Raw genomic sequence first — 72,089 nt, forward strand, 5'->3', positions numbered from 1 at the left:
TACTTGTCCAAAATATTGAGACAATGTGCCATGTGGAGAAAACAGAAGAGGAAAATCTCTACAAACTAATTTTCTGAGATTTAACATTTACATCAGTCCTGAAAAAAGCAATGCAATAATAAATACTTTGTGCAGAATGCCAAAATCTAAGGCATATTTTTTGCCCTAAATATCTGACTCCTTAGGTTCAGTGGTTATCATTGGAGCACTTAGGAAGATTATTCTACTTAATTTTTGCAGGTGCACAGGAAGACTTTTTTTTTTCAAACCTAATACCTGCAGATGTACATTTTGCAGAAGGTTTGAATTTAATTTTCTTTTTTTCTTTTTTAAGCTGTATTGTTTCTTGTAGAAGGATGAATTTGCTTCTCAGTGTGCATTGGCATTTCATAAATATCCATCTAAAAGATCTATTTGCAGTGTGTACAACAAAAATGCAGCCTCAAATAAAACAACATAGAACTGAATGAATTAATAGGTTGAACTAAAATAGAGTTGTTCTGCTTGAACATGCCTATAATTTCAGAGCATTGGTGCTGCACTAAATTGAAACAAAAAAATCCATCTTAAAGGTTTTTTCTGAAAACCTTTTACTTCTTTGAGTCCGTTTAATTTGTTTTCTAGAAAGATGTTAAAATTAAGTTTTTCAAGAAATTGTACTATTCTGTTCACAAAAGAAAAGCCAAAGCACAGGATTGTTTATTTCACTTACAAATGTAAACAAATTTTGGTAAGAGCAGTCAGGAAACGGATTAGCAAATAGGATGCAAGAACACAAGCAGAAGCATTTGGGGTACTGCAACCTAGCAGGTTACCACACAGGACAGGTCTCCTACAGTGATCCACACCCTGGATATTTTAGACAACTGAGTCTCATCTCCTTTAGAAAATTCCAGCTAAAACCAGTTCAGTTGTTTGCCTCGTAACTCACATCCTGAAGTAGTTACAGAACCTCATTGTTCTGTTGAACCAAATTTGTCTCTATCTTAATATTAGCTTTTCCCTATAGATCAGTTTTTTACCTTCTGATTAAAGGCTCAATCATATTTCAGGTTTTAAAGGCAAAGACAGATAATTTTTGTAAAACAGATCCTCCATTCCTTTGTCATAAACTGTACCGACACATCTTGCAGGTTTTTTTTCTTTTTAACTTGTACAGTTAGAATTGTACATGATTCTGATAAGCATTGTCTTTCACCAGGGCATTACCACTCCCATCTTTACCAGAAATATGTGACCTCAAGCATTCCTGCATCATAGTTATCCTTCTCACAGTATTATACATTTTTAGGCCACGCTGATTTTGTGGACTAATTCAACTAAAGTGCTATGATGACACAAAAACTAGTGCTCAATCTTAAATCAGTCTGGAAATTGGATTAAATCATCTAGATAGACTGATTCCAAAAGAGCTTTCCAGATGGAAGAGAGCATGAGGGAAGAAGACAGTTACTACTCATACTTTGAAATGAGGAACATCTGGTCTCCTGTGAAGTGATATGAGCAAAGGCAAAGCAGTGATCTGAAGTTTCTATTCTCATTCAGGGCTGAAAACATCCCAAGGAGAAAGAGAAACTGCAGTCAAAAGCCTCCTCTCCTGTAAAGTGATGGAAACCACATGGTTCAAAGGGGCAATTTCAGAGGTCAAGGCATGACAGAGAGACAGGTAGGCTTGAAACCTGGTTCCTTCATTTCCATTAAAATTCCCCCTCCTGTGTGAAATACAGAGTTCCACACTTTTATGAAGTTCTCTCCCATTTCATGGCAATGGATTTCCAGCACCTTTAGTGCTGTGCTCTGAACTGGCACCTCTGCTGATCTTTTGATACCTGTCAAGAATATGCAAAATCTCAGCTCCCTGCTTTAGGATGAGATCAGTGACAGCTCAACTACAACATAATCCTCATACAAACGAAGCATCACTTGAAAGGCCTTTGAAAATATACCGCTGGGGAAAAAAAAGCATTCCAGAGTTAAAAACAGTTTGGTTTTCTTTTTTTTTGAGTATTTGTCTACATTGCATTTCTTAATTATATTAACAATAAATCTGTACTTCCCTCCCATCTTTAAGGGCTTTTATTTTAATTCTCTGCTTTTAAGTGCTACTTAAGTATTTGCTTGCCATTGGATTTTGAGACCTTCTGTCAACAAACTCCTTAAAATTTTCTCTGTTCCCTTTGATAGCATAAATGCTTATTTATGCAGCACCATATATTTTGTATTGTTGCGATACTTCACAAGGGCTTCTAGCACACTATGAATAAATTTTTATATACTACTTCAGTGCTTTGTTCCATGTGCCAGTATATCAGAGGAAGATATATTTAATGTTTGCAGTTTCTCACTATGACATCCCATACTATTACTGACAAATTGATCCTCTATTTAGCATTAATCAAAATATTCCGCTGAATGACAAAATGTGAGCATTTACACTGGCATTTGGTTTTCAATTTTTTTCTACAAATATTTAATTTTGAAGTGTGCATATGGCTGAAAACTGCAGGAATACATGTCTCTTCCTTTGAATCACGTTCACAGATCAGGTCAAACAAATGGTTACTCTAAATTCTGCATATGATGTTTAACCATTCCTCAGAAAAGATCAAAGGCAGTTTTGTCAAACACAGTGTGAGAATTTGCTCATTTGAACACTTCAGTACATTTAGTCTTCTAATCCAAACAGAGAGAACTACCTTTCCAAACAAGGATATAAACTGAACTCAGTACTTCAAAGCTTAGAAAAACTCATTAGCTCTACACATATATTAACAGAAAGAGCTACTTAAAATAGTAAAAAAACCATGGTACTTATGTGAATATAATTTTATGAGCACATGTCTGAACCACATTAATAAAGTGTATGAATGAGGCAGCTGCTGATGCATTTAGTACACACTTGTGAGATTTTCCACACACATGTGCTGTTTAATACCCTGTATGTCTAGAAATATTTTGCTCAGTGAAGATTTTATTATTGATATGAATATTCACTGCAAAGAAAGAACCAAATGAGTACCAAATTTCCTCTACCTACTGTTAGGTAGGTAATCACACTAATTAATTGAAAGTGTGTTGTTTCCTAACTGAACCAATTATGCAGAAAAGGCCGCCTGAGGTTGAGCTAAGCACCGTCCCATTAGCACAGCTACAGTGCAAATGACAGCAAAAGAGAAAAGAGTGCACTGAAAAGCAAAACATTATGCTATTTATAACTGTGCATTAAAAAGCAACTGTGAAAATGAAAAAAGCCAAAGCTACACACAGCACAACCAGCCAGGGTGAAAACCCTTCTTCTAATGAAAGTCCAATAGCCAGTTACCATTTAAAAAAAGATTGTGCTTTATCCTGCCAGCTCTCTCTGATAAAGGAAGGGGTCATTAGGCACCTGTTCCCTCATCAGAATAATCCTTATGAGTCATCACATCAAAATTGTTACTAATATTTTTGTATACAAGAAAAATAAAAAATAAATGAGATGAGGAGTAACCTTTCTGATTGCTAAAAACAAAGTAAACTCATATTAATGAGCAAAACATGACAGCTAAACCATCCAAATTCACAAACTCACCTGTTTGGTAGGAAAAGATGTCCAGCAAGCTATGGAGATAATATCATGACATATGCGTAAGAACAATTAAAAAAAAAATTCTAATTTATACTCCATTTCATTCAGTTTACAAACTATTTTCAGACATCCTATTACACAATTATTTATTCATTTCCACCTGCATAATTTCTAATTTTTCATCAAAATGGTGGTTACACTGCTATTTACTGTCTTTGTCTTAATAAATTCTCTGTATCAAAAACACACACTGCACACAGTCCAATTCCCCTGCAAATATCAGGTAAGGCTCCATTATGAGGTGTGACACTGCTCTTTCTGAGGGAAAGGAAAATATACTGTGCACACCAGAATTCTTCCAACTCATTTTTTATGCCAAGCAAAAAGTTTTGTGATAAACCACACCTCTTAGAAACTTTGTTCTTCTCTTTTTTGCATTTCTCATTTTTTCTATGTATGTTCTATAAACTCCAAAAATACCTGCTATATTGCTGTTATATTATTACATGAATACTAGAATACCAACCTTCATAATGTACTTTATGTCATACAGACAGCATTGATTCTTTTTGACAGGAGTAAGAACCTTATCATTTGCTTTTATTGTCTCCAATTAAGACGGGGTAATTGGTATTCCTAGAGTGAATCAATGCAATACTGTGCATGGTTTTCATGAGAAATTTTTTACTTTGTGTCAATGGAATATAGCCATCAATCCATATTATAATAACTATGTAAAAGTCTATTTAAACTTTTGCCCTCGTTATATCTACAAAACCCTTCACACACTTATTTTATATACCTGCAACAATGAAACAAAAACATTTCTGCTACTGCGATAGCTCTGGAATCAGTGAACTCAGAAGAACTGCAGAAAAATGAATGGTATCAGCTTCATTTTCCATCATTGTACCCATGCATAAAATAGATGCTAATAACATTAGAGCTCAGTTAACTGCGAGAGGTTTGTGCAAGTATAGTAAAATGAATCAGTTACTCTATTTTTAAAACAAGATTTAACTTAACTTATAAGCTGTCTAAAGAAAATGGATTTCTACAGAAAAAATAAACCTGAATTGCTACTTGAATAGCAATTAGGTGTAGAAAATATTAATGCATCTGTCGTGCATGTGTGCATACATCTCAAAAGAAAAGGGTCCTTATAAAATTTCTTTGATTGCGGACTCAAAACAGAACCTGCAATTTGGAAATATCAAATGCTTGTAACAGTTGCATATTTATGATTCATCTGCTCCTTCTTCACATGCTGGTGGAACATAGCTCTAAGCGTAACAAATAAAAAAAAACCACAACCAACCAACAAAACAAAACCAAAAACAAAACAAAACAAACAAACAAACAAAACCCCAAAAAAAACCCCAAAAAAAAAACCCCAAAAAACCCCCATTAACCCAGCTCTATTTACAGATGACTATTTCCAAAAATCTGGGAACTGTAGCTTGGACTCAAGTCATACACAGACAAGTGAAGGTCCAGCCATTATCCATCACTTTGGAATCTTAACTGCAACACTCAGTTCGGCCAGTCCAGTGTTTCAGATTTTAGCTGAAAAGGATTCTCTATTGCCTGGTAGAGTATACATATAATTAATGGACTTCAAATCCATTTAAGATTAGGTAGCAGGTATACAGCTCTAAATCCCTAGTTCTTTTTCCTGTTGTCCCCTGTGGTAGCCTATGTCTATATAATCTTCATAAATACTGTCCTCAAAACTGCTATCACATTTTATCCCTATTCTTCCACTAAACTATTCATTCACAGAAATATGCCTAAATCAAGGGCCTGGCTGAGCAATCTCCCTTGCTGTCTTTGCCTGCAGAGGACTACAGACACCTCCCGGCTGTAATTAGTGAGCTTGGTTTAGAGCTATGCTTTAGGAAGAGATGCTCTTTGAGGAGCCTGTCTCGCTGCCGGCAAAGGCTCCAAGACCAGACCTCAACAGCAAACCTCAGATGCCCAAGCAAAAGGAATCCTGCCCCTAATTTTTTATCTCAAAGGGAACTACCAGAAGCCACACTTATCCCACTATGAATGCTGTCACAACTTACTATGCCGGTTGCAAAGTCTTTGCTCATGCTATTTAAAACGCACCCAGCACGACACCAACCCGGCCAGAAACATTTTCCTGTGACTTTTGGAATGCAGAGTCACAGAGTGCCTGCCAGGGTCAGTGAAACAGCGGCTACGCAGGAAGCAGTAAGAAATCTGGAAGGACAAGGACAGAGCCTCAGCAGCACAGACCCCGTTCGCGGTGCTGGGCAGCTGGCAGTGTCCTGCTGCTGTCCCGCCTGGGAGGCGCCAGGCACTGGTGGCTGAGGCTCTGCTCGCCCCGCGGCGGGAGCACTCCCTGTGCAGGGCTCTCTGCCACTGCCACGGGCGAGTCAGCACCAGGTGAGCGCCCAAAAGGCCTTTAAGTCTGTGAAGCTCACCTCTGGTCTGACAGCTAAATAAATTCAGCTTGCCCCTCGCTGCGTAACAGCGATCCCGCTAAGTGGCGACACTATTGACCTCACACCCAGCTCGCGGTCTACATTTCGTTTCAGGTTTCGCTAGCAGCAGCTCCTAGCGCGCTTCACGCTGAGAGCTGGGCTCACAGCCCAGGCCCCGCTGCGCTTCCCCAAGCCCGAACGGAGCGGCCGCTCTCGGGCCGCCGCGGGTGCCCAGCAGAGCTGCCGCCGTGCCCGCCCTGCCGGGACCCCGCTGCTGGAGCCGGCCCCGACTGCGGAAATCGCTTCTTGCTCCTTTTCCCGAGGCGAGCTTTTGCTCCGCTCGTGTTTGATGACCCAGCCGGCGCAGGGGCCTCTCCGTGCCGCGGGGCGGCGCTGCGGGCGGAGGCCGGCCCCGCTCGCTGCCCGCCGCCGCCCGGCCGCGGCTGACGTGTCGCTGCGCGATGGCGGCGGCCTGGGAGGAGATCCGGCGGCTGGCGGCCGATTTCCAGCGGGCGCAGTTCGCCGAGGTAGCCCACAGGTGAGCAGGACGCCGCCGGCATCGCCTGCCGCGCCCCTTCCCCGCGCCGGCCGCCCCCTTCCCCCGCTGCCCCCGGTCCGGGCAGCCCCCGGGGCCCGGCCTGGCACGGCCCCTCTGCCGTTCCCTGTGTCAGTGCTGGAGCCCCGCGTCCCTTCTGGGACCCCGGAGCACGGGCAGGCCCAGGGAAGCGACTGAGTGTGTAGTCACTGCTGAGTTGAGTTGCTCAAAATCGTCACGGCTCCCGTGCTCGGTTTCTCCCTTCTATCTGCTTGCATAGTTGAGGCCGTTGCCTATAACTTGTTTTTGTTAAAGAAAAATGAATCCGAAGTGCGCAGAAGTAAAATAAAAGCGCACAGAAGTGTCATAGACACGAATTCTTTAATTACAGCGTTCCTGAACTCACCAGCAGGTGCGTTCTCTCAGGTGACAGGGCTGGAAGCTGTTCAGGAGGAGAGTAAAAGTTTTGGAGAGATGACCCGCTCAAGTGAAACCATATGGCTGTTTTGGTGGGTGATAAGTAGGATACACACATTAATTTCGTAGTCTGAAAAAGTATGTTTGCAAAGAAATACAAGCAATCTTCATTGTACTTCCTGTGTTTAGTGTGTTTGAAACTTTAAAGGTAATTTTAGCAAGTTCTTCCTTAGAATAACTGCTGACTCTTTCCCCTTCTGATAGATTGTCAGAACGGAATTGTATAGAAATTGTCACAAAGCTGATTGCAGAAAAGCAGCTGGAAGTAGTGCACACACTTGATGGCAAAGAGTATGTCACTCCAGCACAGATTAGTAAGGAGATCCGCGATGAGCTTCATGTTTCTGGTGGTAAGTGTGACATTTTCCTTCTTCCTTTAGATTTGGAAGTTAATTTTGAAGGCTGCAGAAAGATTTTCAGTACCCTTAATCTTTCAGAAAAAGTTAGTTTGCTTCATCTACAAATTAATTCACCTACTGCTCTTTTATTTTCACTTCACATCTGTGTCAGACTTTTAGATAAGCATATCAAGATGGGCTATTTGGTTTATTTTCACCCATGCGGAATTTCTGACATAAAAGTTGTATAAAAATCCTTTTCAAGGAAATTTGACGTTTTAATACAGTTTAGTACCTGGCTGAGATGTTTGGCCTTGTCTTGGAATTTCAAAGTAATTATTCTCTCACACCATTAGTAATAATAATATTTGTAAATTGTCATTGACAGGTTCTTTTATTTTACCAATGTGGAGAGCCACTTGTATTGGAAGTTAGATAAGTAAGGAAGTTCAGACAGCTGTTTGTTGATGGCTTTAATGAGCAGGCAGTGTATTGTACTTTGAGTTATTCTTAAGGGTGAATTTCACAGAGTCATATGTTCAGAAAAATTACTTCCTATTTTTTCCATGCAGATTAGCCATTTTCTCACTGTTACCACAAGTTTGCTCAGTTTGTGTTTTGTTGTGGTGTATCATACCAGTGGGACAGCTTGGACTGAATTAAAATTTGCTGGGTTTTTTGTTAGTAGCATCGTGCAAAGGTAGAAAGTTTTAACAATCTCTGGGCACTCATGGACTAGTTTTATTGGTCTACAGAAGAAGTAATTAAATATTTTGTGCACAATGATCTGTACTTTATTCTAAATCTGTTCAAATAAATTTCATGCACTAAAAGCGTGTTTTATCTTTTCTTGAAGGTCGAGTTAACATTGTTGACTTACAACAGGTAACTTTAACAATAAAAACTTTATTATTTCTTCTTTTTTTTCACCATGTATAGTGTGAATATGGAGTTCATTACTTATACTCCAGCTGAGATATTTTTTTAAAACAGAACAAATTTTATGAAGAGCTGGTAGCTCCTGTCAGGGTACTGCAGATTACTTCATCTGTCCATTTATTGCTTTATTGAAACGTCTCTGCTTAGTGATAATCTAGGACTTCTGAAATCACTACTGATATATGCAGTTTTTGTTTATGAACTCTTTCTTTGTAAACTAAGGAGGGCAGACAGAAAAGAAATATGTTACCCATTTAAATTTAAAGTTGCGGGATCCTGCCTAATTAACTTTGCATGCCTCTTTGAATCTGTCCTCTTCCTTCATTATTCTTTATCTCCACTCATCTTTGTCCTGCAGTAGTATTCCTCTGTGGCTAATTTTTCCTTCAGGCTTGAGCAAAATCACTTGGAAACAGAAAACCTTTCTGAAAGCCTCTGAAACCTAACTGCCTGCCAGTTTCCTATTTTGTCTTAGTGCTTTCTGGTATTTTTTTATTATATAGGTTTCTTTTAACCTTGTAACAGTTGCAAAGAGAGGTTTTTTCCCTAAAGGAATGCTGCTTTATTCCAAAACACAGATCAAGTGTGTTTGTAAACAATAGTATAAAAAAATAAGAGCAACTTTCCTCAAGATATAGGAATGTGTAAATAATATCTCAATGTTTGAGAATGATTTTCAATTTAAAGTTCTGATAAGAGGTGGTTTTTTTTAGGTAATAAATGTGGACCTTCTGCACATTGAAAACAGAGCTAATGACATTGTTAAATCTGAAAAAGGTATTCAGCTTGTACTGGGACAGCTTATAAATGAGTGAGTACCTTCAGGAGCAATATGTATAATTCATACCATGTTTATTTTTTAAAATGCAGACTAAAATGTAATGTCTAACCTTTGTTGCTTCTGAGGTGAAATACATTTTTCTTGGCTGATCTTAGAGATGCTTGGTGGTGATCAGTGCTGCTCTTGGCAGGTGAGACCTATCTCAGCAAAGCATCCGTTGAATCCACGGTGTAAAAGCCCTACTGAACGTCTGTGTTCAGTGTCCTGCATTTAAGAGGCTTCATTTCTTAACCGGTGTCTTTGTGTACAGCAGCCACATCTCATTTGCTCTCCGGCTTTGCTGTCTGCCTCAACTATTGACAAACCTTCTACCTCTTGTTTAACCTCACAAGCCTAAGATGTTTGAGCTAGCTATTTTGTGGCTTCCAGCACACTAACAACCACTGAAGTAATACTCTTATGGGGCTGTCCTTTGTATTGATTGAGCTTTAGGATCTGTTCTTACCAAAGAATATGAAGTACCTGGCTCTCTTGAAATAGTTACGACCTGTCTTGCTTCCTAAAGCTGTTTTCCAATTTTCATTGACATAATGTTTTCTTCTTTCTCTTGCTTGAAGTTTTCATACAAGTAGGTAAATGACCCATCTTAGTACTAGCTACCTGCTTAGCAGGCTTTTTTAAAAAAGCACACATTTTCACTTACATTGTTCTTCTTTATTCATTTAAAATAACTTTCAGTTTATTTTTGCAATGATGTAGCAGGAAGAGGTCAGTTATTCAGTATGTGATCTTGAGGTTGACTTTGAATGTCACACTTAACGTGTTGTCGTTTGTTTTTTCATTTTTACTAAAGGAGTTATCTGGATCAATTAGCAGAAGAAATAAATGATAAACTACAGGAAACTGGCCAAGTGACAATATCAGAACTCTGCAAGGCATACGACCTTCCAGGAGACTTCCTGTTACAGGTGATACAGGATTAGTTGTGACCACCTTCTTTCTTTATCTTTGCAATATCCATGGCTTTAAGTCACTGTTTTGTATGAAATTAATACTAAGATTAAATCTTAATTTTCGTGGTACATCTGCAAACCATACTTAGTTTTTTGCAGAGTTTTCTGTCATTAGATACCCATATATCTGATGGAAGAAGGCATGCTTAGAAAAGCTCAATTCTTCTATTTACAGGCGTTATCCAGGCGTTTGGGCAGAATTATTCATGGACAACTAGACCAGGAAAACCGTGGGGTGATTTTTACAGAAGCCTTCGTGTCCCGCCATCGAGCACGCATTCGTGGGCTCTTCACTGCAATTACTCGGTAAACTGCAATGCCTGCAACCACATTTTAAAATATTTTTGCTACAGGTCTTTATGGTCCAGATTCACTTGTGATTGAAAAAGAAAAGAAAGACCTATGGATAGATTCTGCTAAGTGTAGTTCAGTTCCTGGGACCAATTCTCAGTTACGTTAGACTCACTTTTGAAAAACAGGGGAAGTATAACAATATACACTATACAACATACATTAGTGTTTTGGCTGAAGAAAATGTTACTCTGTAGTTCTTTTGTTACTTTGTAGAATATCTGTCCTCTTGTCGCTCCACTGCTCCTTAGTCGGTTACATATTGATGTGGTCGCTACATATGATTATAGAGAAGTTTTTCTTATTAAATCAAATTTTTATGTCACTTTGTAGGAAGAGAAAAACTGGAAAGAGCAGAAATTTCCTTACAATAATTATCATAGCTTTTGTGTTATTACTTCACAGTAATTCAAAATTAAAACCTTTTAAGCTATTTTAAACATCAGTGTAGTACTCTGAGGCTATGTTCATCTCTAGTAACCTCTCTTATTTCTGGATTCTCCATGTAGTTTCATATCATTAATTTATATTTTGTTTTTCTTTTTTTCCCAAGGCCTACACCTGTAAGTAGCTTGATCACTCGGTATGGATTTCAAGAACATTTACTTTACTGTGAGTTTCATTCAGAATATTTTGTGTGTGTGTGTAGGAAATCCATTCTTCATTATTAAAAGTGTGCTTTCAAAGAAGCTTTTTAGCACATAGACTTAATTCTGAAATACAGAGAACAATGTGTTTCTCTTTTGTGTAGAAAGTATTAAACCCTTTATGCTATCCATAACTGAAGGGATGCTCTCTGTATCCAAAGCAATGAAAACATTGGTTGATGAGATGCCTCTGGGGACAGAATGATGCAAGAAGTACAGTACTTATTTATTCATCTCTTTCATTATTTGCCCCTAGCTACTAGCAGTTTTATCAGTGAAGCTCACAAAAGGGGACAGAGTTTATGTAGCCAAATGGCATTAATTGCTCAGGATTTTATTTACTGTCTTTTTTGGGCAATAATGGAGGCTAAGCTTTTGTTGTACTCTTAGTTAAATGACTTTATATGCTGAGAGATAAAACATGTCCTTAAACTGTTTGTTTTTATTTTCCACAGTTCCTTTTCTAAGTAGAAATGCATAAATATTCCCTACTCAGCTACTGAAATCTTTAGGCTCTACTTGTTTGTCACTTTGTGTGCCATCCCCTATCTCTCAGAAATGCTGCTTCAAGCATCATTAGTCTTCTGTGCTGGCTGACCAAGTGCTGCTGGTCTTTTAAAATCCTTTAATGGTTTTCTATCTCTTCTCATGAACCTTAATGCTTCTCTTGATTAGGTCTTTTTGCCTTCAGGGCATTGTTCACTTTAGCTCCAGTGTAGTATCTCTCTGTTTATCCTGTTGTTCCCCACCACAAGCTTATTCATTAAAAATTTGAATCCTAGCACTTAAATAAAATCATATAAACAGTCTACTTCCACTTGATCAATTTAAAATTTCCACCTTTTTTTATGTGCCATCCAAGTTTTCATAGATTAAAGGGAAAATCTGTGAAATTTTACTATAATAATGTCTCAATACCCAGCAAATTTCAGTATTTGGTTACAGTCTATTTCAGATAAGTCCTTCAAGTACATCATCATGTTTTGATGATGTACAGTGTTAATGTGAATTGAAGTTCTGGTATTTTCCTGACACCAGTGAGCATCACAATACATACTTCTAGTACTTCCACGGGGTTCTTTTAGTGAGTTTGTTCATACTTTTCTTTAGTTTTTCTTATTTTCTCTCATTACCTCTGCAGTTTCTAAGTTTCAAAGAGCTTTTTATCTTTTTATTCACGGCTAGATTTTATTGTGTCCATTTGCTGAGATACCATTTCTATTTCATAAATGTTGGAAACTTGAAAAATACGTTTTAGCTATGTTACTTTTTAACTTTTTATGTCTGTCACTGTTAGCAATGTGTTTAAAAGTGGTCTTCATCAGTTTTCTGTCTCTTCCAGAATAAAAATATAAGTTCAGGGTAATAGGTGTATTATTTACAAACAGCTAATTATTTAATCAATACTTGGGTTTAGACAGGATAAATATTATTATTTGGTTCTTTCACATAGGTGTGCTGCTATTCATCTTAAGCTCTCATAAAGTTACAATAAAAAGTAGTTTTAGAAATGAGAAACTCTTCAGGTTAAGACACTAATTACAAAGTATAATGAAATAACAGGTGTTATTCATTTCTGGGTATTATGTTACTGGTGTAGGACTGACATAGAGGGACACTTACCATCTTTGTCAGACTTTGATGGAGACCTAATAGGACACTACAAACTACTTGATCACCTTTTAAAATGAATGAGAATTCATGGTAGTTCTACAGGGATCCTGTTGTTTTAAAACAAAATACTGTCTAGACGTAATTGTAGCAATGTCTGTGAAATCACTGAGAGCATCTCCTGTGCCCTGGAGTTTTAGAACTGGCACTTGATAAAGTACAGAATACAATTGATGTCTTCATTTCACTTCTTTTCTTCGTATATCTTCTTCCTGTAAAGAACAGATTTTTTCTTTCCCTTCATGAATAGCTTTTTCAACCAATTTTGTGGAGTTCTAGGAAAAGTCTAATTATTTTTCCTAAAAACTTTGAATAAGAAGTTGAAATTGCAAACAGAGAACCACTCTGTATTATCTGATAATTACTTAAGTGGAATAGACCCCTTGACTCTATTTTGTAGGGCAACTAAAATATTAGGAAGTACAGAAAACTAATTTTATTTCCAGAATTGGTCTTAAAAGTTCCATTTTATTCGATGTAACTGAACCATGCCAGAGCATGATTTCTGGTTCTTGTCTTAAATTACATAAAGCTATATCTTGTTTAAATCAGTTTCTCTTTCTGCTGCATTTTTTCAGTGTAAGTATTGTTCAGCTTTGCTACTGGCAGTTGTGTTCAATAGCTGCTAGCTTATAGAAGCTCATCTACACTATGGGCATATCTGACAAAAACTATCATGATTTGCTATGCACTGTTTCTTCTGGAGCTGGCCTTTCAGGTAAACTTTCCTACATAAGTGAGCTAAAGCTCTGTGTGCTGTACTAAGCATGTTGAAGTGTTGATTGCTGCTTCTATTTAATGAGGAAGAAGCCTTGCCATGTGATACCATTTAATGTTTTGTTTCAGAGCAAAACACGTCTATTAATGAAATGGAAATGAACATAAACTGAGTATTAAAAAAAGCCATCTGGCAAAGCTCTGGAAATTACCAGAGTTAGCAGTTGATGTCACTGATTTTTTAAAATATATCTCTTGTGTTACAGAAAGGCAGAAGCCTTAGGAGGCAAATCAGATATTCCTATGCAACTTAAATGAATTTAAAAAATCTTATTTAGCATTGAGAAGTGCTTAGTACTTCAATATTACCAGTTACCAGTGGTTTTTTTTAGCAGTATTTTTGTATTCTCAGGAGGTTATTATTAGCAACTGTGTTATGCAGTTTAGGTAATGACTTTTCATGTCATTTTCTGTGTTCAGATCTTTTTTTTCTTTCCATTTTGGTTAATGTATAAGCAGTGAATTCAAAGAAAAATTACAAATAAAATGCTAGTATATTTTACTCTTCTGCGCAGAGAAAGATTCTTCTATGTCTGCATTTTTTAAATTAAAAGCTAAAAGTGCCCAGGTATGTAGTCAATAAAAAACCGCTTTGATCCTGCCATTGTGGCTCACTCTTTAGAAACATTGTCTGATTTCCAGAGCATTTGTGAAGAAATTCTCATAAGTGTTAAAAATAATTGATAGAGCTTGGCAATGTTTCACTAGAACAAGCACAAACTAATTGGTGGAAAGAAAGAAGAAAAAAAACAGGGAAAATAATTACTATCTTTTGATTAATGGATATACTAACTTAGTAAACATCTCTTAATTTCTTTTCCTCTTGTAGCTTTGCTAGAAGAACTTGTTAATGCTGGTCGTCTAAAAGGCACCGTGGTTGGTGGAAGACAGGATAAGGCTGTGTTTGTTCCAGACATCTATTCCAGAACACAGAACAAATGGGTGGATTCCTTTTTCAAGCAGAATGGTTACTTAGGTAATTAATCTATATTCTTACAGATAAAATAGCTTTCTAAAACTAGTGTAGGTAATTGGTCTTACCTTAATATAGCTAGTGCTTAGGGTGAAGCTTCACAAGCAGAAGTGGAAATCAATGCAGTGGCTGATACTCCTTTGCTGAAAGACCATTGCTCATAATGATGTGTGTTGCTTTATCACAGTGAACTGTATTTCAGCAGAGGGGACCATACTGCTAAACAGTAACTATTTTTCACAAACAATTACAAATGCTGTTTTTGTTACTGCTGTGAAGACATTGATTAGTCTGCTCATTGTAGACTTTTCAGATCATCATGGCTGGAGTTGCAGGCCAGGTGTCCAGATTGCAACCTAACTTTGGCTGCTAATAGCCCAAACATGCAGTGCTCAGGAAGAATTTTTTTCCAAAATAATATTTGTAGAACTGGAGTGAGTAGCACTGGAGTCCTGATTAGAATCCAGACAATTATATCTAACTTCAAGCTGAGTGATGGTGGATGATGGTGTTTTGAAACAACACCAACTATGGGAGAATGTGGATCTGAATAAAGAGAGGAATGTCCCCTTACGGTCCCAAATGGTCAGGCCCTAAGTAGCAGTTATTCTTGCAGATTGAAAACCATAACTTAAAATGTTAGTATTAAGTGTTTCTGTAATACTGCTTGACTGATGGAGTGTCTGTCAGTCTTTGAATATTTTCTCCACATCTTAAGTATAGACTGTTAAATAGTTGCAAGCAAAACATTTGAACACTGTATGTCTTGGGAATATTGTTCATTATACATTAGAATACTTCGGAAAGATATGACTGCAAATATAAACTTAATAGTATAAGAATCTGAAAAAAACAATTTGCTAAACTCAGATCAAAGTCACATCTGTGATTTAATCTGTATTCTTCTATTAACAACATTTAGATGTAGCTTGTACTGAACTAAGTTTTAGGTCAGCATTAGCTAATGGTTGCATTTACTTGTGCAAAAAATACTTCATTTCCTGCTTTCAAAATAAAGTCATCCCATAAGATCTTGTATGTAAATGAAGGAACTAAATTTTAACAGACATCTAACTATTTTATAGAATTTGATGCATTGTATAGACTTGGCATCCCTGACCCAGCAGGCTACATTAAAAAAAGATACAAGTCCGCACAACTCTTATTTCTGAGAGCAGCTTGTGTTGGTCAAGAAATTGTGGATCAAGTTGAAGCCTCTGTGGAGGAAGCGATCAGCTCTGGAAACTGGATAGATGTAGCAGTAAGCAATCCTTTCAGTTGTTGTTGGATTTTTTTTTTCTTATTTTTATGTCAAATGATATTTTATTGAAACTACACATATGTATAATGAAATTCTATGTTGTCATTCTATGTTGTCAAAGAAAAAATTCTGTGTAATTAAAATGACAAGTAAAAGGACATTATTTGCCTTTGATTTGATCTGAACAAAAACAAGGGAAGGACATACTGGCATTCAGTTTATAGATATGTAAGACTAACTTTCATTTCAAAACTAGTGCATTTCTCTGCTAGAGAGCAATATATTTCTGTTGGGCTTGTTTTTTGGTTTTTTTTTTTTGAGGAAATGTCTAAACTAAATGCTTACAACACTTTTGGTGAGCAGAGGTATCTTAGCCAATTTGTCCTAAGTCTTAATTTTAGGCCTTAATGCACTACCTTTGTTGCTCGTAAGTGCTGCTGGTGTTCTGTGTTTGATGTTGCTTTGTAGCTGTTGAGCTTCATTTTGAAGAAGTTGCCATGCATTTGCCCAGAGGTAACATGTATTTCTAAAGCAATGTGGATTTGCCATGTTAGAAGATTTAAAATAGTGTGTACTCTTAAATTAGTAGCTTAATTTGAAAAGTGCAATGCTTTCTAAATAGTTATTAGGTGTCAAAAGGCCTGTGTCTATTCTGTTTATCCACTTACAACGCTGCTGTATTTTAATTTTCTTCACCCTAGACTCTTCTGCCCAGCTCATTGTCAGTAGAAGATGTTGGCATTTTGCTCCAGCAAGTGATGAGATCTTTAAACAAAAGCTCTTCAGGTTTAGTCTTCAGTGACACCATTGCAGTCAGTGAGAAATTTCTAAGCAGCTGTGCTGACCTCTTTTCTGATCTCATGCAACAGAAAGCGGAAAAGGTACAGTAGGTTTTTTATTGGTCAAGATGCAGTGCCCGTTGAGTGTTGGAGTAAAGCTCATGGGACTTCCCAGTCACTGTTACAATTTCTGTACCTCTCATCTGAAATACAGCTAGAGAAGAAGCAAGACAAATGAACACCAGGTTTCTATATTTAATAGGTGTAATTTATATTCTGGTGCACTCAGGAAGTCCAGTCTCATGTGTTGCACTTGAAAAACATGATGTTTGATTCGAGTACTTGAAAATGGCCAAACGGCTTAAATGTTTCTTCCATTGCTGTGTGTATCTTTTTGCTATGATGTGCATGTTCTTCATTTTAGGAAATTAAAAACAACCCTGTTAATTTAATCACTGAAGAAGATTTAAAACAGGCTTCTTGTTTAGAGAGCTCATATGCTAATAAAAAAGACAAAAAGGATGAAAGAAGAAAGAAAGCAGCAGGTAAGATATCAATATTCAGCTTATGCAAAACCCAATTTGTTTTTGTCTTTGAAATACTCACATATAAAGTTAGTATATTTTTTAGTCCATTAAATGTTTCCAGTCTGTTGCTTAAGATATTCAAGAAATAATCCAACTGCTTACTATTATACTGTGGATATGCATACTTGTCAGCTATGCCCATGAGAACTAATTTCAGACTTAAAAATGCAGAGGAAGTACTATAAAGGACTCTTGAGTTAGTTCAACACAGGGTAAGTGTTTTTAGAAGCAAGGAATCCTGTGTTCATTTATTATTTTATACAGTATGGTCACATAAGACTGAATAAAACCACTATTAGCTCAGGGACCTCTCTACCATGTTTTATTACACAGTATAGATAAAATTTTAGTCTCCATTTTTCAGGGGTCCAGGAAAATTAATATGTTTCTTAGTATTAGTCTTTGGATGTTAATTCCAAAATAACTTTGTCTAAATTGAGAATGAGTTTTTGGTGGGTTTGTTTTTTTTTTTTTTGAAGAATACTTGTCATCTTTTCTGAGAAAACCATGCCATGGAATTTTCTGGTTTTGCACATGTAGCATGTAACAGTTACTTGGAGATTAAGACAGTTTACTTTGAGGTATATTCTGCATTAAATTAATCCCATCCCAAACCTTACTCCATTTGTGTGGTGACTGTTTGGAATAGATTTCAGTTGAAGGAAGAATAAATATATGTGAGTTTAACCCTTTGGAATCTTTCTTATTTTTAAAACAGTATTCAGTCTGAAGACTGTGAATCCCAAAAACTTTATGTGATTCTTGTGCTGCTGCAACGCAGCTGAGCAATCTATGTTGAACTCACTTGCAGAGTGTTATTGTGCTACAGAAAGTAAGAGAATTAAGATCACTGATGCATTTAGCTTGATTGAATATACTCATCTGCAAAATAGAACATTCTACTCTTAAAGAAAGAGCATGAGTAGGCCTGAGTTCAATTTCCTTTGACATAGAAATTAAACTTATTTCTGCCACAAGTGATGGCAGATTTTTCTAGGCCATACCTAAGGTAGAGGAGCTTGGATCTTTAATTGAATTGTCATAATAGAATGACTTCGGTTTCCAGCCCTCTGAGGAGTGAGACTCTACTGAGCCTGTACTACATGTCTAGACAAATTCATACCCACAGGTGAGATGCTGCACCATCAGCAAGCACTACCCTGAAATGTTTTATTGTGGACTGTTATGTGCATTACCTAAAAACACCCCAACATAACAGTTTTATGTAATGTAATTACTGTAATACAGTCACATTTCAAATAAGTTTGTGAAAAGCACTATTCTTTTTGCCTGTTCTGTGAAGTGATGCTTAAAAATCCATCTATGGCATGTAACAGATGCAGTTAGCTTTTTAAGTAAGAGCACCATGTCTTTGTGTTTCCTTTTCTTAAACAATAGTAGTTACATAATGTAGCTACTTGAAACCTTGGACCATATTTAATTGGAAAAAACACCCACTTTCTCAAGGCATAGTGTATATATCTCTGGCACCATGGAGTTTAAATTTCTTCCAAGTGAAAAAATAACAGAAGAGGCTGTGAAAATGGGAAAAAAAGAGCAGAACAGCTTGCCTTGTGGAGAGGGACTGTATAGCAATTTGAGATTCTGTCTGCAGTTGCATACATTGATTGCAGGACTTCTGAACAAAGTAACTTGTTATGTGTGTCAGAGCTGGAACATCCCGTTACTCTATAATCATCTAGGAAAAGTCAAAAAAGATTGAGTGCTTTAGTGAATTGAATGTGTGCTTCCAGAAATATTTTGCGTAAATGCTTAGAGTGTAGAATTCTTTCTCTGAAAATTAACAAAGTTACATTATCTAACATAGTTTTTATAAACTTGGTTATTTAGCATCACTGAATAAAAATGCTAAGTGTTTACTGAGATGTTTTCAGCCAGCAGAGATCCCCCATTACGTTATGGACCCTGGTATCTCATCTGGTTTTAGCTGAAGCAAGATACTGCTCTCTGTTTTCTTTGTTTTTTTTTTTTTTTTTTTTATTATATGTGCATTTGATAGTGTTTGTGTTAATTGACATTAGCTTAAACAAAACTTTGCTTCAGTTGCTTTTTTTCCTTAAGAATGAAACTTACGGCCTTAAGATTCTGAAATATATGTTCTAGCTTGTGTTTAGAATCAGGTTGTGGTTTTCAATCAGCATTAACAAGTAACATAGATGAATTACCGTGGTATTGTAAACTTTTTAAGTGCTACAACTTTCCTGTGTACTAAGCAAGTATTCCCCACCAGAGGGCAGTGGAAGCGTGAGAGGAGGAGGTGGTGGGAACGCCAGAGAGATAAAGATCAAGAAAACAAAGAAGAAAGGAAGAAAGGATGCTGACAGCGATGAAGAGTCACAAGGGACTGCTACAGGTTTGTTATTTTATTTTAGGAAATATCTATTCATATCTATTCAACATGGTTTTACTACTTGCTTTTTTTCCTACGTGTATGTTCTTCCCCCACTTTTTAGATAGGGTCAGCTAAAATGTCAAGAAGATGAGAACACTATGTAGTTAAAATGGTATCTATGGATCTGGTGTTGCTATTTAAATGAAATGGACATTACATGTTCACTGAATGGTATAGCTTAGTCTTTAAAAAAGAAATTTAAATTAAACAAATAATACCATTTTATATTCATTATTTTATTTTATGTAGGAAATGCTGTAGATTTTGGGGTGAATGTTACACTTGATTTTGTAACACCTGCTGCATAGTGTATGATAAATGAATGGTCTAAATTAACAAATCATAGCAGTCAAACAGTTTTTTTCTTCATAGGAATAAAATATACAGTCAAAACTAATGCTTTGATTGTTTTAATAGCAGTCCTTATTGGTGCCTGTTTCTCTACCTTCACTATTAAAAGGAGCATGAATGGCTTGCTTAAGTAAAAGCCAACATTGTTAGATTTAGTGTAAACAGAGGCTGCAAATGAAGCACTCATGTTCTTTCTCTTGTTCAATAGAGAACCAGAAATGTGTGCTTTCATTTTATATGTAGGATCGAGACTTTAAATACTGACTGAAAAATACTTTGAAACATGATATTTGATGTGTGAAATACAGTGTAGTAATTTTGTTTGATACTGCTTTCAGAAAGTACTGTAATTCACATATAAATGGAATTATTTTTCAGGACTATCCAGTTACTGAGTAAAACAATTTTCAGTCACTTTTGGTTTTTGGTGTAGGCTTTTGTTCTGCCCTTATTGCTGCTTGTATTGCTGTTTTATAATAAATAGCTTGAACCACAATCTCAAAGTAAACTCAGATGAAACCATGCAAATGTAAATAAGGTCCTTTTTAAAACCTGATTTAACCTGCCTTTTCACTTGTTTATAAATGCTGTATGTTCATTACTGCTGTGGCAAAACAAGGAACATCATTGATCTCCATACTTATGTGCACAATAAGCCTGTTTTAAGGTGCATCTGGAACACATCCTCTTCTATTTCTCTGTAATCATTCTGATCTCATTCTTATATGTAAAAATTCTACAGCACCTGGGAAAAGTTCCTGTTTTGTGCAGAACAGAAATACAGATGCACTACATTGTGTGTATGTAAGTTGCTTTTATTACTGGAACACCTGGTCTGGTTTAAATTAACATGTTTCAGATTTTATACTGTAACCTCAAGTTTAGGTCACTGTGTTACATGATTGTGTACCTTACTAAATGGAGTTTAAAAAATAAAAACAATAGCATTGCGAAATCCTTCAAGTAGGAACACTCAATTCAGTTCTGGCACTTTATTTGGTCTTGGTGACATTATGGTTTCTAAAATAATGGGCCAAGCAGAAAAAAAGTGTCACCAAAAATGCATATCCTTATACACTACTTCAGTTGTCTATTACAGAAACTTCCAAGTGATCAAAAGAGAGATTTTGTCAGTTTTTCATAAGTGTAAAATTCCACTGTCATGTGTAATCATCCCGGTTTTTCCATTGTTGTTAAGTATTTCTTCTGTGCTGTTTGGACTTCGAGGCTTTCCAGCATCTCATGCCACAGAGTAATTGTAGCAATACTAAATGGAATGTTTTCTCAGTGAGTGTTGTTTATGGCCACTACAGGTAGGAATAAGAAGCTGGAGTTCTCTTTCATGTCACAAGAGGAAATTGAGGATGTTTTAAAGACTCGTATGCAGGATTGCCCTGAAGAGCTTATTACAGAAATTGCTGAACATCTAAAAAGGTAGTTTCAATAATTCAGATGGAGTTAGAATATTTGTGAATCACTTCAGGAGAATCTACACTTCAGTCTTTTTTCTTGCTTATAAAAGAGGGCCTTGTTGGTAGAGGTGAACCACAATATTCTCTTTCTGTACAGCTCCACGTTACACATGTCTTATGTGTTAGAAAGCTGTGCTGACGCAGGAATGTGCATCTCCTTAGCAGTAGATGGTCCTGCAAGCTTCATTTTTGGCTTACACTGATCCATGCTGGGGTTTCATGAGTCCCATCTTCTGGACAGCCTTTGACATATGTTGATGTTTCCTGCCATCTGTGTCTGCACTGGTACCCATGAGAGCTGGGTAGTAAGTTATGTTAGCAAACTGAGCTATGCAAAGATGAATAACTTCTTTTAAAAGATGTTCCATACCAGAGAGAATGTGTATATGTATGTTCAGAGCAAAAGGAACATGAGGTAAGACTGTAATAGCCAAGCTTCAATAAACCTGGAGTGCCATAGTAACTGCATCTTTAGAAATTTATCCAGAGGCCCCTGAAAGTTTGTGAATAGCATTGCTTCTGGAAATTCTTTTATCTTTCACCTTGTTCCCATTGAGGAGTTGTGAAAACCTTGGCATATATTTACATACCATACATACTATAACATTAGAACATCTGCCATTAAGTATGTTTTAATTAATATTTTAATTTCCTCATGGGGTTTTTTTCTGATTTTTATAATTGGCTTTTTGTTTATCTCACCATTCTATAGCATTCATGTCCCCATCATTTACTACATAATGAGGTTGTTTTCTCTGTTGCTGATATATTTGGGAAAATCTCATACAGTCTCACACTTCACTCAATGTTTTCTCCTTTCTTCTTTCCTGTTCTAAGACCTTTGACAAAAACTTACCAGGAAGTTGTGCGTTCCGTTTTTACATCTTCAACATCTTCCTCTGGAGCCAACAGAAGACAGGCTATGAAGGACTTGCAGGAGGAATTCTCAAACCTGTACAACAACATTCGGTTATTTGAAAAGGGAGCAAAGCATTTTACAGGTACAAAATACGCACTTTGAGAAATGATTATGCTCCTTAAAGGATGTTAAATTTATTCCAGAATCTACATTAAAGGTCAGACAGGAGCAAGAGTTTACAAAGGAAAACCTAGACAGTGAAGAAAAAAAAGGAAAATATTATTAAGCTCATTTCCTGTCAGCTGTGCCACTAATGAAAAAATTGAATACCACCTGATTCTAAGAAGCTGCTGTATAGGTTTGATACTGAAAGGAGCTGCTGCTTGAGGATAGTCTGTCAGATTTGTTTTGCAGGGGGTTACTCTGTAAGGTGTGACAGAAAAGTTAGCATTCGGAAAATACTGTAGATGTTTCCAAGATTCTCTGCTGTATTCAGCTTTCTCCTGGAATTTTCCCTGTGGAAATCCTCTAGCAGAAGGAAACACTAGCAAAACAACTTGATATTCCTGCTATTTTGGAATATATAGAATTATTTCCCATTAGCCTTTGTTCTTGGACATGTATTCTGTAGCCTCTTTTTTTTTTTCCAAATTCCAGTATTTCAGTCTTAAAGTCATGTGGCTGTTGTTCTATTTAACTGCTTGTCCTGCAGAATTTTCCTTTGTATGCTCTTGACTTGATCAATAGCAGCGTTTCAAGAGGATTGTACAGGGTTGTTTACTGCTTATACAGATACATCTTTGAAATACTAGCAATGCATTAAAATGTTCTTACAGACCTGAAAGCTCACATTTTTCACTGAACAACATTCCATAAGAATGTCACAGCAAATGAAGGACGTTATCTTCATGTATCCAAATAACTTTCTCATACTACTCATGGTTGATAGAGTCCACAGGTAGGAAGGTGCTGTGATAACATCATAGGAATCAGATAACTATAATCAGTTGCTTTAATCACTTATTTCTTTTAACAGATGATACTCAGACTAACCTTGCCAAACACTTGTTGAAGACTCTGTGTACAGACATTACAAATCTGGTTTTCAACTTCTTGGCATCTGAGTCAATGATGACAACAGAAAATTACTCTACAATCACAAGTGAGGTACAAAAATAAAAGCTCCATTCTAACAGTCTCAAGTAGATCAGTGATATTTTTTAAATAAGTAATTGCTTCACTTGAAATATGCCGACATCTAAAAAGATGATTAATATTATAGATTATTTCCATTCTTGTCCCATACAGGGCAGAATCAAGATTTTAGGTAAACTGCCAGAAGATACCAAAGGTCCTTTAACTAAACTGCATACTTCTCTGAATGGCAAGGTAAAAATCAAGTTCAGATTTTCTGTTTTGCTGATAGAATGCTAGTAAATAGCTGAGACACATAGTTTAGTACATAGTCACTGCTGCTGTGAAGGTTGAAGGCAAAATAACCTTTTGTATTTGTGTAAGGCAGTGAGAGAAAGTGTGTTTTTGTATCCGTGAATGTTCCAAGATGAAAAGGTGATCTTACATTTTGATACTGATAGTCACCTTTGGCTCCTTGCTGCCGTATGGAATCCAGTGTGCCTTTCACAGGCAGGTGAGAAGAGTGAAAACTGAATGAGAATCTCCAGTCTAAAGTGGTTGATGTTTTTGAATTTTGTTCCCAGAATTCTTGCTTGTTCTTTCATGTATTTCTTAACTAGTAAAATTATGGACAATTTAAAAAAACCCCAAACGTTCAGATTATGGCAGTGTAGGCACAAGAAGAGTTATTTATTGATTCTTTTATGCAAAAGGCCATACTGAGGTGTTTCTTAATAAAAAATATATCTGTAAATAATTGTAGAACTTGTTTTCATTTTTAATTTTATTTCCAAGACTAATGAATTACAATTTGGGTTAGTATTTAAGTATATGAACTGTTGTAAGATGCTCAAAGGTAATTTCTGCTAAATACATGTTACTTTCTCTTTTCTTCTGTAGTTTATTTCAAGTGTATTCACAGTAATCTTTTGTGTGATTAATTGTGAACAGTAGTTAAACTTCTTTATAATCTGCAAACACAGATTAAATATTTCTATCATTTTCAATAGAGTATAGAAGATTTTCTTTCATGCCTTGATTCTGCAGTGGATATTTGTGGTGTTATGGTGAAAAAAGGAGACAAAAAGAAGGAAAGGTACATTAATTTTATTTTTTCTATGACATGTGGCTATATTGCTGTACAAATGTGGGATGGTTAGTATGGAAGCAGTCACACTCAATGTGTAAGAGACAGTCCTTCTTTCCAAACTGCTTAACTGAAAAATAGAAAGTCAAGCAGTTCTAATTCCATGGGAGGAGAAAAGGAGAATTCACATTTAGGTAGTTTTGTTGGCTCACTATTTTCTGTGATATAGTGTATGAATTGCCTAGGGATCTTGGAAAATCTGAGCTATACCAGTGGTTCGTGGTGGTTTTCTTTTCAATTAGCGTTTTGGCATTCCACACAAATAAATAAATGAGGAGAAAATTTAAATTCATTGATGTTAAATAAGTTTTAGCATATGTGATCAACTACTATATGATAAAATCATAGAATCATGTTTTTGTTTAATATATTCTTGTTCCTTAGGCAAGTCCTGTTTCAGCACAGACAAGCTCTGATTGAACAGCTCAAAGTCACAGAAGATCCAGCTCTTGTTCTGCACCTGACATCAGTATTGTTATTTCAGTTTTCAACTCACTGCATGCTTCATGCACCAGGAAGATCAGTACCACAGATCATTAATTTCCTAAGTGGCAAGATCCCAGAGGTATTCTTTTCTAGCTTTTTAAGGGGAAATTGCCTTTTTTCTATGAAAGAACATGAAAGTTGTGCCTTACACTATTTTTGCTGCATAAACCTGACATTGTTTGATTTCATGCCTAAACATTACTTCATGTGTAGAATATACAATTCCTCTGATCTGCACTGCATTGCAGATCAATTTCTTCAGGGATCTGTCATCATTTTTTTTTTATAAAATTAAAAATCATTCTGTTATTAGTCCTTTGAGTTAACCATAGAGTCAGCTCTGTCTTGGGGGATATTAAGATTCTTACAACTGAATATTTCTACGTCTTTCCTCTGAGCTAGAGCATGGTTGCTTTATAAACTTTTCTAATACAGTTTTAAAGAAAGATGTACCTCTTAAAGAGCGAATACATTTAAATTCTGTATTTTATACTGCTGAAACTGGTGATGATTACTAACTGCATTGCTTTCATGCTTCAGTGGTTTATTGTCCTGTTTTTGCAGCACTTGGATGCACTTTCAGTTTTTTGGCTCTTTGAATGTCTCTCAGAATTTAGGTTGTCAAGTACTTGGTTAGAAATATATTTCTGTATCAGTAACTCTCTTTGCCCAAGAATGGGAGAATGCTTTTTAAAAACATTATGTCTTTAATTATAGGTCTGTCTACCTTTTCTGTAACAATGACATCCCCTGGGTTTGTTCTCATTTTTTGCCCTCAGGATCAGTATTCACTGATAGTTAAATACCATGGATTAGTGGTGAAACAATTGACCAGCCAGACTAAGAAAACTGAACACGGAGACAGTGAAACAAAAGATAACATGGAAGAGGAGGAAGGAGCAGAAAGCATACGAAAAGAGCTTCAGGAAATCACTACCTCTATCAAAGATCTTGTTCTCAGACCTAGGAAATTTTCTGGAACAGAGGAATAAAACTGTTACTCAGCGCATTTTCTTCTATGCTGTAAAAAAGGGACAACAGGAAATGCTTGACAGACTTTAAATTTGGCCTCTAGTAGTTTGCAAATTACAGCCAGGGAACACAGTCTCTGGGTTATGGTGGCAAATGGAATTTTGTTACTTCTACAGTGTACTTCTAACGCACATTAATGTAGATGTGGCAGAACACAGTTGACGACGCTTTGGGTACAAAACCAGTGGGTTTTTATTGGCATCCTCATGTGAGACCTCAAGAAATTACTCTTCAAATAGCAGAGTATTTTGTTCCATACACACACAGGCAGATAGTTTTACTTCTCTGATTTGGATTTGCAGTGAGATAAGGATTGCATATATGCCTGTCTATCTTAATTTCAAATACTGGTTTTAGAACATATTCTTACACCTAACAGCACACTAGCAAAGGCCATCTTTACTCTGGTATCATTAGTGAATGTTTTCAGTTTCTGTTCACTGGACTGCAACAGTAAAAACAATTTGAGTATGAGTGGATAACAATAAACTTAAGGGATACTACTGATGTATTCTGCTAATGTCTGAAGTAGCTGTTCTTTTAAAACTTCTGATTCAGGAAAGGTGACTCTCTTTTGCATCGGCATTTTGGGAGCAGATAAATCCTGTTACACTTGACATATTGTATATGCCATGTGTTTATTCAGCAGACTTGTTGAGTGCTTAGTCCAACTCCCGTAGCAGATAGAAACATTCGCATTCTGTCAGCTCTTGAGAGAACTTGTGGTTCTGTTCATTCTGAGTTTCTTGAAAATAATTTAATTCATGATCTTTCTACATGAACTTCATAGACAGAAATACTGCTTCCCTCAAGTTTTTTGTGAGCCTTATATTTACATTAACAGTACTTTATGTCTTCAGAAAAGTACAAAAATGTGAAAAATTGAGTTCTATCACTATTAATGCCATAATTCTTGTATGGCAATTATACTTTAAATTTATTTTGGAGAGAAGATAATTTTCAAACTCGAAAGATCTAAGTTCTGTTACTCCAGTAATACTCATTGATTTCATGTATGTAATTTCAGGGGGTTTGCGTAACATCGAGGTTGAGTAATAAGAGATGAAAAACTTTCTTTTCACTAAAAATGTCATTCACCCATCCTTGCCAGAAGTAATGCTCAGAGAGGTCAAATTCTGTGCAAATTCTGCTCCATTCAAATTTTTCTGTTTTCCAGTAATTCATATATCCTTGTGAGCTTAATCATAAACATATCCAAGCCTGAAATTGCAACAATTGAAAGTTGAAGAGCCCATGTATGGAACCTCAGTAACAGAGTAACAAATGTTGAGGTAATTTTGGTGAAGTAAACAATAGAATTTTACACATATTTAAAAGGCAGTAATGTTTAACAATGTTCATGCCAATGCTGATCTTTTATCAGCCATGAGGCAAGAAGAGTTTGGAATTGTAAGGCAGAAGCAAAGGCAGTTGTTTCTCTTTCCTTGGTGGGAGGTTATAACAGCTGACAGTAAAATACAATAATAATAAAAGGGGAATAAAAGACAATAAATATTCAGGTTGTTGAACTTTGTTTAAGAAATAGTTTGTGTACCAGAAATAGGTTTGATTTTGTGTTGTTTAGCCATAATAATAAGTTCCTGTAATGAATGTAAACAATTTTATATGACATTGAGCTCTTTTGTAAATAATATGCTATATGAAATTCTGTATGCAAATAAGAAATTATTTTAATAACATTAAATGATGAAGTATTTGAAGAGCATTCTGTTGACTTCAGCAGTGTTTGATCATCTTGCAACTTGCAGCTTTCAAACAGCTATAGATAATATGCAGTGTTAGACTTAACACACTGTTCTGAGTGTCCCTGTACTGTTGTTTGGTATAATAATCAACTCACTGCAGAATTTACTTTATCATGTGTTCAGCTTGCTATATTCCAGCCTATGTTATAAGAAGTATTTTAAAAAGATTCTTTGAAGTAGATACAATGGAAACACTACAGTTCAGAGATGTCTTCTGGCTACTAATTGAATTCAAGGCAACATGGTTGGAAAACTGTCCCAGGTATTTTTTCTTGATTTGGAAATTCAGTCTTTAGTTTATGATACAGAAGTATATCTTCTGAAAGAGAAAGAAAAAGAATTTTGCTAATTCACAGGTTTTTTTTCTTCTCCCTAGGAGGAATGTATGTGGGAGGAAGAGGAATCTTGTTTTAGAAATCAGAGGTGCAGTTCACAAAACAAAAATGCCTTTTGGAATATCTAGGAAAATGAAAGGCACTACAAAGTATACAAATTAACACTTTGGTTTCAAGTGTTAGTGTCAGCCTCTCACCTTCACTTATGCTGTCTGAACACCACCATTATATTTTTAATCTCATAAACTGACATGTATAGATGCATGTATGTGTATACGCAACCACTTACACAAATGTTCTCATAACCTTGTTTGCTGCTGCTCTCAGATTGCAGTGGATGCATTAGCCATAGGTAGAGTAATACCTGTCTCAGCAACAGCCTTGCCTTTTCTTCTTTTTAAGTGGCAAAAGAGAACTCTTGTAGGTGGTTACTTGCAGATCTGCTGGAACTGAGCAAATTGTTGCTCTGTTAGAACTTTGAACTCTTAGTTTCACAGCTTCTTTAAAAATTTGGTACAGGTTTCTAAATAATATCAGTGGGTTTTGTCTGCCTGAACCCATCTGAGAGCTTGTTCAGATAAAACTACAGTAGTTGTGTTCTCTTTAGGTTCGTGAGTAAGGCTACTCAAGCAGTGGTTTCTCCTTGAATGTTTTTCCTAGTAGGTGACAGTAGGCCAAAAAAATGGAAGTTTCTACAAATATGGGTAGATTGGGATTTCTTGTTTAATAGGAAGTTTAGTACTCTTGCAGATGACACAAGAGTGACTGTGGTGGGTCAGACTGAAGGTGAGTGTAGCCCAGTATTGTGTCTCCAGCAGAGGCCAAAAGTGAGAGCTCAGAGAGGAATATAAGAACAAGACATGGAGCATTTCTCCTTTGAGTGCTTTCTGAGCCTCTGAATCCATGTTGCCCAAAATTTTTGAATAACAATTGTACTTTATTATAGATACTCTCTGCTAGCCCAAATAACAGAACATATTCAGTAAATGCCAAAAGATATTTTGTCAGGAAAACAAGGTCTTTCTTTAGGAATTGTTAAGGAATTACATCTCTGAGGTTTTGTTATTTAAAAACTGAATAAGTAACGGAACGAGTAACTCGAGTAGTTTAAGGCGAACCACCATTTTCTTGATGAATATTCCAAACATTTAACACGACGAGGAAGGTAGGTCAAGACAGGTTGTGTTAGGAGACAGATAAAATAAGCTGCTTATTGTTTCAGGAAGTGCTGCAGGAGCTGCAAGAGACATCATCTAATTGATAGTCTGAAGAAATAACAGGATTTTGCTGACCTCCTCATTTGTACATAATTTGTACCTGTTAGGGAAAACCCTGATTCTGTTTTAGAAGTTTCTCTGGGCCTGTCTTCTATTAGTACAGTTGTTATCTCTATCTAGAGCTTGGACAAAATTGAGGGTAGTCTTCAAAGCATAAGAAAAGTGATGTTTTATAGGACATGTCCGAACTTCTCCTCCTTGACAGCAAGAACATACTGTGTTAATATTTTTAAATGTCATTAGCTCTCTCAACAGATCTGCTTGAGAAATACTTCTGTCTGGATCTGATTTATGAACTTGAAAAGGTACTCGATTAGGAACTATCAGGTTTTTTTTTTCTTTCTGGAAGGAAGACAAGAGAAAACTATTTATGATTCTCATTCTAGACTCAAATTCACACCTAACTGCTCCTCTCTCTCCTCCATCTGCTAAAATCACAGGCTTGAAATGAAAGGTCCTTGGTATAAATAAAGCTTGTAGAACAAATTAAAACAGGAGGAAAGAGATCAGTCTTGTTTAAGTAATGACTGTGTGTCTGGAGAGGTTTAACAAGACTACAAGCAGAGATCATCAGGTTTGGCAATATTAGTCAGAGGATCAGTCTTAACTGTGAGACACTATCTAGACACAGATAACGTCCAGAACATGTCCAGATCTGGCAATTTTACCAAAGTACTCAGATAACATAATACATATTTAAACCATTCAAACATTTCCTTCTTTCTTCTATCTGTGATACTGAACAGCTCCCACCCACTTGACGTTGTAGACTGAGTGATTCAGATCTATTGGCTCTTGGTTGTGGAAAAATCTGCCTTGAGGTCAGTTATGGTTCATACCACAAGCAGCCATCCTTTCTTCACTCTGCCTAACCTCAGCCTGCTTTTTTAAATAGACACAATATCCTTACTTTCAGCTGCATTTGGTTAAGGTCTGCATAGAGTCATGTGCAAAGTATAAGGACTTCTGAATGCTCTGTGCATGCAGAAGCCTGTCTGTGAAAGCTGGCCCCTGTTGGGCCCAAGCAGAAAATAAAGGAGGTGGCCGTGTCTCAAAAGCCAGAAATACTGGGAAATACTGAGAGAGAGCCTAGAGGCGTCCATTGCTGCCGCACTGATGGTAATCCTTGTGAAGGCTTTCCCACCTGGTAGAAAGCAGCAAATTGTAACAGCCCAGAAAATGCTTCAGGCGTTAGAATTTTGAGTTCTGCTGTGTCCCTGAACGTCTTTCCTGAAACTGGAGGAGGTTTTTTTTGCCCCCCCCCCCTCCCCCCAGGGATGGTTTCCTGTACACAACAATCAGACTTTAGTAATTGCAACTTTTCTTTTTCTTTTCTGATTTACAAGCCCACATGAGGCCTTTTGGATTCATTATGCATGAACCAGTGTGTGTCTGGGGATGAATAATGTTCCATCTTACTTTCTTTTTTGCCCTTGCACTGAACAGTTTTGTTTTTTTACAGAAATGCCTTTTTCCTTTTGAGAACTCTCGGAAATATGTTCCTTTAAGAACCTCCTACATGATATGTATTTGCCATTTCTAAACACAGTATGTCAAAGAATGATTTGATTCAGTGGTGAGGCAGCTAGATATTTGCAGGTCATGAGGTCTTAAGGGAAACAAACTGTCCCTCAGCCTTCCCCCATCCAGACAAATTCTGATGGGACCCTCAAATAGCTCTGGCAAAGTGTTCTGTTTCTTTTGGACTTGATGGATGCTTGTTTCTGTGAAGACGTGTAATTATTTCTTCCTTTATTTTGCTGCGCAAGTTACCGAGAGAAGCAGCTTAAAACTAAATGTGAGTATTGAGGCTTTTTTCTATTATTCCTTCATCTGATAAACTTTAAACTTGTTAGTATAGAAGGTACTTAATTTAATGTTTTGAGCAAATATGCTCAAAGGAAGTTTTTCCTCAGAAAGCTGCTGAATAAATTAGATGCAGACTTCCACATATATGATACGTTTTTAATTTTGTGTACCTAAAGATACACCACACTTAATAAATAATTAAAATTAATTTTTTATTAATTCTTTTCATTGTACTAATTGACTCACCCACTAATTTGTGGAAAGATTGTCTGGGGTTTCCTTTGTAAAGAGATGAGGATGAGTTTTGTTTACCCCAAAGAACCATCCAACAAAAAATGACTATGCTTTTTCCCATTACATTTTTATCTCCTAACAAGATTTCATTTGCTTTTGCAAGAAAAAATTCTAGATGGTGTCTTTTCTGTTAAGTCACTTGTTTCTAGGATGAGTACTTATAACACCTAATGTGGATTGTTCTTGATTTTGGAAGTAGAACAGTTTCTAAGCTGACTTTTATAAGAAGTCAAAATATTGCTGTAAACAGCAAGTATCATCTCCAAATTCTCCCTCCATAAGACGCTTTGTGTTGTCTTTTATTATTTTTTAGAATCATAATTTTTTTTTAAATTTACATTTAAAAATTAAGATTTGGATGCCTTTTTTTGTTTGTGTTAATATTTTTCTTCTCTTTGTGCAACAAGTTGTTATTTGTACAGTAACAGAACAAACTGTAGTGGATTTGATATATTAACGTGATTACAGATTGGTGATGGTCATCCATGTAATTTTACTGCAGGATCAGGAGAATCACTTTGACTCGAGGGTATTTAATTGGTAGAATATTGAGATGATACTAACTAACTTACAGAGCTAGAGAAAAATAAATTCAAAAGCTGCTTGAAAGAGATTCTGATGTATCATGTCTCCAAATTATTTGCAGGCAGTGATAATTTTTAAAGCATGTATTTTTTGATGACATGGTAAGACGTGCGTTCCATCAGCTCTGTACCGATAATCCCAGCTTTTTTCATTTCCCTACCAGAGTTTTATTCCTTGAAAGAACAGTTAAAAACTTTTAGTATTACCTAACCATGGACAGACAGAAAGAAATATTTTAACCAGCATGCTTTCAAACATCAAGCCCAAAATCAGAGGATGAAATTCCAAACCTGTTGGAAGCAGCAGCCCTCCTGCCAATTCAAGCTCTAGGCGTTGTCAAGGCTTTTAGATTGCCTGGAGAGTAAATCCGAGTGGAGTTTTCCTCCACACTTCCCTGCCAATTTAGGGTAAACGATGCTCATAAATTAATCATTTCTAGTTCAACTGTTCTATTCAAATCTCTAGAGCCCTAAGTTTGGAAGCTGGTGTGCTGAAATGCTGCTGATGCTCCACTTGGGCTGCTGCAGCTGAATTCATTCTTTTGGGACCAGGGCATGCAGCTCTTATGAGAAAGGAGACTGTGAACTCCTTGTTTCCTACATTTGTGTTCTCCTGTAAAATGTCAGAGGGATTAAGTAAGGACATTTTTGTGGAAATATGCAAACATGACTCCAAGAAAACAAGTTAATAAAACCCCATGACAGGAATTCTGCAGAAGAGATAAAAGGAAGGACAAGATTCACAAAGGGAAGCTACACTGCCTTAGTTCTTTCATAATGATGGCTAAGTTTAATTTCTGCTAGAAGTCACCCTGGAGATGAATTTGTATCTGTCCTTTAGCTTAAAAAAAGTGCCTTACTCATTAGCTTCACCAGGTTTAAGCCAGTTTTTTGTGAATATCCCCATTCTCTGTTGCCATGTCGTACGTGTCAGCTATCATCCCTACTTTTTCCCCTTTCTTAAACTCAAGAGGTTTTTATAATTCAACTTCATTCATGCTAGTATGCGACTTTTCTTCCCAGCTATGGATGCCTAAGAATTTGTTTGAGGTCCATGTAAGAGGACTGGTTAATTTTTGCACATCTCAGCGTAGTGTGGGTAATGGATCTGAACAGGTTGTCCTAGCTGGTTGCTGGCCTCACACTTGAGAAGCTTTATCAGTCAGAAAAATATTAACCTCCCTGTAATGTGTCTTTGTGCATAGGTAGCAGAATTAATAGCAAGAATAGCCAAGTGCCAGAGGATGGTGTAGTTGTTGACAGAACATTTTGCATAAGAATAACCTCAGAGTCTTAAAGGACAACTGCAAAGTGCGCAACTGGAACATTTTATTGCTTTGGCTAAATTTGGAAGTGTTTTCTACCTCTAGCACTGGGAGTTGACCAGTTGGCAACCTTTGCACACTGCTTTTAACTATGCCCGACCAGTGCCATGGATGCAGCCTGATGAGCAGACCCATCTCATGGCAAAGCTGCAGTGAATGGCTTCTTTTGTTCCCACTCCCAAAGGCTTGCTCTCTGGCCTTGAGGAAGTCAATTACTTTGCTTTGACAACTATTAATCTTTTCTGTAGACAAGTAACTCACAAATGTGTTTTAGGGTTACTTTATTATTGTTGTTAGAAAAGCATTCTGAAACCTTTGAAAGGAAGGCTGTAAAATACCTCAGAGGTTTAGGTTTAATTCTATTTATCAGAAGCCCATAACAGTATTAGGCTTAAACTTGCTTATCAAGCTCAGTCTTTCTCAAGTGAGCTCTTCAAGTTTCAAATTCAGCCACATCATGATTCATTTATGTACTAAAACATACAAAACTGTGACATAATTAGAGTCTAACTTGCATGGGAAAAATGTTTAGAGTAAAAACTATTTCATGCCGGTCATCTAATTGGCAATCTTTGTTTAGTTTAGTGCTTGAAAGTTGAAGAGCATTGAGAAATATTTCAAATTAAAAGCTCAAACAGTTTGGGTTTGTTGGATTTTTTAAAAATACAGTAGCAGAATTCTTAATTTGTTTGATCACTTTCTTAGACTTTTTACTGAAAACTTTAAATAAATTTTACATAAATTAGCAGAAAGGCTTTGGATCATATTTGTTCCTTGGTGCAGTTTCTGCCACTGCGTTCCAGTCTCCTCTCCTCAGATGAACCTTTTTCACCACAGCTGATCAGAATTATGGCCCCTGAGCACCATCATCTACCAAAATCAATCAAATCCATTCGAGGTTTGCAAAGATGGTCGTTGCTTCATTCTTCACATCGTCACTAGAATAAGTCCACATCAACCACTCTGCTGGTATCAGTGGGCTCACTGTTCCACAATATCCTTGAGTTAAATTACGTGTTCTTAAAATGTTCCTTAATGTTAGAAAGGAATTTCTTCATTCTTACCAAATTTCCGCCAGCATTCTAAGGTTTAGTGATGGGTTGTATTAGTCTGAAGCAAATGTTGACTGTCTTGGGTGTTCAGATAAACTTTAGCCTTAATTTTTCTTCAATCAGATAAGGTCAATCCTACACTGGAACCGATTTTTAGATAGTATGTATTTATAATCATAGACAGAAATTCACTCTGAAGTCATGGTGCCAAAAACAAAACAACAACAACAAAAAAGACTTTTTCACATATCAGGACATTACAAAAATCCCAGCAGGGCACTCACTGAAGGGTCAGTAACCTCACATCATAATAAAGAAAGACAGACTACCATGGTCTCCTAATTTTAAATCATAGCCACTTCTAGACTATTTTAAGTAGAAAATGTTTCATGTGTGGCGCAGAGACTTTAGGGCTTGAGGGAAATCTTAGGATACCCAGTCACATAATTGTTCTGCAGATTTTATCTCCCAAGAAGGCAGAACAGGTAATGTAAGAATCACAAAGGCTTCAAGTAGGGGGCAAATGTCACTGGTGGGAACCCAGGGCTGAATCTCTGTAAGAGCTGGGAACACATTTGCAGTGCTACATTTGCAGTGGCCAGCATTTCTTAGACTGTACAGCAGTGGCTTTAAAAACAATGACTTCTGTTGGTGTAATAAGCAGCCTAGGGCTGGTCTGCAGAGCCATATCATCTCTATTTTCAGAGATGGGCTTGATAAGAAGGTGGCAGCCAAGCCTGAGGGAGCACTGCTAGCAGCAAAACTGGCCTATGAAATATTTGGCCTACAAATCAAAATATCTGGAAACAATGATAATGGAAGTAGGGATCTTACATACCAGTAGTATTGACAGCAGCCTTTACTTTTCCTAAGCTGTAATGCCATCTAGCTCATCACAATCTCTTAACAAGGCTGAGACTAGAAAATTTTAGATTTGCTTCATTTTGATAAGGTGTCATCCTTTTATTAAAAGAGTGCTGTGTCTCAGTTTATATTTTTCTCAGGAAATTAGGTCAAGTTGGCATAGCACAGCTGGAGATAAGAAGAAAAACCACTGCAGCAGATGCTTGATTATCATTTAGGGGATTTATGTTTGGGTTTGGGGAAGCAACTATTTCTTTTTTTAAATAGGGTAATGAAAATCCTTTCCAATTTTAGCTTGTTGCTAACAATGCCGCTGCAGCTGATCTTTATATTTTTGTTCATTTTATTTCTTAAAGCAGTTCTAAGTAGGTCACAGGCTTTTAAATAACCCTTCTAGAAAAAGCTGTGCTGTGTAGACAGTTGTTGTTGTTTGGGTGTTTTTTTTAATTATTCTGATTCATGTGATGCTCCCCTTCTCACACAATAGAATAATCTTCATCCAGCTTGCTGTTCCTGAAATAAAACGTAAGAGTAGGGAAATCTGGTCTCTACAGCTAGGACCTCTGCAAAGATGAGAAATTACATATTTTTTCATTAAGATCCTAAAGATTATTATCAGAATCAGCATTACCTACTGAAGTTCTGTTACTTCTTGTTAGTGGCAGGACTGTTTTGTTTGGTGACCTCTGGGCACTCCACTCACCCTTGTATAGCAGGTATCATTTCTTGTAACTACTGTTTTGCCCAGGAAAGATTTCAGTCCCAAAGGCAGGCTTGTGTCACTTCCAGCGAGGTGTGTCCCTGCCAGATGCTGTCAGTGTATGGCTGAGACGCTGCTGTTTCCTTGGGGCACTTCTGCCCAGCTGTGCAGGCATTTTGTGCAGATGCTGTTCTAGCAGAGATGGTTCCAAAGTGCTCCTCTGATGCTACTCCCTACCAGTATCCAAAGGGGGCCTAGGGAAAGCTGGAGAGGGACTCTTCATCAGGCACTGTAGTAATGGCACAAGGAGTAATGGGTACAAACTGAAAGATGGAAAATTTATTATAGACATTAGGAAGACAGTCTTCACTGTGAGGGTGGTGAGGCACTGGAACAGGTTGCACAGAGAAATTATGGACGCCCCACCCCTGGAAGTTTTCACGGCCAGATTGGATGGGGCATTGAGCAACCTGGTCTAGTGGGAAGTGCCCCTGCCCATGCCATTGGAGTTGGAACCAGATGATCCTTAAGGTTCCTTCCAACCCTTAAAATCCTCTAAGTCTATGATTTTCACAATAGGAATGAACTCACGGGTGGTAGTCTCAGATCAGGACTTCAGTGCATGTCTTTATTTGAAATTTCCACTTTCTGTTTATTTAAACACTATCTTTCATGATTCCCTAATCATGGATTGTAGGTGAATGTCAAGGCAAGAAAGGCTACTTGGAAAAAACAGGCATCTACAAGAGACCTGTTTTGTTGTTATGAGAATGCCCCCACTCCTGTTCCAACACTCATAAGAGAGTACTGAGGGTTTGTGGAGACTTTTACCCTCCCTCTTTTTGCCATTCAGATCAATTTTCTGTGGTCCATCACAGAATCACCTTGCGACTTCCCCTGCTGAACCTCATGAGCGTCCTGTCACCCCACTTCTCCAGTTATGGGGAGGTTCCTCTGGATAACAGCACATCCATGTAGTGTATCAGCTTCTCCTCCCACTGTGGTGTCATCTGCCAGTTTGCTGTGGATGCCACTCTGTCCCATCCAACTCACCAGCTGTTTTGAGTATTTTTTATCAGATGAGCCCTTTGTAATAGATGCAATCCTCAAACCTGTTTTCTGGTTCAATATGGGAAGTACAACTAAGAATATTGAGAGGATTTTACATTGAATGTTACAACAGTGCACAGCTGAATTATTCCATCACTTCATTTTATTCCATAAATTTGACAGTAGTCAGAAAGGAATGAGCTCCATAATGACACAGGAAAAAACTCTAGCTCTACCAGACTATGTGAAAACCTGTAAAAAATGTGGGTAAGAATTATTTCAGGAAAAAAAAAAAAGAAGAATTTAGATGTTTGCACCATTTGAGTTTGTATGGTGTAAACAAAGCAGACAGCAATACCAATTAAGGAAAAAATTACAAAATTCCTGAGATGCTTGATCCCCTAGTTAAGCCATAGCTCTTGCCCTTTTTGCTTGTAGTCATGGGGCATGTAAACACAGTACAATTCAGTACAAATTACCAGACCAACCTCTAAAATATCTGCTTTGCCTTGACATCCCACTAAAACAGTGTCACTTGTGACATCTGTCCTGGCTGCTTAAAGGAGAATTTCAACAGTGCTCTGCACTCACTCAGATGCTTCCAGGACCTGATGGTGTATTACTGTCCTGTCACAAAGATAGTTCAGAGTTAGTATCTGTGTCTTCTTTCCTGTAGGTTCTTGGTTTGACTTGCTCTGTAATACATGCCCCTAGTTCCTATTGCTTCTCTAGCCATTTTTAGAAAAGCAAATTTTACAGATCCCTTAATGTATGTAAATGCATGAGACAAAAATAGAAATAGGGAAAATGAAGCAAATTCATGCAAATAAGGCAAATAGCATTAGAAGATAAAAACATGCACTTACCTGAAAATGAACAAGTGCCTAGGGCAGCTTGCAGGGGTGTTCTCATCATAAGATACCAACTTGTTTTTCTTATCCTTCAGTTCTGCTCAAAGGATTTTTCCCATCCATTTTTTCCCTTATGCCTCTCTAAGAAAGAGCCTTATTCCAATAACTGTATGTTCTTAAAGAAAAAGATTATGAAGTTCAATGGCAGGTATATTTAGATTGATAAATAGTCCATTAGAATTTCCACTAAGTGAAAGATAGAACATTTTTTACCTATATGTACATATCTACATCCATATGTATATACTAATTCCTTTCTGAGTAGTATGAATGTTTCTGGGCTTTTTATTCTTGTATGATGTGAGGGAGATTAACATATATTTATAGAAAACATCAAGATTAATTATTGAGAGGTATGTTAACATTCTGGCTCTGCTTTTTAGCTCCAGTGAGAAAAAACTATTCTTTTCCTGATGGTTCCATATTTATCAGGATTCACAACTTCATAACCATGTTCTTTCAGCTTTCTTCATTGAAAGTCTTCTAGTGCTCTGCATTTTATGGGAAATAATTTGACTCTCCAGAAAGTCCCTGTCCTAATTTGTTGTAGCTGAATTGTATCTTAATCTACTTTAACAGCAGGCTGACTAGCCAGCTCCCTTTTTCGTACTTTTGTCTCTTTTATCATTCAGTCCATGAAACTGCTGCATTCTCAAATCTGACCCCAGGGACTCCAGTTACAATATCCTCATGTCCTTGGCAACATCTCTCTGCACCTCCTTGGAATATTCTTAACATTAAAAATGATACCTCTTATCCCTGCTGACCGGGTACACAAAAATCAACAGTATTTAGCTTCCAATTTAAGATGTTCCAATTTAAATAATAAAATTATCTTTTCCCGAGGAATGGCAACATCACAGTCCTTCCCTGTGCCTAGGACTCGAGTTAGCAGCTGGAATGCTGGAGTCAGCGTTTCATTCCATGAGAGTGAATAACATCAGATCTCCAGAGATTTCTTAGCTGACCTTCAAAACACAAAGTCTAGCTTCCAGCAAACTTAAAGTAAACATATTTCTCTAGAGATTAGGATCAAAGCACAAGAAAAACATTCTACTTCACTGCGTGGCCCTCGTACCATTACTTATTTATTGGAGCAAGGATAAGTGGTGCTGGGAGAGATAAGATTCACCCTTTTTTGTTGCATTTTCTAATGGTAAAAGTAGTTCTCAAAGGTTACCCATATTTTTGCCAAAAGATTTGCAAAAAATCTTCATTCTTTTGCATACCATTGCTGCTTCGTTCCCAAACATGGTCTTTTATGATGATTCACGGTCAAACTCTGAAGACTGTCTGAAGAAAAGCTCTGGGCAACTTGAGCATTTTACTAGAGAAGCAGCCCAAGGACACCCTCAGGCTTTGACTCTGTTCTTGGGGGTACTTTATTAAGTTCTCAAGCAACAACTCTCATCTGTAGAACAGGATTAATAGCACTTTGCTCCCACATCCATATAGGGGTTTAGGAGGATATTTACATTGCAAATTCAGTAGTCCTGAAGTATTACAGTAGAGGATCTTGTTTGTGCACACAGCCTGAGCTCCCTGAACAGACGGACTTCCTGGTGGAAAAAAAGCAATAATCAAAAGAACCACTTTTTAAAGAAAATTACTTGGAATGCAGAGTTTCTGATAACTTAAAAACCTGGTTGACATTCATTAGAATGAAAAAACAGAGATGTTTCTACGGATATGGGAAGCTATTTGTTGGAGAGCTTTGTGCAGTATGCACAAAAATGCTCTATAAGTAACAAAACTTTTCGTGACTACCTTGTTTGGATTTTGTTGTTGCCACTTTTAGGCTGAGATGGAATTCTGTCAGGAAGCAGGAGTACTGATCCAGCAGGGAGGGCATCAGAAAGGTGGTCCGCTCAGGGTTATCCTCTGAGGCAGTTCATAACTTTAATTCCCACTAAAAAAATAAATGAAGATCCTCTGAAACCCAGTTTCAAGCCTGTCCTGTGACCTTGACTATGGAGCACAGTTAACCACAAACACTCCTTGATTGTGTCCTTAGACATCAGTTTATACTTCTTCCCCGACAAAGAGCAAAATGCGCAAAACTTAACCTTGACTTTGGTCATGACTGTGATTGTGCATTAAATGCACTGAGCTCTGCCTGGTTTTATATGTCATGTTCTGTAAATGTACAAGCTGATGGATGTAATTTTCTCATATAAATGGGTTTATTTGTTACACATTCAAATCTCTGTTTGATCTTAAGGAAATGGAAGTCCTAATTCAAGCCCTGTTACATTATATTTCCAAGGATATCACATAAAACACATCAGAAATATTTTTAAGAAAGCATGTTTCCCAGTGATCTGGGTTCCAGATTATTTTATTTCTTTACTACACGCTGTCAGCTAAGACAGGGTGTAGTAATATTAAGGGCAGTAAGAAATACAATATATCAATTCAACTCTAAAGATTTTCAATTTACAGGAGCAATGAGTTTTCCAATCAAGTCATTATTTTTGGTCTGAAATTAGTATGATAGCCTTGCTGCCTACCCCCTCTCCATTGTTTTACTACTACACCTCCCAGAAGAGATTAATTAATAAATGACCTTATGCATTTAATAATAATTTAAAAATTGGTGCATAATTTAAAAAATGACCTTATTCATTGGTGCCAGTGACCTGCAGTAATTGTTTTTTTCTCACAGCTCAAACAACCATTTTGGTTTAGAGCTTACTGAAGCAAAAACCCAGGAAAAGTTTTTATGCCTTTTGAAAGCTGAACCATGGGTATAAGACAGTCAGTGAGTGCACAAAAACAAAGTACGAGGGTGTAACTCTAAGTGGACTAGATGTAGGCTTTGTCATGGCTAAGAACTCCCTCAAATATTACCTTCTGCATGTTCGTCCTTATTCTCAGGCTATGCATCTGGTTAAGAGAAACTAATCTGCTCTGTTATTCAAAGTGCATTAATTTCAGCTGTCCAAAGTCACTGACATGTAAATATTTTAGGAGACCTTCCCCAGTCGTTTTCAACTCCTCTAAAAGTCCTGATTGCTGGTGCTGGCTACAGCCACACCCATTGAGTTTAACGAAGAGCACAATGCAACGAGCCCAGCAGATGTTTTTAGGGTTGCTTCACTGAGAACTTTCTGGTTTCTTCTTCATTTCCAAGAATCAAGACCCAATTTTAGAAAAGTGATGATGATCCATCCAACCAGCAATAAGAAGACTGAAATAGGTCTTCATCTCCACAATCCTTAAAACACTCACTATTGCAGATCTATAAGCAGCTGAGGTTTGGTTGCTTGTCCAAGCCTCTTTAGCCTGAAAAACTAAAGGATGGGAAATTCATACAACTGACTCTCAATAGATTTGTGGTATTTCCTGCACTTGTCTGGCACAGAAATATAAACTATTTCACATTATTTTGGTACTGCCAACATATAATCCAATATAGAAATAAAGAAATATGTAAGAAAAAGCAATCTTTTCCAATAACAACAAGGAAAACCTTCTTTGAGTTTTGATTTTGTTTGACTTATTATTTAGTTTATTTTTCTTTATATTTCACTCTATTGCTGTCCAGGGGTATTTGTGTGACCTTACAATGCCACTAAATATTAGCAGCACAGTTGGGATAATGCAAAAAACAGTCATATATCCTGGAATCCCTTGTCTTCCTTCCATTGAGTCAGGTAGACGTGGGGGTATTTTGAAAAGAAAGGAATGAGCAGAAGGACAGGAGTATCAAGAGAAAGTCAGGAACACACTACAAAGTGCCTGCCTCTTCTCTTTGGCCTTTTAACTCCTCAGCTGGTTTCATTTCTGAATTATTGCTTCTATCTCCATTACCCAATTTCTGGATGAACCATATCTCAGAATCCAGTACGTAATTCTCATAATACCAGTAGCTTTTTGTAGAGAATGTGAAGTTGGCTTCATTTTCAGGAGTCAGACCTGAAACAGTGTTAGAATAAGCTGAAGCAGCCCTCTTGCTCTTCATCATGTTGGTGATACAATTCACAGTATAAATTGTTAAAGGCTACCATTTTATTGTTGAACAAGCCAGCATTAAGAAATCCAGGGTGCTGCAAATGACCAGGAAATGCCTGTCTAACTTTCACAGGTAATGAATCATTACTTAGCATTTGAGCAAGCATCATGCACTGAATTACACAATTTTTCCCTCTTTTACAGACCACGTGGAGGGCCCCAGCAGGATGACCAGCAGCCACACAGACTGCCATTTCTGCCTGCAGTCTCTCCGTGGCAGGAAATATGCACTAAGAGGTGAAAATGCTTACTGTGTTCCGTGTTATGACAGCCTGTACGCCAACCCCTGCGAAGAGTGCAAGCAGCCCATTGAGTGCAGCTCCAAGGTAAAGATTTAGCTTGCACTTTTTGTTCCTTGTTAAATTATACACAAATCCAATTTCTTTAATGGTAGATGTGATACCCACCCCTTTGCACATCCCTGTATCACTGAAGAGACTTAAGCATAGCTGTTGTATATCCACACACAGCAGAGTGAAACAGTGCTATTTACCCTGATTGGAAAGCTCTGGGATCAAAGATGAGGAAATCTGCACATGAATATACCCCAAGCATACAGCAAGACTGTGGTGTATGTGTGGACCTCTGCTAGGCTCCATCCCTCACCTCCAGCCACTCACTGGCTGCAGAGGCTGCACAGTGCTGGAGGAGTGATAGGGTGGATGGTGTAATTCAGTGTATCAGGTTGATTGACACCTTGGAATTTCTGAGACGTGTTCATTGAAAAAAAATTTTCAGCATTGAATAAATTATTTTACTGTAGGTGTTGACAAGCAGATGCCAAGCTGAGAAGACAACATGTTTATAATTTGCACATTCTATCTCTTTTGGAAATGAAGTATTTTTTAATTTCTGCTTAATTCCATGCTTACCTTGCTCATCTCACAGATGGTGTATTAGTGGCAGTGTTTCTGACCTTGTCTTTCCTTTCATTTCTCCATTTTTTACAATATTAATTAATAATTCAAGTTTCTCTGTGGTCTTTGACAGTGTTTCTAATACCCCATACTACAGTTTAGAGGATGTATACTTGACATTGAATTTTAAGGTCAAACGAAACCTATCAAAAAGCATTTGTTTTGCCAAGTCCAGTGTGTACTGGTCACCTTCTCCCCATGCTCTCTTTGCCTATGTTCCTCAGAAATAAAAGGACAGAAAGATGTTAAAATAAACCTCTTGGAAGGCTTTCCCAGCCCAAGCACTTCAAGGCACATAGTCTGCATACAGGAATCATCCAAGGAAAATGTTGATTTGGATGAAGACACTCCTCAAAAATTCATCGACATTTTACCCACAGCATTGTTGAACACGTAGCACCAGTCAGATTCACCAGAACACATGCTTTGAGTTTACTTAATTTCACCTTTAAAATCAAAAATTAAATTCGGGACAGGATTATTATTGCTGAAGATCATAAACAAAAAGCCATGTCTTTGGACTGAGTGGAAGGAAAAAAATGGGAGAAAAAAGCAGACATAGTAAGAAAGGAGTGGACCTGGCTAGAGACATCGAGAAAAGTGGCACAGAGATCTACAGCTGATTGTCTCACCTCTGCCAAGGGGCTAGAGCTTGGTTTTCTTCCTCTCCTGCTCACCCAGTCTTTGCCTCGGGCTGCTCTGGGCTGACAGCCTAGTTCCTGCAAGGTTCAGAGTGCTAACTAAAGCAAATGAAAGTGCTAAGTGCTCAGCACCTCCTGAAACGAAGCATGGTATTTCTTTTATTTTTAGCTCTTTAAAAGGCAGGGACATGATCAAGGAGAACAATGAGATTGGACTTGTGCCCTTTTATGTTTCTTACTTATAAAAGAGACCTGGAAGGGTTTATTTTTTAAGCTGGGAGGATTTTTTGGAGGTGCATTTTTCCCTTGCTTTTCTAACTGTGGGAAAATTAAATCTTCTGTTTGGTGGTTTTTGTTTTTTTTTTTTTTTGTATTCTTAGTCAGGATCTCATATCTGTATATTGTTAGTTCTTTCATCCCTTTAGCCCACTGACTCTTAAATTTTTTTCTGTCAAGTTTCCAGGAGGATTTATATCAGATGTAAACAAAAGCAATGATTTTTTTTTTATATTACTAATAATCATTTTGTTCTCAATGAGATTTTAATTGCTTGTTTTCTGACAGCTATTAGAATTATGTCATGTCAGCTGGAAGAAGTAATAGTAACATTGAAAATACATAAGATTCATTTCAAATCAGAATATGGGCTTCCTCTCCAGTGGTCTGTGCACATTAAAAATGTTCATCACTTATGTTGTACCCCCTCGTGTGGTTATGAAGGGGCAGCTGGAGTTGGGACATCTGGGAGGGCCAGCTTGTCACTGTGATGACATCTGACCTCCAATCAGGATTTGAGGAAGAGATCTCCACCACTGGACAGGGAAGAAGGGGTTGATTGACAAAACTTTGGGAGGGGTTAAAGGGTTAAAAAGGGAAAACCTCAATTGTGAGGGGGCTGAGCATATGGTGGGGAAAATCTTTAGCTTCCAGTGCCGTAACCTTTTTTTCTTTATTCAGTCTTCTGTTGTATTTTTGATAAGGTTTAGTAAACCTTCCTAAGCTATGAAAAGTGAGTAGCTATGTCTCACATTTCCCCTTGAAAGACAACTGTAACATATAACTTGATTCTTCCAATAAAAGCATACCTCTATGTTACATAAGGAAGGACATTCTGCCAAAGCAGCTCCTAATGGCCTCTGAAAGAGATCTACACAACACTCTGACATTGAGTACCTACACCTTTCCTGAGCACACTTCTGGTTGGATCCACCGCTGCAATGCTCTTCCTTTATCGTTTTAGTCCTGGAAGGAACTGAAGGATAAAAGCACTGTAAATAAATGTTTTCATTAACATGAACTTACTTTCTCCAAGGATCTGGCCTACAAAGGCCGCCACTGGCATGAGGGATGCTTCAGGTGTGCCAAGTGCAGTCGCTCACTCGTGGAGAAACCATTTGCTGCCAAGGATGAGGTCTTGCTTTGTACTGAGTGCTACTCTGATGAGTATTCATCCAAGTGTTTTCACTGCCAGAAGACCATTATGCCTGGTAAGACAACAGGGGCCCTTTGCTGAGAAAACTGAACCACATTTTTAATGATAACCTCCTCCTGGAATAACCAAGCTACAAGGTCCTTGACTTTCAGAACAACTTGGAGATGACTACTCTTCCTTTGTGTATAGCATTCTCCCAGCAGTGGGGAGAAGGCAGGCAGACACTTCTGATCTACCAGTGATAGGTCTTATGAATCCTTATAAAACTATTAAAGAGTTCAATGGAGGGTAAAATGTGTTCATATGATGTCCTTGATTCCATTTCAGTTCTTAGGAAGCATATCCCACTGGGAGCATAGGTAGACAAACTGAGCTATTGTGAGCAGAAGTGCCAGATTAGACAAGTCATCTGCATGTTTTCCACATTGACCAGACCCTGTGCTTGTGTTCTTTATACTAGTGCTTTCACTCAGAAATATTTTTTTGTTTAACTTGTCAAAACATGATAATTTGCTTTTAAGTCATTAGCAACATTTTTACTAAAATGAATACTAGTCCATTTTACAATATCGTCCATGTTGACAAGGCTTACTTCCTGCCATTAGCAATCTTGCACTGTCCACTAAGCTGCTTCTCAGCTTTTGATTGTATCTGTTTAGGACACGCTCCAGACTTTTCATTGCTACCACATCAGTAAAGCTCATACAGCAGAGGGACTACCCAAAAACTGCTTCTTCACAGGCATCTGAGAGAACCCACAGCACCATTTGTTGCAAAAGGAAACTGCTTGCTTAGGAAAGTGTGTCCCTGACTTTTGGAACAGAGCACATCAATAAATTTGGCAGTGACCTTAGAATTTTATTTTTTAGTATATCTTAATGCTGAATAGTAAGATCCAGGCTGTGCAAAATTATAGTCCTACTATTGGTACTAGATTACTCAGGTTGTATACAACCTGTAACACTAGTTTGCATTTTTACTGTTTGTTTCCTTTTCATTACAAGTAAAATCTGCATTAGTGTAAACAAATATTGTAACAATGTAGTTGTGTTCATTTAAAGGATTATAAACTGCTTAAATTGTATGTATTTTACAAAAAGCATTGTCAAATAGGCACACCTCACTAGATGTGATCAAAAAAGTGCCAGAATATCCTCAGGCTTGCATTATTATCTTCTGGTGTAAATCCATACTGCTTGTTTTGTCACAGAGTCTAAATCCTTGCAGCAGAGGTGTGAGAAATGTGCCTGAAGGTGTGAGAAACAATGCAACAGTGGCATGGGAATGCCAGCCAGTCTCTATATCATTAAGTTCCTTCTCATCAGCTTGCTAGCTCTGTGTTGAAAAGACCTAGTTGTGAAAGACAGTGAAATTTGCCTTCTGATCACTGGGATGAAGCTGCAAGTCTTTTGTGTCTAAATACAACCAGCAGTTTCTCTAGTGGCCCCACAGTTCAGGAAACAGGTACAGTGGGATTAATCAGATATAACAGCAATCCTCTTCTTCATGTGGAAAGGATGGTAAAGCACCTTGCGCCTCTCTGTGCAGTCTTATGGTACCTACAGATAGGAAGTTGAGGATGGAGATCCACTGGAAAAATTGCTCCCAGATATATGCGCATATCTTAGACTAATGTTTCTATATCAAGATAGGACACCTCTATGCAGAGGTAAAAGCTCTGAGACTCCTCTGACAAACATTTAACCGAGCAACTTTCTGTCCCTGTGCTCTATCAAAAGCGTCTAGTTAAACATGATAAAAAGAATTGTTGGTCTAGGACAGAAATGGTGAGATATAGGAGAAGGCAGTGTAATGTGCTGTATCACAGAATAAAATACTTACTTTTAGAAAGTTGACAGTTTAAGCCGATTAAAATAAATAATGTGTTTATAAGTGAAGGAGCCTTAATTTAAGAAAGATAGAAGACAGGACAATAATAAATTTACTAAACATCCAATAAATTAATTTCTAATTTGTAAAATTGCTGGATATTATCACTGAGTTGTCTGGTTTGAGAGAAACTGAGCAATTCAAGCATATTCACAAAGAAACCCCAAAAGATTCACATAAGAACAGACTCTAACAATTAAAGCTTAAGAAAGTCAGCACATCTTTTGCCAGATGAATATATGGCACTGAATGTGTTCTTGGAATTTCAAGTTTATTCTTATAAGTTCTATTAAATTGAAGATAACTGTTTTCTTGGGTCATCCAATGCTGAGCTAAAAGGTTCAAAAACAAGAACATTCCCAACATTTAAAACTTATATTATCAGGCTATATTTGAGAGGATTTTTCACTTTGGTTTTTTTCAGGTTCACGTAAAATGGAATTTAAGGGAAGTTCCTGGCATGAATCCTGTTTTGTTTGCCAGTATTGTCGGCAACCATTGGGAACAAAACCATTAATCACCAAAGACAATGAGAATTACTGTGTGCCCTGTTTTGAGAAGCAATTTGCCCAGCATTGCTATGCTTGCAGAAAGGTAATTAAACATACAATACAAAAATTGCCCTAGTGAGACAATATTACTCATGGGAGAAAGGGCTGGATCATGTGAAACGTGTGGTAAACTAAGAATATGACCAGAGTCTTTCCATTGACATTAAACTCTAAAGCCAACTGTGTCTGCTGTCCACTCGTTAATCTAAGACTGATTATATCTGAAATAATCTTATTTGCCAAAACAAATGCTTTGGGCTTCTTTAGTTCTTGATTGTGATTTTTAGCAAAGGTTAAATGGAAAGTTATATAAAACCCTTCTTTCCTGAAAATCTCTGATTTTGCCTTTGTAAACATGCCTCTCTTTCCATCATTTTTTCAGATGTATTCGTATGCATAATTAGCCACCTGAACTGAGCAAATCATCCACAGTCTTGGCTATTTTTTCTTGAAATGTATCAGGCAATTAGCAGATCGAGTAACATTCAATTGTTGTAGCACTAGTCAGGAGTCACACTGATGCAATATGTGATTATACCCTTGTGGGTACCAGAAAGCTTGATTTTATTTCATTTTTCCCCCAAGTACAGAAAAATCAATTCTTCCCTCCCTTGATTTCTCATGTTTTAAGATTGTCTCTTGTTGATGAAAATACTCAAAGCATCACACTATTCTAGTGTGATACTTTTCTGTAGGAAAATGCTTTAAACTGCATTTAGGCCAGAATTGTACTTATTCTTTGGTACCTGCATCATTCTGGAAGCATTATTTTTTCATTTCATCAAATAAATTATAATTTCTTGTAGTTATGTAATGATTACCTTTAAATCTCTACCTCTAACAAAAGGTTTTAATTTCAGGAAAACATGCTGCCTACTTTTTTCTTCAGTAGCTAAACTTTAGAAAGTACTTTAGAAAGTACTAAACTTTAGTACTAAACTTTTCTAAAAGTTTAAAGTTTAGAAAGTACTAAACTTTAGTACTAAACTTTTCTAAACTTTAGAAAGTACTTTTATATATTCCCAAGTCTCTACATCTAGCCTTTAACTTGAATTAAATGAACACATGGCAATTATATTAATTATGCTCAATGTTTAGGCATTGATATTAGCACCACCTACATAAAATAATCAGGATTTGCTTCTTAAAAATTCTAGGAATGCAAATAGTCCCCCTACATAATAGCTAAAACCATTTCATTTCTGAAAATTGCATCAATTCCCATACATGAGAATTGAACCCAAACAGATTAAATTGCCAAACTGAATCTTGAATTTTTGTCAGTGATTTTTAGATTTTAATGGAAACGCAAATGTAACCACAAAATAGCCCAAAACTGGAATGTTAAAGGGATTGGAAACTATTTAAATCTCTTTATTGCTTGACATGACATATGACTTTGCTTGACATATTATTCTTGATTTTCCTGAAACTGTATTCCCCAGGGAAATTTGATGAAACCACTATTTTTACTTAAGTTTCTTCTACTTTTCTCCTCCTGTTCCGACAGTATTCACTCATTCATTCATTCACTCATTCTTTCATTCCCTGTCATGCATGTGACTTGATAGTAGAAACACTATCTTACAGCTCATCTTTACAGAAATTTCTCTGTACAGTCTCTCACAAATTCTGTGAAACCAGCTCTTTGCCACATATATGGGAGCCACAGAACAACTGGAAATTTCCCTCCACAGGAATAACCAGTGCAGAGCTGTGAGTGTTTTGTCAATGAGAAGTTGATGGCACTGATAAAAATTATTTTTTTTCTTCTTCTGCCTGTGTAGCTCTCCTTTCTGTTTTACTTCTGTTTCTTTACTGTCTTTCTTCCTATTTAAAATACTGTTGCACTTAAGAGACAGCAAAATACTGGTTGGAGATTAACTATTATCTCAGCATCAGTTCTCTTACCCACTGCCTATCACTGAGAATTTCTCTTCTGAGAGCATGCCTGATTCTAAACACTTATCTACAATATAATGGAAAAAATTCATTTTTCCATTCCAAGATAACATATTTATTACAAATTATGAGGTTATAGTGTGGTAGAAAATTGAAAATAACAAACCAGCAGCATATGGAATTCAACTGCAGATTAGTTAAATGATAATCCAGATGAAAAAAAGTTGATGTGACCACCCTCTCTTCTCTTGAGCATGTTGGAAGAGAGAAAACAAGTGGAAATACTTACGAAGGATTGGATAATCCTTTATGATTCACACCTTTGTTTCTTTGCTCTGCCCTTGTTTGTCAATACATTAGGTTATAACATCTGGAGGAGTGGCCTACCATGACCAGCCTTGGCATAAAGAATGCTTTGTGTGTGCCGTGTGTAAAACTCAGCTGTCTAGACAAAGATTCATTTCCAAAGATGAGTACCCATACTGTGTAGACTGTTTCAGCAAATTTCATGCCAAGAAGTGTGCTGCTTGCAAGAAACCTATTACAGGTGAGTCTCGTCTTCTAGAGGGGACCAGACAGAAATGAATCATCAGCCTCCTCTCAAAGAAGACTTTCACTTTAGAAAATAAACCCATTAAAATTACTCCCATCATAATGAAAGACTGAAGGAGTTAACTATCAGAGAGACTGTCTCTGTGTCACATGTCCTGTATCTTGCTAGGACATACTGATCACACATGTTCCCTAACGGATGAGGAGTTGTTTTATGCACCCAAAGGAGGTCCTCCATTGTTTGATGTAGTGTTTTCTGTAGTAAAATTCCTCCTTAAGAATATTTTAAAAGGTGCCTTTTTTGCTGTTCCCAGGACAGTACACACAAGCCCCTCTGTGATTTCTTCAGTTTTGTTTTTAAATGCAAATGCAATCAAACTGAACACAGATTAACTGCCTGCTGGTAAGGCACACCTGTCAAATTAAAAAGCGTGCCAAATGCAGCAGAGTTCTATTTCATGAATCCTTGTATACTTATATATGATTTAAAATTAGACATGTATGTCACTGGTCTATGATAGCTGGAGTTTTCTGAGAGCATTTCCTGGTGTTCTGCACTTTAATCCTATTATGTGTGGAGTCAGCTGTTGAAAAGTACTTCCTGATTCTTACAGGTGCCTGCTGCGTATGTCATTGGACAAAGAAATCAATGAATACCCAATCACATGTGCATGATTTAAAAAATACTCAAACTACAAAACAACAACAACAAAAACCCCAAAGCTATTCAAACTCCCCCAGTCTTCAAGATTTTATTTCAGATAATTCTGCTAGGAATTCATTATCTGGTAATTTCCAAAAGAATCCATCTTGAAGAAACTTAATTATTAAATTTAATTCAGAGTTGTATAGAAACAATACTAATATTGCAAATAACTTCCATGAGAGTTTGTTGGGAAGATCAGCAAACCTGAATGGACATTCTGATAAAGCCATTGTGTTCAGATCTTATAATGGGATATGCAAGCGACTTGTGGCTTTGCTTTAAATATTTCCCACTATTTAAGTTTTAAAGATATTTTTCAATTCAGCCAATAAAGAATATTTCACACTATGGATTTTTGTTCATTTTTCCATTCCCTATGTGAATGACAACCTGATCACACATCAGGAAGTCATCTGTTGTATTACTGAACCATGTCCAGAAGTATTGGATTCAGATCTTCTTTTTTTTTTATTTTTTTCATACTCTCTTTCAGCTCTTGGAGGTGCCAAATACATCTCATTTGAGGAGCGTCAGTGGCACGGGGAATGCTTTAGCTGCGCGAAATGCTCTGTTTGCCTGGTGGGTCAGGAATTCCTCACTCGGCAGGATGACATCCTTTGCCACAAATGTGGCTCTGCTTCATAGTTCTGTGGAAAGCTGTGCAGCTGCATTATTCTCACTCTGTAGCAAGGTAGTTCATTGGTCTGCTGTAAGAAAACCAGATAAAAGGTACTATAGTTATTTAGTCATTCAAGTAACTTTCCAACAGCTGTTTTACATCGTCATAATTCTCAGCTGCTTATAAACAAAAATTTAACAACTGCCCCATACTGGTTAATAAAACAATGCAGAAAAGATTTGTATATATTTTAAGCCTAACTCCAGTGTGTTTTCCTTGTAACACACTGCACTCTGCTGTTAGAAGCTTAAAAATTTATCTTTCATCACCTCTGAACCAAGAAGGATTGTGAAGCGTCTGTTTGGCATATGAATAATGATGCAGCATTAGCACTGATTCACAGATGCAGATCTTGGCACAGAAAACTGGGCACAAACATTTTTCTCTTGGATCATAACATTGAAGAGAATACCTTGTAAATATTATATTCTTCCATACTTTGGGCAAAAAGATGCTGACAATGCAGGCAGAAATTGTGAGTAGGAGATGTGTTCACATTGAGGAGCACAGTCAGAAAGGCCCATTCCAAGGGCCATTTCAATGGAAAAAAGTCACTTTCCTTCCCTTACTGGAATTGCTATCCAAAGAAGTCACCCAAGACACTAAAGCACAGGTCCTTTCCCAAAATTGGGTAACTGTACTTATTTTTTTTGCTGCTCTAGAACAGAAATAAACCCATATTTTCAGTTACTACAAGAGGTAAGGAATGCCCAAGATTGAATAGTGCTGATGTACGTTTTCCTATAACTAATATGCCTTAATACTCTGTTTCCACTGTTGTTGCTATACCTTCAAATACAGATTTAAAATATTCTTTTTTTATTAGTTGACTCAAGAGCCAACTCATAGTAGTCTGTTTAACCTTGTACTTTCCTTCATTCAAAACTGCTTTGCCAGCAACTGAAGCCATGTTAAGGACCTTACCTGCTTGGTCTATGATTCACAGTTCATACCTCTGCTTGTAAATTTCTGCTTGGGGACAGCAGGCTATAATCTGTCCAGAACCAGTTCCTGATTCACTTCACCATTAGCCACATGTGTTTTTTAACAGTATGTCAATAATTAGTAATTGTCATTGCAAGCCAGGCAGCTCTTGCTTGCAGTACAGGGTCTTAGTTCCTAAGCAGCCAGCCTTTATATCTGCTTGCTGAGCTCCAGCACTCAGATGTCTACTGTTAAAGGTCATCTAGAGCTGAGTTACAAACATCTATCTGCCTCCTTCTTCCACAGTGTGTGTTGCAGTGGTCTGATTCCTGTACTGAGCCATTGTGGAGTGATGTTAGGAATGGCAGGTTCTGCACTGTCCAGCAGAGTTTGAGTCCTCATCTCAGAGGTCTTTAAGTCATTCTTCTTCAGACTCTGACCTTGAGTGTATAGAATTATTTGGCTGACTTGTATGGCCTTTATTCATATTGAAGACAGTCATTATTTTAGGTAGAAAAGTGGTAAAAAAGGAGGAATATGTGTGGCATGGCTAAGCCAGAGCCAAAGTGCAGTGGCATAAAATCAATATGGATAATGACTGACCAATGAGTACATAGCTGTGTGTTGTCAGTCGATAAAATATTGATCTTTTGCTCTATGTGGTGTTAATTTTTGGTTTTCATTTTCTTCTTTCATGGCAGCTTTTATTGCAGTCTAGAGTTTGATTAGTTTATGTTTTTTCATTTTATCCCAGCTGCTTCCTTTTCTATTTACACATCTCCCATGGCTGACACAGGTTCTTGGTAAGGCCTATATTCCCATGAATAGAAATATGTTTCATTGCATTTTATGTATAAATATATATATACACACACAAAAAAATAGTAGTTCACAGTTATGTATGATGTTCTAAAAAATTTGCACTGAGATATCAGATATTAGTAAATGTTAATGGTCTTAAATTTTTAAATTAAAATGATGAATCACAATATTCGGGCTTGTCTGTGTGGTGTACCTTTGTTTGTTTGTGTGAAATTACATTCAGCACATCTCAAGAATGTGGTTTGGGCCCTTTATTCAGTCTCCTCTGAAGAATCATACATCTTAATTACAAATTGATGCAGGAATTACCAGGCAGCCTCCTAAGACATGAGAGAGTCACAGGTCAGACACACTGATCATGATAATCGCAGTCTTCCAGCCTTAACATTTATGAAAATTAAATTCTTCTCTGACTCATCAACTAATTATATTTTTGAAAATACCAACTGAATTATTTATTTCTTCTGCAGTAAATACATTACAGTCAAACCTGACACTGAGCATTTTCACTTCAGAAAAATAGTAAGAAATAAATGTGGTTGCTATAAATAGTCAGAATAAAAGTTATATCAGATACAAATTGCTATTTCCTAGTCTCTGTCTCCAGCTACCAATGCCTGAATATAAGTACAGTGATACTCTGGTGTGGGGCTGACCCTGGCGGGACATCAGGTGCCCACAAAAGCCCCTCTATCACTCCCCTCTGCAGTTGGACAGAGAAGAAACACTCCTCAAGGCTTGTGGGTGTAGACAAGGAGAAGAGAGACATCTCTCAGCATTTACTGTGACAGGAAAACAGTCTTGACTTGGGGAAAAAAATTTATTGCCAATCAAATCAGAGTGAATAATGAGAAATAAAACAATATTTTAAAACCACTTTTCCCCCAACATTCCTTTCTTTTCAGGCTTAACTTCACTCCTGAATTCTCTGCCTGCTTCCCCCAGAGATGCAGGGGGACAGGAAATGGGGGCTGTGGTCAGTTCATCACACATTGTGTCTGTTGTTCCATCCTCCTCAGCAGGAGAGCTCCTCGCACTCTTTCCTTGCTACAGCATGGGGTCCCTGCCACGGGAGACAGTCCTCCATGAACTGCTCCAATTGGAGCAGGCTATAGTTCTTCAAACACTGCTCTTGTGTGGGATCCCTCACATGGAGTGCTTCCCTTCAGGAAGAGGCTGCTCCAGTGGGTCTCCCATGGGGTCATGAGTCCTGCCAGAAAACCTGCTCCAGTGTGGGCTCCTCTCTCCACAGGTTTACAAGCCCTCCCAGGAGCCTGCTCCAGCACAGGCTCCCCGCAGGGTCACAGTCTCCTTCAGGCACCACGTCTCTGGCATGGGATTCTCCAGGGGCAGAAAGCAGATGCCAGCTCCACCATGGACCTCCATGTGCTGCAGGGGAATCTGCTCTGGCGCCTGGAGCACCTCCTCCCCCTCCATCTTCACTGACCTTGGTGTCTGCAGAGCTGTTTCTCTCACATGTTCTCACTCTTTTCTCTGGCTGCTGTTTCTGCAGCCACTCTCATTCCTCCTCACCCCACACTTTTCCAATCTGTTATCCCAGAGGCTCTACCACCATCCCTGATGGGCTCAGCTGTGGCCAGCAGTGGGTCCAACCTGCAGCCAGCTGGCATTGGCTCTGTCAGGCACGGGGGAAGCTTCTGGCAGCTTCTCACACAAGGTCCTCCTGGAGCCCCTTGCTACCAAAACCTGCTCACACAAGCCCAAGGGAGCTCTGTACAGTTTGGGTCCTTTATACTTTTTGTAGATGAAACCGACTTGAATAGGTGCAGAGAAGGGCAGCAGGAGGAACCGTGTGTCTCTGTGGAGGACTGCAGACCATGAAGGGGATAGGTGGCTACTCTAAGTGAAGAGAATACATTTGGTTCCAGAACAACCACAACTAAACTCCTCAGCACTGGAAACTGGAAATTAGAATGTGATGTCTGCTGCTTTCCAGATCAAAGAGGGAAACAGCCATGTGGGCAGTTTTAAAGTGATGCCTGATCGGTGTGTTAAATGTCATATAGAACATGATTGCCTGGTATAGAAAAACAATGAGAAAAAATCAACCTGGTGATCAGCTTCAGTCTGTGTTGCTAACATTGGATTTACTGCAGGATGACCAGGACACAGACTCCAGCACAATTCAATTTTCTTTAATAAACTTTGGAGGATGGAAAATTTGAGAGATATAGTTTTAAGTAAATTTTAAAATGTCATATGTCTTTCTTTAACATTGTACTGTTTAATTTTAAAATATATCTAGTTCTTCCCTGTGTATGTAGCAGCCCAGCTCTAAGATAATCACACTGCTTTTGTTACAATCAATCTAAATTACCCTGAGGTGATGTCTCTAGTGCCCTGGTCACATCTCTGCTGTACTCATAGTTACCCCAGAGGACCAGAAGGGAGGCTGCCCTTTGGGATTAACTAAGAGTGAATAGGTGCCCTATTACCTCCCTCAATAGTTCAGGCTAAATTTTAAGTTCCTCAACCATTGCCTAATTGTCAGAGAACTCCTTGAGACAAACGTGCTTAAAATACAGAGACAAGCCCTGAGGCATTGTTATCTAGTGACCCTTCTCTAGCCATATTTCTGAATGTCACATTTTTTACTCTGAGGCAAGGTCATATTATGAGAGCAAGATATCAGCCTTTTCCCGGACAATTAAGTTTAAAATCCAGGCAAGTTTTTGGTAGATGTTGTGGCAGGCAACACAGAGCTGTAGTAATGTTGGCGCCCAGGACCACTTCTGCATTTTCCAAACAAAGGCCTGCACTCCAGAGTCATGGCTTATGTCTGTGGTGAAACCCAGATGTTTTTCATTCTCTAACTTTGTGCCCTAGATCTCCAGAGAGAAAATCTGTGGGCCTAGACTGGAGAAGAGCTAGGACATAGCCTGGCCATGTCAGTGAAGTGGATGTCACACCACAGTTTTTCTGCAGTATCTCACATGCAAGTTCAGCTGGCTCTTGTACTCTGCCAGTGGACAGGTACCAGGTTTTCTTCATGCTGACCATGGCTCAGTGCTACCCGAAGAGCTTTATAAAGGGGATGGTAAGGTTTTGCAAGGAATTCTAAACTTGTGGTTTCAAACACTTCCTGGGCCAGGCCTGTCACAAGAAGGGCTGATGGGGTGTGTCTGTGGGTGTGTACATGTTCAACCCCAATGAATTGACCAGCAATTTCAGCGCCTGCTCCAAGGTTTTATGAATCTCACTTGATTCCGTAGAATGGGTGTAAAGCAGTGTACTGTATTTCAGGAAGTAAAAACCATGATTTTTATACAATGACTGATAACACTGAGGGAAAGTAATGTTAAATGACTGCCTAAGTGGAAACTGAGAGATCATTTCTGTAAACAAAAAAGTTGGATGAGATCCAAATGTATAGCCAGAACAAACTTCTTTATCAATCAAGCAGGAAAGCTGCAATAAATCCTCTACATTCTTGTTAATAATATCTCAAAGAAAACATGTGTATGTGCATCCATGCTCATTGACCCTGGAACTGCCAAAGCTTCAAAGGACTGAGTCATGGGAAACTTGGCAATTTAAACCAAAGTACAAAATATCTTGCATGGCTGTAGACTACCATAACCACAAAGTTTCAGTTCATCGTATCCTAAAGTACCATTATCTTGATCAGAAGTACCAGGTACAGGTAGTTCAATACAAGAGATAAAAGAACCAGGTATGAGTTGCTCAATACAAGAGATAAGTGGTTTGGAGGACAGACATGTTTGCACTCAGGGACACTGGTATGTTATCCAAATGGCAATCCAAAGCTGCAGTTGAGGACCTAGAGATATCAGCTTTGGCCTGGATCATTAGGCTTCTCTTAGTTTGTTTGCAAGACCATTTCTCCAGTAGCATCCACTTAAACACTTCTGTAGGCTTTCATCTGCATTTTTCACCCAAATACTTACTGGAGCTTCTCGAAGATGAGGTCAGACATAAGCACAGTCACACAGACCTGCACAATGCCCGCAAGAACCTAGATTTTCTCAGTGTAAACCAATTCCATGTCAGAAGAACCATCGCACAACATTATATCCAAGCTAATAAACCTTATCTGTCTTGGATATAATTCAATATCTGATTTTATTAACTTGAGCCTCTGCTGTACCTCTTTCACTGTCCTCTCCAGTAGGCACTCACCTAATTCACTGCAGATTTTTTATAGCCCCAACTGAATTGCAAGTCATTGAATACAAGAAGCTGCACTATCACCACATTCCTGAAAAACAGGAGCCATAAATCTCTTTCATGCATGATGTGTATGACACTTTGAGAACAAATCACATTAAAACGAATGAAAAAAAAAAACCCACTCACCTCTTATCTGTGGCCTGGGCACAGATACAAAGGCACAAAACCACTCAGATAAGATCACTTATAGAGCAAGCAAAGGAGCATGGCCTCAGATGTTTCAAGAGCTGTCAGGCAGAAGATTACCTAGCAAAATCAGGAAGCAACTGAGCAAGTTTTCTGGGATTGAGATGTTTCACTCCAGTGTCTCAGTGCTCTCTCAAGTCACTTCTTAGCTCACACCCAGCACCTCATGTCCTAACTGTCCTCAAGGGCATTCTCATCATTCCCAATTGTGACCAGGAGAGCAGAACACTGCAAAAGGATCTGAGTCTGGCACAATGACTCAGCCTCAGGCATCTCATGAGTGAGTTATTCAATAGAGGCTAGGCCCAGCTGGAGGTAATGAAAGTCCCACCAGCCTTGGATAATTGCTCACATTTAAATGCCAATGCTCATGTTAAGAGGACTTTCATAGCAAAGACATACTTCAGGTAGGTATATCCAAATTGTTCCTGGATGAAAGTCCTTATTTAATGTCTTCATTTTCACCTTGGATTTTGGAATAGCTTTTGCTAGATTTAGTATCAAATAAATAAATAAAATCTCTTCCATCCAAACCCAACTTGCCTGGATTAAAAAAATAAAACTACAGTGTAAAGTAATGCAAACAGTTTATCCAGTTCTGCCGAGTTGCAATTTTTGTTGTTGTTTCCCAAAGGAAAAAAAAAAAAGACTACTTATTTCTTGAGAACAAGATCTTTATTTATAAAAAAAGCAAATCAAGCTCTTAGTCAAACATTTTCATTGGAAGGACAGCAATCTGAGTAGAAATTTATGACTATGAATGCAGATGACCATAAAAGGCTACTAACATGAAGAATTTCTCACAATAGCCATCTTATTCCCTGTTAGCTTGATTATTTTTTAATTGCTACAGAATTCTTATTGTAATCTTAACTCTCAACTCACTGGAAAGTAAATATCCTATGGCTGACTGGGGGGGCAATGTCTGTTATTGGTTACCAAGGTCTTTGATTCAGGGTATGTTTCCACTTGCCCATAAAACACTGTCAATGTTAAACACTTTTTGCTGAGCACTCTGCCTGACTTTCTCAGGCCAGGTCCTGCTTTCTTCTTCATGTTTTTGCTTTTCATCCTCAGAAGATTTCAGTCAAAACCATCTTACCTTTCACAAAACAAAACACAGGAAAAATGCAATGTTTTCCCTATACTAAAGAAGCCTGAACCTTTTCTTTGAAGAGTTCAGGTGCTTCACTTGATTTTGGCTCAAGATCCTCATTGAAAATATAAAAGAAAAATTTATTTCATGGAGGTATCTCCTGCCAGAAAATCCGGTTATCCCAGTTGTATCTCTTCTGCATTAAGGAACTGCATTTGCCCATTTTCCAGGGCAAATATGGGATCCAGATACTATGTGCTCGGTGACAGTCACTTTGTAAACATTTGAGGTTGGGTACATGTGTCAGTTCCTACCATGAAGGAATCTAGCTAGACAGCTGTGAGAAGTGATCCATCTAAAGCACTGCCACAGCAGGCTGCTGGTGACCAAGCTGATGAGGTCAACCTCTGAGCTGAGCTCCCAGTTCTGTCATTAAAATAGTGTTCAGCATGGAGCCACACAGGAAGCAGTGGTGAGAGTGCCGGCAAGCATGGCCACCACGAATGTGAAAAACTCTCTTCTTTGTCCATTTTGAACTGAAGATCTGAGTTTCCTTAAGAAACTGTCCTGTCCTGAGCGCTGGTTATTTGTGCTTTCTGGAATCAAGACAAGCACCACACTTCTTGCTGAAGAAAATCTCCTGTTCCATAGATTAATTAAACATTTTACCATAGACAGTGTGAAAAGACCTCTACCATACATAATCATGTTGCTCAGCTGGGAAATCTGGAATATTCAATTCCAGCTGCAGCAGATGACAATTCTCTATGTGACTGTATCTACCATCCCCAAGAATCAGACATGGATTAGTTGGGATGCAGTTTTCCAGAGGAAAGGCTGCTTCTGCACTAGAGTGGGGGCATTTTTAGCTTCTCTCCTCTCAAGGCTGCACTATGGACATCACAGTATGGATTGAGCAGAGAAAATCTCTCCAAAAAGAACATAGAAGATGTTTCAGCATGGTGGTACACAGCCGTGGTTATCTAGTACTATTTGCTGTAATACTCTGAGCAATTTATTTTCTCAGAACAGTACACAAGGGAAGCAAGAAATTTAGTTCATTCATAGATACTATCAAATACTGGTCCTGATGGGAACTGTCTCTCTCCTGAGCAGCAGGAGAGAAGAGGGTTTGCAAAGATGCTGCTGGACTCCCAGAGGATGGGACAATGACAGGACAAGGGGTGGTGGGTCCCTTGAAAGGGGTAGAAGGTTGTCAAGACCTACCTGTGACAAAAGGACCTGAGAACTCCTTTTAGACCAAGTTCCCATGTGCACTCTGGAGGTGGGGAATCACACATTTTATCAGACAATTGGGAAGCCTTTGAAACATATGTACTTTCTGTTTCTCGTTCTACGCAGCCAGATGGGAATTTTAAAATTATATAGAATGAAAACTCTCAAGAATAACTCTCAATTGGCCTATTCCAGGAGGAATTGTTGGGTTGAAAAGGATTATTTTTAGTCTGTTGAATGACTGGATAAAAGAGATTGTCTTACCTAAAGTCCCTGATGGATACTAAAGGGGATAGAACTAGTAATAGTTGGATGAAAACTTCCCAAATACAAGGATACAGTGTAAGTAACAAAAGAAGGGTGTACTAATGAAAAAATAAATGCAGCAATAGCTATTAGAATGAGACAGAAAATAAATAAATAGGACTGTTGCAGATAGCTACAAGTTTATTTATGAGAATAATGCTTTTAAGTACTGAACCAAAAGCATAGGTGCAATTCCTCTGAATATCAAATATTAAACATGCAGAACACATTCAAAGAGTGACAAGCATAGTAACAGAAAAGTGAAAGGAAGCAAATGAAATATAGGAAAACAATAATAATGCATCAATCAGTATTGACAGCAGAACTTTCTTATTTTGAAATTATGTAGCAATTTAGCCATGGAAAGATGATGTCAAATCTAAAGACTTTCCACATGAATCAGTAATCTTTAGCAAAAATCCAAACAAACCATAAAAACTTTAAAAAAACCCCAAGAAAAGTCTATTTTATTGTTAGAACAGTCCCCACCTGGGTGAAAAGTTAATAAAGTGCCACGACAATTTAAATGCATTTCTACTTATAAATAATTTATATGTTTTCAGCATACTTAGTATTTCTGCCACTTAGGCCACATATAGCTGAGCCTATGTAAAAGCCTATTATTATAATCCATGCTAGCTGAGATTATTTTTACTTGATGAAAACATTTTGTGTTACCACACAGATTTCCTTATCTTGTTAACTGGAGAAACAGTAAATGTGTACACATATTTATTTCTCACTTGTCGCATACCCTTCATCTCCAAAAAAAGGGAATTTTCTTTGTTAGAGTGACTCTATGAAAAGCAAATCCTTCAAGGCTTTATTTAGTCCTGTCCCACTTAATTAGCACAGTATTTTAAAAACAGTTTGGCTACCCTATCTTATGGCCACTCTCACAGTTAGGAACTCAGTCCTATGTGACATGGAAAACAGCAGAAAAGTAGGTTTTGCACTCACACAATTTAGAAGAGCTGGTTTCTTCATTCCAATATGGAAGATCTCAGTCAGATAGCACTAAGCCTGCCTTACCTCACTGCACATAAGAAAGGCTCGTCAGGACACAAGCAGCTTGAACAGCTTCTCTGCTGTTACACAGCACCCAGAGAAGCATGAAAGTTGATAGGACTGCTACTTTTAATCCAGCTTTGCAATCCATCCTCTGCTGTGCTCAAACAAGTCTATGATAAATTATTTACCACTGCAGTGACAGATGTAGTCTGTCACACAGTATGTGCCAGCCACATGAGATGGCTCAGAGATAAGCACACCCACCTTGACCTGCTCAGATGAAGCTCATACAGCAGCCCCCCACTGTCCTGCACATCAGACTGGTGCTGAACAAGCCTTCAAGAGTGAAGTACATTCTCCAGTGAACTCAAAACCCTGAGCTGTCAGGTCATGAAAGAGAGGTGGCAGTTCTGACAGGTTTAATGAAAAACCAGTGCAAGTGCCTTTTACGCTCAGCCCTCTGGAATGACCAGAAACTCAACTTTCAGCATGAAGAAGCAGAAATGCAGCTCATTTGCCATTATCCTTTACAAATGCAAAACTTTCTAAAGAAAGCTGTTGAAAGGATGGTCTGTCAGAATTGGTTAAACATCACCTGCAGTGCAGTACTTTTCTTTCCCACCACAGGAATCTGTCATTCATGTGTCAGTCAGGTCAGCCATGGTACTTCTCACAAAGGGCTCTCTTCATATAGCCCATCATTTAAACCCAGACAACTGCAAGAAACTCTCACTAAGTTCATTAAGTTCATCATAAAACACACTCCACTTCCCTGGAAACAAGAAGTTCAATGTGACATACTTTTGTCATTTCTACATTTGGTTGAAAGTCATCCCTTGTGAAATGTAGTAGCTTAGTGTTACTACAGGTTCCTTGGCAAGAAGCCTGTCAGAGAAAGTCCATCACCTCCAGAGCATCTGTAATTAGTCACTACAATGCCATGACAGCTTTACTGCATGAGATTGTGTGGAGAAAAACGACAGTATTTCTCACTTCCCTACCGACTGTCAATCCAGCCAGTGGTTCATCACAGGTATCAATAATACTTGGTGAGTAACATTCATCATCTCTAGGGACAAAATCAAAGATAAATCTATCCTGAGTCAGGAGCTCTGGCTCTGCCTGGAGGTAAGGTCTTGCTAATACTGACTAGGAGTACATCTCCTCTTCAAGGATGAACTCTTACTGACAGTCTGTCAGCACACCTAAGATCTAGTTGCATGTTCCGCTTGTAAAGGAAAAAATACAGTTGGAAACTGTCTTCAAAAGCTGTGGATTTGTGGCCATGTGATGAGAACTACTCAAGATCGAGAGAATTTCTACATTAGGCCTGTCAGTACTGGCTAGCCAGTCTGGGGTTGTTTCTGAAGATCAGCAGCAGCAAATGCTCATGAATCAGTTTAGCACCCAGGATAGGAGAGAAAATGCTTTATTAGGACCATCATAAGAGAGAAGATGGAGGCTTTTCTGACATTGATGAATTTAGAATTGGAGTTATAAAATTACAGAACTCAATTTTTCTTTTTTTCATATCTGAAATGTTAGGCTTTTATTTTTAAATTCCAGAAGCACAAATCTTTATTTATTGATATTTGGTAGTTTTTCACCACAGCACTTCACAGTGCTTAAGAAATATTAACTACATTTTAAAGGTACAGAATAGCAGCTAAATAAAATGATTGATGTATTTATAGTCATGGGCAGTTGGGAAGCAGGGGAAAATGGGCATGTAACTGCAGTTCTTTATTCCAGGGTGAAACAGAAATCTCACCTCCATAAAAACCTCAGCAAGCAAGATAAACAAAACCAAAAGTTTTAGAAGCACAGTGGGAATAAAACAACATGAAAAATACAGTTCATTTAACCATGTAGACACATTTTGAGACACTAGAACTGGTATTGCTTAACTTTGTTAATGACCCAAGTAGAAAGAGAGAAAGTACCCCAGGAAGCTCTGGACCACATGCAATTGGAGGGGGTAATTCACATGCTGGAGGGCTGGATTGCCATCCAGAGAGCCCATAGGAGCTGGGGACATGGGCCAACAGGAACCTGGTGAAATCAAACTATGGGAATGCAAAATAGACCAGAACAATCCCACACACCAGTAGGGGCTGAACTCCAAATTGTGGTTTGTAGCAAAAGATCTGGGGGCCTGGCAGACATCAATCTGAGCATGAGCCATCTCAGAACACTACATCTACACTCACAGAATAGGAGGCCTAACACATTTTGGACTGCATTAAAAGACTTCTGCTAGCAGGTGATGGGGTGTGATGTTTGCTCTCATTTCAGCACTGTTTTGGGCTTCCCAGTCCAAGAGACACCATGCTATTCTGGAATGGATGGGTCAATATCCCATTCTTATTTCTGAAACAGACACTTGAAATGAAGACATTTGAAACAGCATAAAAAAAATTCCTTCAATTCCTTCCCTCTACATGAAGAAAAAAGTTACTATGTCACATAATGGAATTAATAGTCTAAGGGAGAAAGCATAGAAGAAAATGTAATTTTAACCGGTGTTCTCCAGAACCTCCTCTTTATGTTCTCTGCTGTTTCTCAAACTCAAGTTGCTATAGGAAAGCTTTGACAAACCAATGACTACCACACAACATTCTGCTTACAGACAGGATGAATCATTTCCTCCAGTAGCTCATTCCAGATACATGTTGGAACATGTTGCAACAGCCTCCCACCACTGATACTTAATTAGGTCAGCTTGGGGCTGATTCTTTCATGAGAATGCACTGTGAGAGGCAGCAGCAGTACATGGCCCTCAACAAGCTGAGAACAAGGCCCACGATTAGAGAAATGGCTTCTGTGTTGTCAGCCCTGTTGCATTCAGTTTGCTGCCAGACAGCCTGACTCTGACCCAGATTAATCATTGTACATGTGCATGTGGTCATACACAGCAAGTGTGAATGTGCAGCAGCTGTCTGATGTCCCTCTTTGGCAGATGGTATTAGCCCTCACAGGCTGATGCATTACATTCCCATCTTTTTTGAAATATATTGCTCCTGTAGATGTTGGCAAAGCTTGTCAGATGCCATTCAGTACAGACACAGATTGAAATTCACTGGGTTAAAATTGCTTGAATATCTATGACTTCTAAACCATGAAAACTGCTTCTGTGCTGAACATAATCCACAGTCTCTCATTACAAAATACTTCAATATGCACGATGTTGACTTCCTATGTTTTCAAGAGCCACTTCTGCAAATCTAAATCAGTCAACATCCTCTAACACCATATTTGCAACCTTTTATAATAAAAATTTCCTTGACACCACTGATAAAGCTGAAGTGATGCCATTTGGTGCCCATTAATACGGATGTTCCTTTCTTCCATGATTACACTTTTCTAGTTAATTTCTACCAGTGTATAAGCCTTATCCTTGCCATTCATCTATACAGTGAAAACCTTACCCTGAATGGGACCTCAAGCTTGTGTTCCAACATCTTTAAAATAACCTTTCAGACAGTGATTCAGCAAGGCAATGTAACTTTCCAGATTTATTTGATCTGTATCTTTGGAGCAAACAGTTAAGCTGCCTGTCTCAGAAAGAAAATAAAGCACTTGAACTCTTGCCTTGGTCCTATTTTAGAGTTCTGTTTGCATGTTTGTTTTAGCATCTTCTGGGAACATTCTGTCTCCTCAAGGGCTATTCTACCAACATAGAAACACAATTTGATTGAGTTTTTTTCCATCGGCTTTGTCAACTTGATTTTGTCTTAAATATGCAAAACACAAGGATAGAAATTATGCTTGGCATGATAAACATATATGGCCATAAATAGAAAATCTCAGCAACAGTTATACTGCCACTATATGTGAATACAGTATTTGGCTGCAAAACAGAATATCAGTGAGAGATTTTTATAGAAAAGCTGAAAGATGACCAGTTTCTGCCTCACAAATAATTTTCTCCAAACTACCTAAATACCTGTGAGACATAATAGATAAGTGCAAGATCACATTTTTATGGACTTCTCACTTCTGTGTATTTGAGTTTTAATCATGCCTCATTGAACTTAATGGTATTTTGCCTCTTTAAATTACTGCTACAGCAAAGCAAAGGGAGCAGTTCTTTGGGTTTTGATATTCTGATCAGTAGCCTAAAAGTCAATTTAAAGCAATTTCAGTGAGCTGTAGCATTATAGCCATATCAGAGTATTTTTTAGCATGAAAAAAATTGTCTTTATTGATGTGAACGCAGCAAATGTCTGCCAGAATTAGAATCATTGTTCTGCATACATTAACATATTTGTCACATTGCAGAATAATGTAAAAACTCACTGTAGAGTGAGTCAGTTGCACAAACACGTGGGAGAAATCAATTTATTACCAAAGGCTTAAACTTCAGTCAAGAGGCTGCTTGTGACAACCAAAATGGGGAAGAAGTACAATAGGATTGACTGAAGAATGGGACAAGCCATAAAGTAAATAATTTTGGACCACTGTAGCATGTTTACATTGGACGTTCTCAGCTACCATCCTCGGCATAATCTCAGTTGTAGCCAGTCAGTCAATATGAGATGTTTGCTTTGCCGCTATGCCAGCCTCGGAGGCTGATCTTCTGCACCCAGAATGTCAATACTGCACTGACACGATTGAACCAGAAATCATGGAGTTTTAACCACTTGTTATCTCATTGCTGAACAGCACTTACTAATGCTAATTCTGGAGCAATAAAAAAAAAAAATTAAAAGGAGAAAGCAGTTCGTAGAATCATAGAATCACAGAATATCCTGAATTGGAAGGGACTCATGGGGATTACCAAAATCCAGCTCCTGGCCCTGCACAGGACAGCCACAAGAATCACACCATGTGCTTGAGATCACTGTGCAAATGCTTCTTGAGCTCTGACAGGCTGGAGCTGTGACCACTTCCCTGGGGAGCCTTTTCCAGTGCCCAACCACCCTCTGGGTGAAGAAGATTTTCCTGATATCCAGCCTAAACCTCTCCTGACACAGCTTCAGGCCATTCCCTTGGGTCCTGCCACTGGTAACCACAGAGAAGAGATCAGTGTCTGGCCCTCCTCTTGCCAATAAGAGGATTTTGAAAACTGCAGTGAGGCGCCCTCAGACCCGTCTTCCACAGGTTGAACAGAGCAAGTAACCTCAGCTGCTCTTCGTACAGCTTCTCCCTGGTTTAGCCATTCCCTTTTTACTGTGGTGAAGGAACTGGCTGAAGCAAACTCAGCATACAGCCTCTTTCTTTGGGTGACAAAGAACACTCATGTGTGAGGTAATAGAAAATTGCAATGGAAAAGAAAGCTGTAGTATTTCACAGGTGACAAATTGCCTTTGAGACAAAGCCCAGCTGGCTCTCAGCTGGTGATCCTCTGGCTCACACAACATCACAAACCTGATCAGTATGACATAGGAAGAGCCAAGTGACAGCTATCCATGGCAGTAACAATGGGTGGGGTGGCAGTGTACCCATGGGAAAAGCAAGTCAGAGTAGCAGCTGCCACTGTAGGTTTTAGGGAAGAAGAAGAAAAGGGAGGTTTGAAGCACAGACAGCTCTTTTAAACAGTCATCAAGATCTAAATATAGTAAAATATGCAAAGTAGAAGTAGCAGAAAATGAGCATCCCAGAATACAATGCATCTTAGGCCTGTATGAACAACAACAACAATAACAACGCCCCAAATAATAAAAACCTATTTAGTAAATATATTTGTGTTAAGATATTTTATTTTAAAAACAAATATCCTAGACATAGGAGAAATTCTGCGATAAGAAATCTGTTGAAATAACAACATTGCAAGGGATTTAGATACAGCATATGAGCTTCAATTTGGCTTACCAGCAAATAGGCTTGTCTTCCCTCCTGTTTTACTAGATAAGACAACATGAGTGAAAGACCCATGCTTCTTCACGTACTTACTCTCTTGGTGGAAATAAGCCAGTCACACTTCTCTTACCTTGGTAGATCTGAGGACTGAAGCAAAAAGCTTTTGCTTCAGAGGACAAAAACAGCTGTTCTCTATCCCTCTCTTCTCACAGTTTTTTTCCTGGCAGAGCATCTAATTAAGTTTTGCTTGGATGCAGTTTATGTGGTATTGAGTAAACAAACCCATATATTTACTAAAGCAAAAGAAAATTCCCATTGTCTGGCTGGATCCTACTGCTTAAACCTCAGCCTGGAGCCACTGCTATATCCCATGTAAGACTGCAGGGAAATAGACATCTGAGGCCTGGTGGATGATGGAACACTAAAAAGTACCTACACTTAGCCAAAAAAACACAATATACTGGAAAAGTAGGTAAGAAAAATGGAGTCTTGTTGGACCTGAGAACTCACTAAAGGGAAGGTGACTACATCATGACCAAAATAAGTGTCTGGTGGTTAATCCTGTGATTATTAGGACAGTTAATTCCAGTGTCTCTTTCATTAAACCAATAGCCCAGATGTTTTGGAAAAAAAGCAAAAAGCTCTAAAGCAAGCAGTAGAACATGCTCTAGCTGAAAGCCATGAGTTTATTGCTAATACAGTGGAAAAGGTCTTTTCTAGAGCCAATACGACCATTCCACAATTTGATATGTAGAAATCTGGCATTCTCAACAAGAAGAAGAAAGATTAACTAAGGAAAAAAAAACTGTTGCAGTACAATAATATTTTATCTTAAAATCTGGGGTCAATGTTTTCCCCCTTCAAAGTCTCATGTAGTTAAGTCTTTTCCAGCATGCAGAGAAACAACAAAAAAACCCCAAAATATCAGATAATTGTTACAATAAGAAAATAATAACGATTGAAAAATGGTGACTACTCTCTGAAAACTGTAAAGTAATTTTAATACAATCAAGGAGAAGAAAGAATAAGACAAGAATAACCAAGCTCCAGGCAAGACTCACAGAGGCAATTGATGTTCAGTTTACACCAAAATTAATGAAAACCATTTTAAAACCACTTAATCAAAGAATTTTACCTTTTAACCTGCAATGACATTTCTCCTAATTGAATAAAGGAGTTCTATTATATAGTTCCTTATAAGAGATGCAACAAAATGCCATAATAAAATGATATTTGAAATACACCTGAAATAAAATAAAAAATAATTTTTCATGTTCTTCTCTATATGAGAAAATTTGTTCCTATGAATAAGTGTTTCCAAGTTTCTTAACTGGATTCTCATTCTGGAGTGGGGACAATATCATTACAACCCTGTCCCAAATACTATTAATTTGGAACAAAAAAATATAGGCTTCTGCTGTCACCACTTTTCTAGGGAGACATCTAAATAGAACATAAAACCTCTTTTCAGCCACACAAGTTATTCTGTACCTTATTCAGCTCTACTGAACAAATGCACACCCTTCCCAAATGTATGGGCTTCCTAAACCATTCACACAAATTGAAGAGCAATACAGCTGAATTACACCAAATGCAGCAGACTACCCTGGATACTTCCATACTAAAACCTTGACAGCTCAGATTATCCACCAAAATTCTCTGTCCGTCTTCCTTCCCTCTTCCTCCAGTCTCAACTGAATTCCTCCAAGGTGTTCTTAAGCTTCCTGTATCTCTCCATATCTAACCATCCCTTGATTCTCCTGCATCTTCTTGCAATTCTCTCTAAGCAATATAGAACCCAGCTTCCAAATAGGTGTTAAGAATCTTCAGAGTTAGCTGAATCCAACACATGTGAACCATTCAGTTGCCAAATGATTTTCTCTTTTAAACAGTCTGTGCAACAAGAAATCACATTTTGGAAGTTGGTTTGTAAAGGTGCATTGGTTTTCAAGTTGAGTGTTGTGAATGACTGAGGGCTTAATAACTGTGTCTGATTACGGAGTTCTACTTCCCCACTTCAGCTTTTCTCAAGAAATTTACTAGGACTCCAGGCAGGTTTGTGTACACACAAGTAATTTTAAAAGCAGATGAAAGTTTTTGGGGGAACTGCAACCAGTTCTGACAGCAGAGGTTTCAAAATGCCTTTTCACTCACTGATCTTCCAGTCAAATTGCCAAGGAACTTAAAAAAAATATATCTATGAAATATGCTCAATGTCAGAGAGTCCAAAATTTTAAGACCTCAGTCGTGAGATAAAAAATAGTTAAAAGCAACAGGAAGAACTAAAAGATCTTTCTGTAACTACTGTAGCTTTTGTTAGTATTCAGCTTTCAAAGTCTCCAGTAGTTTGATTCCAGTTGGGAGGACACTTGTCTATAGCACAGAGAAGATGAAAAGTGTCTTATATTTTGTAAAATATCTGATAGTCTCACTGAATCAACAAAAATTGGTTAATAAGGAAAATTGGTTAATAAGGAAATATCAACAAAAATTGCTTAATAAGGAAAAAATATACACCACCACAAGCCAGGTAGGAAAATGGGAATTGTGGCAGTACTGATGCCATTTCTCTCATCCTTCCCAGAAAGGCACAGAAACACTGACAGTGAAAAGACAAAAGGAAAGAACCAACAGGTGCAAAGAGTTGCTCCTTTTTAATTCTTCTGCAAGTTACACTTGCCAGAGCAAAAATGTCCCAAAGACTTCATTTGGTACCAAAGTGCAGGCTTTTGGTACTTATGTTTTTTGTTGTCCTCTGAGTAGCAAGGCAAGCTCCCTTGAGTTGTTGGAGGCTTTGAGCTGGTTTGTCTGGGCTTACAAATGAACAGCTTTTGTCAAGGTGGCAGCTTGAGCAGAGTCACCCACCAGCCTCACAACCACCTGTCTTTGGAATGCTGAGAGCAATCCAATATCCAGGCCGGGTGGCCTCATTAAAAGCATCCAGGATTCCTCTCTATGTTTGTGTGCTGACTACCTTGCCAGCATTAGGTATTGTGTCTAATCCTCAAAACTAATGAGGTCTGTCTCCAGATCCAAGGCAGGCTCATCATTCTCAGTCTTCCTGAACTGACAAATCTCCCAGGGACATAGCATGCTGGAATAACTAACTAAGGTGCTAAACATTACTATAGCAACTGGGGGAAAACAGAGGCTCAGAATATAACTCAGCTACATTTTCTTCTTCTTTTATCATTCATACTCAATCTTTAGACAACTGTAGCACAGTCCTTTGGCATTATAAACCTTCCTATTTATTACAAATAAAGTAAACCAGTGTTACTCAGCATGATTGCATTTCCTTCCCTGGAGATTCACCTTGCACATTCATTGACAGGCTAGCTCCCTTTCTGTGTCAACAGAGAAAATTAAACCTTTCTGGCCTAAAGTGAACTGAAGAAGAGTAGGAAGCAGCATGACAGAATTTATAATGAAAACATTATTTCAGTGTAAATCATATAGCTTCTTTTTTTAAATGAAGTGTTTCATAGTTTTTACTGTAACTCTCATCACATTTTAAGAGGCATGAGGGAGATCTGAATGCTGATTTTCTTCTGGTTTTCCAGCTTTAGTATTTCCCTGGTAGGTGTTTGAAGGAGCACAGGATATGGAGTTTCACTTGACAGCATGACAATTTTGTATGTTAAAGCCCCAATAATTTTTTCTTCTTTCATTCTTTTATCCATTCAAATGTACAATGTTCAATGAAGAGAATTTAGTCTGTCAAAAAACATGCTAAAGGGCACTCCAATACCTGGATTCCAAAACTGCCTGGGACTAGGGACCAGACTAGATTTCCCCTTTGTATGACAAAGAGTATGCCAAAAAAAAGTGTTATCTGTCTGAAGAAAAACTTCACCCTTTTCTCCATTATTACTGTGTGGGTTTCAGGTCTGGATTCCACTCACTGTTCCGGCAATTCCCTCTAGCTTCATAACACTCTGCTGAACTTTGCCATAAAAAAGCCAGAAAGAAAATTCATTTGCTTTCCAAAAATATGAGTTACATCCTTTATTTTTTCTGTTGGCCTTCAGATCTCAGTAGAAGATGGCGATGTAAATTCCACATGTTTGTCCTGCAATGACTTCTTGTGTAAAAAAAAAAAACCTTTTAAGGCTGTTATTATTAACTCTCTATATAGAGAACGTTTCATGGAGGTGGGTGTATTTATCTCAGATGTCCTTTGATGAAATAACTCCCTTTTTATCATGCATTTTATCTAAGATTTGGGATGGTTCTAATAATTTCCAGACACCTCAGATTAAATGCTTATTCTAAAGAGATTTTGAAAATTGATGTTTAAAATTGATCTTTTACTCTCATATTTGGAGTAATCAGAATTTGCTCCACTGCACAGATTTTTTTTTTCCCTTTTGTTTAAGGTGGTCCTTTTAATATTAATCTTAATAATGTCCTGCTCCACTTAAGAGTTCTCATATCTGAGCAACTGATTCGTTAAGCTCAGTCAAACACAATGAAGGCTTTGATGTGCATAAATTTTGATTATTTTTAATAAATGGCTGGCAAGATATGACTAATTTATTTGATAAAAACAATGCTATCATTCATATTCATTGGCTACAGTATAAATCTGGAAAAAGGACATAATGGGTTCAGGAAAATTTTGAAAAAATCTTTGCAATTGGAAATGGGTCATAAAAACTAATATACCTTGACTATTTGTAAAAAACTTCAGAATTTTTCTGTTTTAAAGGCATGAGTGTGGTATATGTCAGGTAAAACTAATTCATATAGCAGTAAGGATAACTGAGGTATTACTTAGAAGAACTCTGAGCCTGCCTTAATAATCAAGTAGTTGCTTCATCATCTGCATTTTTGAGAGTAAATTTACATTTCAAATAATTGAAAACATTCACTGTTTATAAGTAAATACAGTATAATCAGCGAGAGAGAAAAATTTATGAGAGTAACTGCTGAAGCAATAACAAAAGAAAATGCTACATGAACAGAGAGACAGAAGAAGCCTGGAAATATTAATCTACATTGTTTCTCTTCCCCCTGCCCTGCTTCTCACCCCAGCTCGTCCACATGGTCTGGGAAACAGAGATCAGTTAATGTGACTCATCTGGAGCAGGGTCCATGTGGAGAGGCCAACCAGTTACGTGCATGCCTGATTACCCAGGAGGTTGCTATGAAATAGGAATACAATGACTGAGCTGTGCCTTCCTCGGAGGAGTCATAAAT

The 72,089-nt window shown here is 37.8% G+C and overlaps 2 protein-coding genes across 2 annotated transcripts; both read left to right on the forward strand.

Annotated features, from left to right (window-relative positions):
• Positions 1–6,398: 6,398 nt before the first annotated feature.
• Positions 6,399–27,764, forward strand: UFL1 (UFM1 specific ligase 1). Its single transcript, XM_038132314.1, has 19 exons — positions 6,399–6,556; positions 7,235–7,380; positions 8,225–8,253; positions 9,021–9,118; positions 9,942–10,056; positions 10,277–10,407; positions 11,006–11,064; positions 14,377–14,523; positions 15,606–15,781; positions 16,483–16,662; positions 16,985–17,105; positions 19,399–19,521; positions 21,225–21,345; positions 22,221–22,384; positions 23,279–23,409; positions 23,551–23,631; positions 24,387–24,472; positions 24,908–25,088; positions 25,789–27,764. The coding sequence occupies exons 1-19, from the start codon at positions 6,480–6,482 to the stop codon at positions 25,999–26,001; spliced, it is 2,379 nt and encodes a 792-aa protein (XP_037988242.1). The 5' UTR covers positions 6,399–6,479; the 3' UTR covers positions 26,002–27,764.
• Positions 27,765–29,599: 1,835 nt separating this feature from the next.
• FHL5 (four and a half LIM domains 5) lies at positions 29,600–53,271 on the forward strand. Its single transcript, XM_038132315.1, has 6 exons — positions 29,600–31,217; positions 42,167–42,348; positions 44,893–45,067; positions 47,327–47,496; positions 49,716–49,902; positions 51,107–53,271. Exons 2-6 carry the CDS (start codon positions 42,190–42,192, stop codon positions 51,256–51,258), a joined length of 843 nt encoding a protein of 280 aa, XP_037988243.1. The 5' UTR covers positions 29,600–31,217; positions 42,167–42,189; the 3' UTR covers positions 51,259–53,271.
• The last annotated feature ends 18,818 nt before the right edge of the window (positions 53,272–72,089 follow it).

The sequence above is a fragment of the Motacilla alba genome, chromosome 3 (assembly GCF_015832195.1).
Source record: "Motacilla alba alba isolate MOTALB_02 chromosome 3, Motacilla_alba_V1.0_pri, whole genome shotgun sequence".
Classification (NCBI taxonomy): Eukaryota; Metazoa; Chordata; class Aves; order Passeriformes; family Motacillidae; genus Motacilla; species Motacilla alba.

Bases quoted from the DNA above. Each gene is read 5' to 3' on its own strand.
- FHL5 (XM_038132315.1), top strand. From the start codon at position 42,190: ATGACCAGCAGCCACACAGACTGCCATTTCTGCCTGCAGTCTCTCCGT. The intron at 42,349-44,892 runs GTAAAGATTTAG...ACTTTCTCCAAG, and splicing joins CCATTGAGTGCAGCTCCAAG to GATCTGGCCTACAAAGGCCG. The intron at 49,903-51,106 runs GTGAGTCTCGTC...ACTCTCTTTCAG, and splicing joins TTGCAAGAAACCTATTACAG to CTCTTGGAGGTGCCAAATAC.
- UFL1 (XM_038132314.1), top strand. From the start codon at position 6,480: ATGGCGGCGGCCTGGGAGGAGATCCGGCGGCTGGCGGCCGATTTCCAG. The intron at 10,057-10,276 runs GTGATACAGGAT...TTCTATTTACAG, and splicing joins CAGGAGACTTCCTGTTACAG to GCGTTATCCAGGCGTTTGGG. The intron at 15,782-16,482 runs GTAAGCAATCCT...TCTTCACCCTAG, and splicing joins GAAACTGGATAGATGTAGCA to ACTCTTCTGCCCAGCTCATT.